The 72,089-nt window shown below is 39.9% G+C and overlaps 1 protein-coding gene and 1 long non-coding RNA gene across 2 annotated transcripts; both read right to left on the bottom strand.

Annotated features, from left to right (window-relative positions):
* Nucleotides 1-20,108: 20,108 nt before the first annotated feature.
* On the bottom strand, nt 20,109-21,158 carry LOC104105663 (uncharacterized). The gene has a single exon (XM_009614025.1). The coding sequence runs from the start codon at nt 21,156-21,158 to the stop codon at nt 20,109-20,111; it is 1,050 nt and encodes a 349-aa protein (XP_009612320.1).
* Nucleotides 21,159-37,300: 16,142 nt separating this feature from the next.
* Nucleotides 37,301-40,699, bottom strand: LOC138904225 (uncharacterized). The gene is made up of 3 exons (XR_011413414.1): nt 40,439-40,699; nt 38,455-38,523; nt 37,301-37,564 (listed from the first exon to the last, which is right to left on the bottom strand). It is a non-coding gene; the product is annotated as an uncharacterized lncRNA (long non-coding RNA).
* Nucleotides 40,700-72,089: the final 31,390 nt, after the last annotated feature.

The raw sequence follows: 72,089 nt of genomic DNA, 5'->3' as shown, positions 1-72,089 counted from the left end.
TGCACCCCAGGGCAAGACACTAGGTCTAATTATGCCTTTATCAAGCAAATCTTGCAACTGCTCCTTTAATTCTTTCAACTCTGGCCGGGCCATGCAATATGGCAGAATGGAAATAGGATGAGTGCCCGGAGCCAAATCAATGCAGAAATCAATATCCCTATCGGGGTGGCATCCCCGACAGGTCTGCAAGAAACACCTCTGGAAACTCACGAATAATCGGCACCGAATCTATGGAAGGAACCTCCGCACTAGAATCGCGGACATAAGCCAAATAAGCTAGGCACCCCTTCTCGATCATATGCCGAGCCTTCACATAAGAGATAACCCTGCTGCCAGAATGGCCAAGATTCCCTCTCCACTCTAATTGAGGCAACCCTCTAAAGGAGCACCACTGAAGTGAACAGGAAAGAGCTTGGTAAACCTGTCTAATCTCCATAAAGCTTCAGAAGACATAGCTGGCCCATCTCCGACCTGTGCCGCAATAATCGGCTAAGCTAATCTGACTGGCTGAACTGCTGGAGCCTGATACTAGGGAGCTATCTGCTCCGGAGTGGGAGTGGTGGGAGTCTGGTCTTCTCCTCCAGCCTGAGAGACTGCTGGTGCCATGGGAAATGAGCCAATCTGAGCCACACTCTCCATAAGGCCCACCAAACGGACCAAAACTTCCCAAAGCACTGGGGTGGCAATGAACCTCTCCGGAACCTGAGTTGGTCCAGTAGGAACAGTCTAGGCTGGAACTTCCTCGTCAAGCTCTATCTGAGGCTCCACTGCTGGGGCTGCTGCTCGGGCACTAGGCTGAGCCCTACCCCTGCCTCGACCTCTGGCACGACCTCGACCTCTGCCCCGCATAGGAGCTACCACTGGAGGCTCTGGCTACTGCTCAGCTGAGGAAGCAGTACGTGTTCTCTCCATCTGCAAGAGAATAAGAGTAGAAGAGTTCAATAAGTATTGTGAAAGCAAAATCGCATGACAGAGAAGAATAGAAGTGAAACTTGTTCATAAACTTCATAGCCTCTGGAAGATAAGCACAGATACTCTACTAAGCTTGCTCGTGAATCGTGAGACCTAGGCAACCTAGTGCTCTGATACCAACTATCACGACCCAAAATTTCCCACCGACGGGACCGTGATGGCACCTAACATTTAACTTGTTGGGCAAGCCAACGTTAGAGATTCATTATACCAATTCCTTATTTCCATTCAGTAATTAACAATCATTAACTAAGATGAAATTTAAAAAGTGCGGAATATCATAAAATTGTATTAATTACTACCACCCGGATCTGGAGTCAAAATTCACGAGCATTCTAGAATTTACTACAAGTAATAGTCTGAAAGAAATACAATTATCTGAATGAAATAAACAGTAGAACAGAAAAGATAGACGGGGACTTCAAGGTATGTGAACGCCGAGAGAACTACCTTGAGTCTCCGGACAGCGGACCAATAGAAAAATTTCGATCAACCCTAGCCGATATCAAAATCTGCACAGAAAGTGTAGAGTGTAGTATCAGTACAACCGACCCCATGTACTGGTAAGTGTCGAGCCTAACCTTGATGAAGTAGTGACGATGCTAAGGCAAGGAACCTATGAATCAACCTGTACAATTTAACAATGTATATACAAATAACAGAAATGAAAATCTAAACAGGAATTGTCAGGAGGGGAACATACTGAAGGGAATACAAGATAAAGAACTACAACAAAATGATCACCGGAGCAGTCAATATGCCATGAATTAACAGGAATGGTGAATACAGTAAGGAAAAATGCACGGCATCACCCTTCGTGCTTTTACTCTCAAACTCACCATAAAATTAATAGAAACGGCACGGAATCACCCTTCATGCATTAACTCTCATATCATGGCACGGCATCACCCTTCGTGCATTAACACTCACAATATGGCACGGCATCACCATTCGTGCATTAACACTCACAATATGGCACGGCATCACTCTTCGTGCATTAACACTCACAATATGGCACGACATCACCTTCGTGCATTAACACTCTCACTTACCATAATGCAATGCATAAATAACAACAGGGAGATAGAATAACAAGTACAAACCTTAGTTCAACATTTGGTTCCATAACATCAATCTTAACTTTGAAATAAAAACTCAATTATCACCAAAAAATCTGTAAGCATGATAAGAACGATAAATTGAACAACACTAGTATAACACATAGCAATTAGGCATAGGAATGAGACAATATAAGAAAAACTGAGAAACATTGAAAACAGGTAAATTGGCGGCGCATAAATACTCGTCACCTCACATATACGCCGCTCACATGAATTTCACTTACCAAGTAATCTAAGATTCCTAATTCCCTCAAGTCAGGGTAAGACACAACACTTACCTTGCTCCGAAGGCCACTTAATTCTCAATCACAGCTTTTCCTTTGGAATTCACCTCCAAACCACTCGTATCTATTCAAAAATGACTCAATAACATCAAATATTGCTAAAGGAATCAATTATATTTCATAAATTAAATTTCCTAAATTTTCCTCCAAAAGGTTGAAAAATTGACCCCGGGCCCGCTTGGTCAAAACCCGAGGTTCGGACCAAAATCCTTTTACCCATTCACCCCCCGAGTCCGGATATACAATTAGTTTTGGAATCCGACCTCAATTCGAGGTCTAAATCACAAAATTTCAAAATTCCTAAGTTCTACCCAAAAATCCTAATTTCACCATAAATATTCTAGATTCTAGGTTGAAATCTTGTTATAAGATGCAAAATATTGAAAGAAAAGAGTTAGAAATCACTTATCTCTGATTTGGGGAAGATTTGGTCTTTGGAAAATCGCCTCTTGATGTTTAGGGTTCGAAAAATTGAAGAATGAAATGAAAAATCCCGTCTAAGTCTAAAGTTATCAGCTGCGGATGTCGCATTTGCGACCTAAGCTTCACAATTGCGAAGCTCGCATATAAGAAGGAGTCATCGTAATTGCGAGTACCTTCACATTTCCGCTGCCTTCGCAAATGCGAAGATTATGTCGCATTTGCGACAATTGGCCCATCGCAATTGCGGGTAGAAGTTCACATTTGCGAACATGCCCTTCCCCAGACCACCTTCGCAATTGCGAGAACTGCTGGCCTAGGCTTTCTTCGCAATTGCGATAAAAAAACTCACAATTGCCATGCCTGCTTGGTTTGCATTTGCGAAGCCTGATCTCACAATTGCGAGATCAGAAGCCTGCTACAGACACCAGTTACACCTGCAAATTTCTAAGTTCTAAAATCACTCTGTAGCCTACCCGAAACTCACCCGAGCCCTCGGGGTTCCAAACCAAACATGCACGCAAGTCTTAAAATATCATACGAACTTACTCGCACGATCAAATCGCCATAATAACACCTAGAACTACGAATTTAGCACCAAATCAAATAAAATTCTCAAGAACACTTTAAAATTTCTATCTTCTCAACTGGACGTCTGAATCACATCAAATCAACTCTGTTTCTCACCAAATTCAACAGACAAGTCTTAAATATCATAATGAACCCGGGCTCCGAAACCAAAATACAGACCTGATAGTAACAATGCTAAATATAAATCACTTCTTAAAAATAAATAATTTTCAGACTTTTAATTTTCATCAAAAATTTATAACTGAAGCTAGGGACCTCCGAATTCAATTTCGAGCATACGCCCAAGTCACATAATTTGATACGGACCTACCAGGACCGTCAAAGCACGGATCCAACCCCGTTTACTAAAAATGTTGACCGAAGTCAACTAAAATCAACTTTTAAGGTAAAAATTCTTACTTTCATTAGTTTTCAACATAAAAGCTTTCCGGAAACTTGCACAGACTGCGCATGCAAATCGAGGAGGGTAAAATGAGATTTTTAACGCTTAAGAGCTCAGATTTGAGGTCTAAAATATAAGATGACCTTTTGGGTCATCACACCAGAATTTCCTATGAATTAGGGAAAATGGCATCTTTCTTAACAGAAATGGACAGTTGTCCAATTTCTAGTACCTTCCTTATCTTAGAAAAGGGACAAGTTTCTAATTTTCTGGATATTTTTGGATCTTATCCCTATTTTTCTACTCAGCATTGGGGCAGTTGTCCCTATTCTAGAAGTTTCTACTATTTTTTGAATAATTTTCAGAATTAGGATTCCAAAACTGACCCTTAAGGGTCTTGGAATTACCTCAGAACTAGATTAGTTCTGGGCCTGAGTCAAGTGACTCTCGGCCTAAGGATTTTGGGCTCTTTAAACTTTTACAAAGCTATGGGCTTGTCTATTCATTCAGGCAGGCCCAATTTATGAGCCAAGTAGAACGGGCTACTTCAGCGAGGCCCAGTTCTTAACCAAACAAACAATACTAAAATAAATAAATAAATAAAAGAACGGAAATTATTTAACAAAATGAATAACAAAGCAGTAATACTAAAAATAAACTCAAAACTAACAAAGATAAAAAATAAATAATATAACAAAAATAGAAAGTAAAAAGGATAAAAATAACAACACGGAATAAAACACAGAATATATCTAAACACTGATTTTATATATATATATATATATATATATATATATATATATATATATATATATATATATATATATATTTAAGTTTGTTTAAATGACTTAAACATAATATCAGGCAGTAATAAATAAATAAAATAAAGAAAAAAGAATAGTAATCGACATAAAATATAAAGACGAAAAATAGGAATTTGATCATAAAAATATACCGAAAACTAGATCTAGCCGCTAAAAACCCTTATGCCAAGACTCCCGTCTGGGATCTGAGATCCTTGATGGGAGATCTTGGCAGGAGGATTATTAAATGGACTAGGTAAAAAAGAAAAAAAATGGAAAATAGATCTAGGGTTTCAGAGACCCTAGATCTAAAATCTAGGGTTTTGGTGGGGTTTTGGGGAATTTGGTTGGTAGGGTGAGGTTCAGGGGGGTGAAGAGAGTGCATGGTATGAGTTTGAGGGGTTTTAGAGGTCCTCCGCCGCCATAGGCAATTTCCAGCAGCGGGGCTAGGGTGGCGTTAGGGTTTCTGTTATTTTTAGGGGTTAGATTTGTTGATTTCTTATGGGTTTTTCGGGTGAGGTGATGTTTAGGAAGTGTAAAGGGGTAGAATAAGGTGGATCTTAGGTGATTTGGGGTGGTTTTAGGTTGGAGGAAGATGGGGCGGCTAGGGTTTGGAGTGGAGGGTGGATAGACGGCGGGTCATCTCTAGGGTTAGAGAAAGAGAGATGTGAGAGTGGGAGGGGGGGACGAAATGAGGGGGTGAAGGGGCATTTGGACACTTATATATTAAGTGTCAGGCCAGTTCCGGACCGTTAGATCTAGTGAAGATTAACGGCCAGGATCGCCTGGCACTTAAACGACGTCGTTTGGTTTAGTGATGGGGCGGACCGGTTTGGGGGTATTGGTCTTGGGCGTTTATGGGTCAATTTTGGGGATTGGGCTGGTTTTTTACACTGGCCCAGTCCGATTAAATTACTTAAACCCCCTAATTAATTTAACTAATTCCAAAAATCTAATTAACTTAAAAATCCTAATTAAGTACTAGGCTATATTAATTTATAAAATTAAACCAACTATCTATTTGTATTATTTACATAATTAGTTAATCTTCAATTATTAAAAGGAAAAGTTACTAATTTTGACACTAAAACTAAAAAATGTCAAAAATAAACCATTTTGTGATTTTCTTCTAATAATATGATCAAATCATGTAATTAAGTGCTAAATTCAATTAAAACCCTAATAATGTTATATGATGAGGATTTAAATATTTTTGTTGTTTTCTATGATTTCAAAAATGCGTGAGAAATGCAACTAAATGCAAATAATTGCGAATAATTAACAAAAATCTAATAAATATGAATAATTTATTTATTAATTTTGTAGGAATATTTTGGTAGGGTAAAAATTACATGCTCACAGCTGCCCCTCTTTGCTCGGAAACACAAAGAGTTTTCGAACAAAGACAAAGTGAGCAGTCATGGACCAATTTTACCCGTTTTGATACTCCATGGGAAGCGTTTTAAAAATGTTTGACCGAACGTTGCTTCAAAGGTTGCCTACATATCCCTGGCTACAAAAGAATCAGGTCAGTGTAGTTCTGGAGGTTTTGGTAGCTCGGACTACCGGAAAACTATGATTTCACTACTATTGATGTTGTTACTGCTGTTGAACTCCTTATTACAACAAAGTAAAAAATGAAGAAAACTAACTAAGCCTATCAGCTACGAGTTACAAGATTCCTATCTGTAAATTTCCAAAACTTGGTCTTGAGTCTTGGCTGGCTCTTTATGTAGACTCTGATCTGAATCTTGGTGCTTGCTAGCTGCAGGTGCTGGTTCAATCTTCTTCATCTTTTCGGATCAAGATGGGACATGTAAAACTTGGGACTTCAATCTCGTCTTGAGCAGCTCATATCTTCTTCGCTTCTGTATTTTGTGTTTTTCTTCTTCTTTTTTTCTTTATTCTGGATTGAGACGTCTTCTTTCGGTTGTCTCGAACCCAGTACTTTAAAGTATAACCTGCACAGGAATTGAAACAAACGAACGAAATTTTCTGCCTCAGTTTTCACTAGAAAAATTTCGTGAGTTATTGTAACAAAATTTTATACTATTTCATTATTGAAAGCGATAAAAAGACGGGAATGGTGTACCCGGGGTAAATGTAGACTAGGGAGTAGAGACCCTATGTCTAAAAGTAAAATTAACTAGGGATTGGAGATCCTATGTTGGGGAATATCACCAGGTTATGCTGGCATCAACTAGGGAGTGGAGATCCTATGTTGGAAAGTCACCAGGTTATGCTGGCATCAACTAGGGAGTGGGGTCCTACATTGGAAAGTCATCAGGTTATGCTAGCATCAACTAGGGAGTGAGACTCTATGTTGGAAATTTATCAGGTTATGCTGGCATCAACTAGGGAGTGGGACCCTATATTGGAAAGTCATCAGGTTATGCTAGCATCAACTAGGGAGTGGGACCCTACGTTGAAAAGTCATCAGGTTATGCTGGCATTAACTAGGGAGTGGGACCCTATGTTGGAAAGTCATCAGGTTATGCTGGCATCAACTAGAGAGTGAGACCCTAAGTTGAAAAGTCATCAGGTTATGCTGGCATCAACTAGGGAGTAGGACCCTATGTTGGAAAGTCATCAGGTTATGGTGGCATCAACTAGGGAGTGGGACCCTAAGTTGGAAAGTCATCAGGTTATGCTGGCATCAACTAGGGAGTGGGACCCTATGTTGGAAACTCATCAGGTTATGCTGGCATCAACTAGGGAGTGGGACCCTATGTTGGAAAAGACGCGGCTGGGGATCAGAGACCGTAGTTTTGAATTATTTTCAACATTATTTCTTTTTTTCTTCCTTTATCTTTTAGAGGATGAGTGAATGCGGGAAAACATTTTGGAAGAGACTTCCCTTTTGAAGCTGTTGTTGCAAGGTTGTTTCTAGCCTTTGCGCGGTTTTCCTTTTGGTTGCCCCTGCTTTTGCGAGATTGCTTTCGGGTTGCACCTGTTTCCTGTTTTCTTCAATAAAGAACAATTTGTCAGTTTGAAACAGTGGTTGGTTTTTGTGTCTTTGATTATTTGGTCATCCGATCTTGGCCCGTCTTTTGGACAAAGATTTTGATTGCTTGCTAGCTCGCTGGGGATTGGTTTAATTTCTCACCCTGGAGATATTGACTTTTCCAAAATCTTACCAGGACGGTTAATCACGTGGGACTTAACCTTCTTTAACTTTATTTTGCCTTTGTGGCACTTTGATTTTAATCCCTTTCCTTTTGGGAATTCTTGATTTCGAAGCATCAGCTATCACGGCCGGTCGAGGTCGACTCGATTCACCTGCCGAGGCTGGGCGCTTTTTGCATGCTAACTTGTATCAAATGAGAACCTTATAGGTCGGTCTTTCCATCCTTTCTTTGTCTTAATTTAGAAAAGAATTAGACCAAAAGGGATTGAAAGAAAAACACACAACGGAATGGACAAATTAATTTAGATAAGAGGTATCCCTTTCGGGGAAAGGAAAGAAGGAATTATCCGGAGGGTACGCGGACTTCAATGAACATGACATGCCTCTTGGACTGGATGCCCGATCTGTGCGGACCATCTGACTCTCAGAAATCCATCATAGCATATACCTCAAGATTCGAGAAACCTTACCCAGGACTGTGTCCATGTCAGTGACCAATTATCCTCTTTTTCTATCAGTGGTGCCCTTTGCGGGTTTTCATCACCTAACCTCTCTCATTTCTCTTCTCACCATCGCCTTGTAGTGCTCTTTGCGAGTTTTCACTAATGAGACTCTCGCATTTTCAATTTCTCTGCTTACCATCGCCTCACGATACTCTTTGCGAGTTTTCACTAAGGAGACTCTCTCATTTTCAATTTCTCTGCTTACCATCTCCTCACGGTGCCCATGTGGGTTTTCACCGATAGTCTCTCACATTATATTTCTCTCATTTGGTCGCATCAAATCCAACTCGCTGTATTCTCCCATTTTGGACATTTTTACCGATTGGTACGGAAGGACTTGAATAGGATTTGGGTAGAAAGCATTTGAATTGAATTACAACCTTGGAACCTTTCAGGCGAAAGCGCCGCCAAACCACTATAAATTCTGCCCCAGTTTCATCTTCGGGGGAATTTGGATTTTTATTTTAGTGTGACTGAACCCCAGAGTGAGGCTGCATATGTATCCTTTCAGAATCAAGTCGAATGTAGTTCAAGGAAACATTTTGTTTTTGTTTCATTTTTGTTTTGATTGATCGATTTGATTTTTTTTAATTTTTTTTTTGATAATTGAACTTTCAGGTTCCAAGGAATGTGATCAAAGAAGAGTATCCAGATCAAAGGGTTTACAAAAAGTTGATAGTGTTTGGGTAGCGAGAATGAAAGCCTTTGTCATCCTAATCGGAGAGTATTAAGACCGCGAAAGGGGTTAAACATAATACCTTTTGACTGCATCTGCATTCACAGCCGTTTCGAGGTCATTTCCTTCAATATCTCCTAAGTACAATGCCCTTTTTGGCAGCAGTTTTCTTATAATATACGGACCTTTCCAATTTGGAGAAAACTTTCCTTTTGCTTCTTCATGATGTGAGAGAATACGTCTTAGAACTAGTTGCCCCACTTCGAAGTTTCTAGGCCGCACTTTATTATTGTAAGCGCGAGCCATTCTTTGTTGGTACAATTGCCCGTGACAAACTGCAGCCATCTGTTTTTCATCAATCATAGTTAACTGTTCCAGCCGAGTTTTGACCCATTCATCATCCTCGATCTCTGCTTCAACAATGATTCGAAGAGAGGGAATTTCGACTTCCGCAGGTATTACGGCTTTAGTGCCATAAACCAATAAGTAAGGCGTAGCCCCGACTGATATGCGCACGGTTGTGCGATATCCCAATAATGCGAAAGGCAGCTTCTCATGCCATTTCCTAGAATTTTAGATCATTTTCCTGAGGATCTTCTTGATGTTTTTGTTTGCCTCTTCAACTGTAACGACCAGGTCGGTTGTTTTGAGAATTAGAGCCCCGATCACCTAATATCTGCTTTCCCCATATTTGTTTCTGCTTTTGGGACTTGCCAGAGTGATTGGTTATGGAATTCAGAGAGTTTTGGGACACTTAGTCCCTAGTTGTGAGTTTAAGCCTTAGAGTTTGGACCTTAGTCGGAACTTTGTGAAGACGGATCCGGAATGGAATTCCGCCAACTCCGTTAGCTCCGTTGAGTGATTTTGGGGTTAGGAGTCTGTAATGTGTTTTGGAGGTATGTAGTAGATTTAGGCTTGAATTGGCAAAAGTTAGTTTTTCAGCGATTTCGGCCGATAGTGGAAATTTTGATATCAAGCTCAAAATGGAATTCCGAAAGTAACTGTAGGTCCGTAGTGTCATTTGTGACCTGTGTGTAAAATTTGAGGTCATTCGGACTAGATTTGATGTGTTTCGGTGTCATTTGTAGAATTTGGAAAATTTTAAATTCTTAGGCTTGAATATGTGCTTAATTCATGATTTTGGTGTTGTTCGATGTGGTTTGAAGGCTCGACTAAGTACGTATGGTGTTTCAGGATTGGGTGGTATGTTTGGTTGAGGTCCCGGGGGCCTCAGGTGTGTTTCGGATGCTTAACGGAATGAATTTGGACTTAAGAAAAATCCAGTGCCTTTGCTGGTTCTGGTGTTTCGCACCTGCAGAAGGGAGGCCGTAGGTGCGGAGGGAGTGCGCAGATGCGGAACAGGTGGGGCTAGTGATAGAGCGCAGGTGCGCAAGTTTGACCGCACTTGAGAGCCCGCAAGTGCGAAGCGTGGGCGCAGGTGTGGAGCCTGGATGCCTTAGTGAAATGCGCAGATGCGCCGATGTGGATCGCAAGTTCAAGGAATTGCCCGCAGATGCGGCCCCAGCCAGAATAAGTGACCTTCGCACCTGCGATGATTTTTCCGCAGGTGCGTGACCGCAGATGCGACCCAATGAGCGCAGGTGCGAAAATCGCTGGGTTGAAGAGGCAGCTTCGAGGATTCATCCCTCATTTTTCACCAATTCGATTTAGAGCTCGGTGGGAGACGATTTCTCGAGGGATTTTGAAGGAGAACTATTGGGTAACTAATTCTAACTCTATTTGTGATCATAATACATTAATCTATTGTTGTTTTCCTCATCTAATTAAGGAAATTAAGGGTAGAAGTTTGGAAATGGGGGAAAAGGTTCCCCAATTGAAAATTTATGATTTGAATGGGAATTTGATGTCGGATTTATATGATATTTGTTCGAGTGAACTTGTGAGTGAATGAGTGTTCATAATTTGTAATTTTTACCCGATTCCGAGACGTGGACCCGGGGAGACTTTTTGGGCATTTTTCCTAATTTCACTCTTTAGCTTCGAATTAATTAGCTAAATTAGTTACTTGTAGTTATATTTACATTATGAAATTAATTTGAATAGATTCGGGCCATTTGGAGTCGGATACTCGTGGAAAGAACGTGATATCGAGTTGATTTGAGCGGTTCGAGGTAAGTGGCTTGCCTAACCTTGTGTTGGGGACTTTTTCCCTTAAGATGTTTGATATTAATTGATATCTTGGCGCCGTGTACGTGAGGTGACGAGTACGTACATGGGCTATTATAGCAAAAATCCCGTTTGTTTTTGCCTTTCTAATTCATAAATTGTTTTCCCTTATTAAATTGCACTAATCTGTGTACAGTATAAACCATATAACTCGATGACATACCTGCCATTTCATCTTGCGTTGCATATTTAAATTGGGACTACGGACGTATTTCGGGAGATCCCCCAGCACTGCACATTTACTTTGGCACTACAGACGTATTCCGGGAGATCCCCCTGTACTGCATATTCATTTGGAACTACGGGACGGTATCCCGGGAGATTTCCCACTGTGTTTACCTTGTTCTGAGCTGAGGGCTCCCTTAACTGTTAAATTTTCAAGGATTTCTTTAACTGTGTTATCGTAACTTTTACTTATATCTATTACTGTTTATTTTATTTTATTTACTCCGGTAGGGCCTTGACCTGATCTCGTCACTACTCGACCAAGGTTAGGCTTGGCACTTACTGGGTACCATTGTGGTGTACTCATGCCCTTCCCTGCACATGTTTTCATGTGCAGATCCAGGTGCGAGCTATCATCCTCGGGGTTAGTACGAGCTGCTAATTTTAGGAGACTTCAAGGTACCACTGCTTGCGTCCGCAGATCTTTAGAGTCCCCTTCTACTCCCTCACCTAGAGACTTTCTTTATTGTCTTCACACTTTTGTATAGAGCTACATAGATTATAGTAGCTTGTGACTTAGTGATATTCCGGGTCTTCGAAAATATTTTTCTATATGTCGTTGATCTTTAAAAATGTTGTGTTTTCTTTATATTTTTCGTAATACTAGGCTTACCTAGTCGTAAAGACTAGGTACCATCACGACACCTTACGGAGGGTTAGTTTGGGTCGTGACAAGTTGGTATCAGAGCACTAGGTTCATAGGAGTCGCGAGTCACAAGCCGGTTTATTAGAGTCTCGCGGATCGGTGCAGAGACGTCTGTACATATCTTCGGGAGGCTATGTAACTGTTAAGAACAATCATATTTCTTTGATTTCCTTGTCGTGTGAGTTATTGACACCAAAAATTCTAAGATTCTATTCTATTCTTTCTCACATATGGTGAGGACCCGTACAGGGAGGTCCAACGATCAGGCACTCGAGCCCCCTGCCAGAGCCGCCAGAGGCCGGGGTCGGGGTAGAGGACGACCACACGGTGCAGCCCAAGCACCTGTGAGAGCTGCGTCGGAGGAGTCCCCAGCAGCTCCAGCTGGAGGGCCAGCACCGGAGATCCCTATTGCTACTCCAGCCCGCCAGGAGACTTTAGCTCAGTTCATGAGCATGTTCAACACTTTGGCTCAGGCTGGACTATTTCCGATAGCTCCCGCTACATCTCAGGCGGGGGAGGGGCACACAGTCCCACAGCCCGCACTCTTGAGTAGAGGGTCCAGGTTGATCAGGACCCAGAGTATATTCCTATGCCCCCAGTGGCTTCAGTTCAGCATGAGATCAGGGTAGCTGCTTCTGAGGCAGAGCAACTCAGACTTGAGAGGTACAAGAAGTACCACCCACCTACTTTCAGCGGACTAGCTTCAGATGATGCTCTGGGATTTCTTGAGGAGTGTCATCGTATTCTCCGCACTATGGGCATTGTGGAGACGAGTGGGGTTTCATTCACCGCTTTCCAACTGAGGGGAGTAACATATCGGTGGTGGTGTGCCTATGAGCTGAGTAGTCTAGACGAGGCAACCTCACTCACTTGGATTCGGTTTTAAGAGATGTTCTTGCGTGAGTATGTTCCTTAGAGCCTCAGGTATGCTTGGCGCGCAGAGTTTGAGCAGTTGCGTCAGGGTGCTATGACTGTGTCGGAGTATATAGTCCGTTTCAGTTAGTTAGCTCGCTATGCACCGGCTCTGGTTGCTACAGTCAGAGAGAGGGTTCGTCGCTTCATTGAGGGACTCCACCCCAATTTTCGGACCAGTATGGCCAGGGAGTTGGAGATGAACATAACTTATCAACAGGCAGTGAGCATTGCCAGGAGAGTTGAGGGCATGTTTGCCTGGGACAGAGAGGAGAGAGATGCCAAGAGGTCTCGAGAGACTGGTCATTATTAAGGATCTCGTGCACCAGCAGCATGCTATGGTAGGGGTTTTGTGAGTCGCCATGTTCATTCAGCTCTTCCAGTAGCCAGCGGTGTTCCAGCTCCTCCTAGACCTCAGGAGCCCTATTATGCACTGCCAATATCCAGTATGCCTCCTACTCAAGGTGCTATTACCGGCCAGTCCAGCAGACTAGGTCCGAGTCAGTCTCAGCTTCCGCATTCTCCAAGAGGTTGTTTTGAGTCTGGTGACACTCGTCACATGGTTAGAAATTGCCCCAGAACCAGGAGGGGTACACCTTCACAGACTTATCAGCCTCCACGTGCTATTCTGGGTCATCCGGCCATTCTTCCAGCACCAGCTACCACCACACCTCCTCATCTAGCTCAAGGTGTAGGTCGGGGAGGTCTAGGTCGCCCTAGAGGGGGAGGCTAGGCCAGGTACTATGCCCTTCCAGCACGTTCATAGGCCGTTGCTTCAGATTCAGTCATCACAGGTATCGTCCCTGTCTTTCATAGGGATGCATCAGTATTATTTGACCCAGGCTCTATATATTCATATGTGTCTTCTTATTTTGCTCCACATTTGGGGATATCTATGAATTCTTTGAGTTCCCCTGTCTATGTATCTACTCCCGTGGGAGATTCTCTCATTGTGGACCGCGTATATCGGTCGTGTTTGATTGCTCTTAGTGGTTTTGAGACCAGAGTCGATTCGTTATTACTCAGTATGGTAGATTTTGATATTATCTTGGGCATGGACTGATTATTGCCCCATTATGGTATCCTTGATTGTCACGCTAAGACCGTGACGCTGGCTATGCCAAGCTTGTCGAGATTAGAGTGGAGAGGTACCTTAGAGTATAATCCATGCAGGGTCGTTTCATTTCTTAAGGCTTAGCGAATGGTTGAGAAGGGGTGTGATGCGTATCTATCCTATGTGAGAGATGTCAGTATTGATACCCCTACAGTTGAGTCAGTTCCAGTAGTGAGGGACTTTCCAAATGTGTTTCCAGCTGATCTTTCGGGCATGCCGCCCCACATAGATATTGATTTTGGCATTGATTTGTTGCCGGGCACTCAGCCCATTTCTATTCCTCCCTACCGTATGGCTCCTCCTAAGTTGAAGGAGTTGAAGGAGCAGTTGCAGGAGTTTCTTAATAAGGGTTTCATCAGGCCCAGTGTATCACCTTGGGGTGCTCCGGTCTTATTTGTAAAGAAGAAGGATGGTTCTATGCGTATGTGTATTGATTATCGGCACATGAACAAGGTTACAGTGAAGAACAGGTATCCTTTGCCTCGCATCGATGATTTATTTGATCAGTTACAGGGTGCCAGGGTGTTTTCCAAGATTGACTTGCATTCTGGATATCATCAGTTGAAGATTTGAGAGTCGGACATCCCGAAGACTACTTTCAGGACCAGATATGGTCACTATGAGTTTCTTGTCATGTCATTTAGGCTGACCAATGCCCCAGCAGTCTTTATGCATTTGATGCACAGTATGATCCGGCCTTATCTTGATTCTTTCATCATTGTGTTTATTGACGACATCCTGGTATATTCCCGATCTCGGGAAGATCATGAGCAGCACTTGAGGACCGTGATTTAGACTTTGAGGGAGAAGAAATTGTATGCATAATTTTCTAAGTGTGAATTCTGGCTTGATTCAGTGGCATTCTTAGGCCACATAGTGTCTTGTGATGGGATCAAGGTAGATCCTAAGAAGGTGGAGGCAGTGTAGAGTTGGCCCAGACCGTCATCAGCTACGGAGATCCGTAGTTTCCTTGGTTTGGCAAGGTATTACCGTCTCTTTGTGGGGGGATTTTCATCCATTGCAGCACCTATGACCAGGCTGACCCAGAAGGGTGCTCCATTCAAGTGGATCAAGGAGTGTGAGGAGAGATTTCAAAAGCTAAAGACAGCTTTGACTACAGCCCCAGTATTAGTATTGCCTACAGGTTCGGGGTCCTACACTGTCTATTATGATGCCTCGAGGATTGGCCTTGGAGTGGTATTGATGCAGGACGGTAGGGTGATTTCCTACGCGTCTAGACATTTGAAGGTGCATGAGAAGAATTATCTGGTTCATGATCTCGAGTTAGCAGCTATTGTTCACGCCCTAAAGATCTGTCATCATTATTTGTACGATGTTCCCAGTGAGATTTACACTGATCACCGGAGTTTGCAGCACTTGTTCAGGCAGAAGGACCTTAATTTGCGTCAGCGGAGGTGGTTGGAAATACTTAAAGACTATGATGTCACTATATTATACCACACGGGGAAGGCCAATGTAGTGGACGACGCCTTGAGTCGCCGGGCAGAGAGTTTGGGGAGTTTCGCATATCTTCCGACAGCTGAGAGGCCCTTAGCCTTGGATGTTCAGGCCTTAACCAGTCAGTTCGTGAGGTTGGATATTTTAGAGCCTAGTCGGATATTAGCTTGTGTGGTTTCTTGGCCTTCTCTTTATGACCATATCAGGGAGTGCCAGTATGATGATCCTCATCTTCTAGTTCTTCAGGATAGGGTTCGGCGAGGTGATGCCAGAGATGTGACTATTGGTGATGATGGTGTGATGAGGATGAAGGTACGGATCTATGTGCCTAATGTAGATGGGCTTCGGGAGTTGATTCTCGAGGAGGCCCACAGCTCGCGGTACTCCATTCATCTCGGTGCCGCGAAGATGTACCAGGATTTGAGACAGCACAACTAGTGGAGGAGGATGAAGAAGGATATAGTTGGGTTAGTGGACAAGTGTCTCAACTGTCAGCAAGTCAAATATGAGCACCAAAGGCTGGGTGGATTACTTCAGGGGTTAGAGATCCCAGAGTGGAAGTGGGAGCGGATTACCATAGACTTTGTAGTTGGACTTCCATGGACTTTGACAAGGTTCGATGTTATTTGGGTGATCGTGCATCGGCTGACCAAGTCAGCTCATTTTATTCCAGTGTTGACCACTTATTCTTCTGAGAGGTTGGCTGAGATTTATATCAGAGAGATTGTCCGCCTTCATGGTATTCCAGTATCCATCATTTCAGACAGAGGTACACAGTTCACATCACGGTTTTGGAGAGTCGTACAGCAGGAGTTGGGTACTAGGGTGGAGTTGAGCACAGCCTTTCACCCTCAGACGGGCGGGCAGTCCGAGTGCACGATTCAGATTCTTGAGGATATGCTCCATGCCTATGTGATGGAGTTCGAAGGGTTATGGGACCAATACTTTCCACTTGTAGAGTTCGCTTACAACAACAGTAACCAGTCCAGCATTCAGATGGCACCGTGGCTTTGTATGGTAGGCGATGTCGGTCCCTAGTGGGATGGTTTGAGCCGAGCGAGGCCTGATTGTTAGGTACAGATTTGGTCCAGGATGCCCTGGATAAGGTGAAGGTGATTTAGGAGAGACTTCGCACAGCCCAGTCCAGGCAGAAGAGTTATGCGGACCGGAAGGTTCGTGACTTGGCATTTATGGTTAGTGAGCGGGTCTTGCTTCGGGTATCGCCTATGAAGGGTGTCATGAGGTTCGGGAAGAAGGGCAAGCTGAGCCCGAGGTTCATTGGTCCTTTTGAGATATTGCGGCGAGTTGGGGAGGTTGCTTATGAGCTTGCCTTTCCTCCTAGCCTAGCAGGAGTTCACCCGTTATTCCATGTGTCTATGCTCTGGAAGTATCACGATGATCCGACTCATGTATTGGATTTCAGCTCAGTCCAGTTAGACAAAGATCTATCTTATGTTGAGGAGCCAGTAGCCATTTTGGACAGGCAGTTCAGAAAGCTCAGGTCAAAGAATATTGCTTCAGTAAAAGTCTAGTGGAGGGGTCAGCCGGTCGAGGAGGCGACTTGGGAGACCGAGCAGGATATGCGCAGCTAATACCCTCATCTTTTCACAGTTTTAGGTATGTCTTTATACTCGTTCGAGGATGAATGATTGTTTTAAGAGGGGGAGGATGTAACGACCCGGCCGGTCATTTTGAGAATTAGGGCCCCGATCCCCTAATATTTTATTTCCCCATATTTGTTTCTACTTTTGGGACTTGCCGGAGTGATTGGTTATGGAATTCAGAGAGTTTTGGGACACTTAGTCCCTAGTTGTGAGTTTAAGCCTTAGAGTTTGGACCGTAGTCAGAACTATGTGAAGACGGATGCGGAATGGAATTTCGTTAACTCTGTTAGCTCCATTGAGTGATTTTGGGGTTAGGAACGCGTCCGGAATGTGTTTTGGAGGTCTGTAGTAGATTTAGGCTTGAATTGGCAAAAGTTAGTTTTTCGGCGATTTTGGTCGATAGTGAAAATTTTGATATCGAGCTCGGAATGGAATTACAAAAGTGGTTGTAGGTTCGTAGTGTCATTTGTGACCTGTGTGTAAATTTTGAGGTCATTCGGAGTAGATTTGACGTGTTTCGGCGTCATTTGTAAAATTTAGAAAATTTTAAATTCTTAGGCTTGAATCCGTGCTTAATTCGTGATTTTTGATGTTGTTCGATGTGGTTTGAAGGATCTACTAAGTTCGTATGGTGTTTTAGGATTGGTTGGTATGTTTGGTTGAGGTCCCGGGGGACTTGAGTGTGTGTCGGATGCTTAACGGAATAAATTTGGACTTAAGAAAAATCTGGTGCCTTTGCTGGTTCTGGTGTTTCGCACCTGCGGAAGGGAGGCCGCAGGTGCGATAGCCGCATATGCAGAGGGAGTGCGCAGATGCGGAACTAGTAGGGCTGGTGATGGAGCGTAGGTGTGCATGTTTGACCGCACCTACGAGCCCGTAGGTGCGAAACGTGGGCGCAGGTGCGGAGCCTGGCTGCCTTAGTGAAATGCGCAGATGCGCCGATGTGGACCGCAGGTGCGAGGAATTGCTCGCAGATGAGGCCCCAGCCCGGATAAGTGACCTTCGCACATTCGCACCTACGGGCTCGTAGGTGCGGTCAAACATGCACACCTACACCTCATCACCAGCCCTACTAGTTCCGCATCTGCGCACTCCCTCCGCATATGCGGCTATCGCACCTGCGACCTCCCTTCCGCAGGTGCGAAACACCAGAACCAGCAAAGGCACCAGATTTTTCTTAAGTCCAAATTTATTCCGTTAAGCATCCGACACACACTCGAGTCCCCCGGGACCTCAACCAAACATACCAACCAATCCTAAAACACCATACGAACTTAGTAGATCCTTCAAACCACATCGAACAACATCAAAAATCACGAATTCATCCCTCATTTTCACCAATTCGATTTAGAGCTCGGTGGGAGACGATTTCTCGAGGGATTTTGAAGGAAAACTATTGGGTAACTAATTCTAACTCTATTATTGATCATAATACATTAATCTATTGTTGTTTTCCTCGACTAATTAAGAAAATTGAGGGTATTAGTTTGAAAATGGGGGAAAGCCCAATTGAAAATCTGAGATTTGAATGGGAATTTGACGTCGGATTTAGATGATTTTTGTTCGAGTGAACTCATGAGTGAATGGGTGTTCATAATTTGTAATGTTTACCCGATTCCGAGGCATGGGCCCGGGGAGACGTTTTGGGCATTTTTCCTAATTTCACGCTTTAGCTTCGAATTAATTAGCTAAATTAGTTACGTGTAGTTATATTTACATTATGCAATTAATTTGAATAGATTCAGGCCATTTAGAGTCGGAAACTCGTGACAAAAACGTGATATCGAGTTGATTTGAGCGGTTCAAGGTAAGTGGCTTGCCTAACCTTGTGTTGGGGACTTTTTACCTTAAGATGTTTGATATTAATTGATGTGTGGGCGCCGTGTACGTGAGGTGACGAGTACATACATGGGCTATTATTGCAAAAATCCCATTTTTTTTCTTTCTAATTCATAAACTTTTTTCCCTTATTAAATTGCACTAATACGTTTAATTGTTTTGCTTAGATTAGAGGAGCATGCTTACGTGTTTTAACTGCCTATTTGACATTTTGTGCGTCATGCTTAGTTAAGTCCCTACTTTCCTTATCTGTGTTCAGTATAAACTGTATAACTCGATAATATACCTGTCATTTCATCTTGCGTTGCATATTTAAATTGGGACTACGGACGTATTCCGGGAGATCCCCATGTCTTGAATATTTATTTTGGGACTACGGACGTATTCCGGAAGATCCCCCAGCACTGCATATTTACTTTGGGACTACAGACGTATTCCGGGAGATCCCCCAGCACTACATATTTACTTTAAGACTACGAACGTATTCCGGGAGATCCCCCATTTACTGCATATTCATTTGGAACTACGGCACGGTATCCCGGGAGATTTCCCACTTTGTTTACCATGTTCTGAGCCGAGGGCTCCCTTAACTATTAAATTTTCTAGGATTTCTTTAATTGTGTTACCGTAAATTTTACTTATATCTTTTACTGTTTAATTTATTATATTTACTCCGATAGGGCCTTGACCTGACCTCGTCACTACTCGACCGAGGTTAGGCTTGGTACTTACTGGGTACCATTGTGGTGTACTCATGCCCTTCCCTACACATGTTTTCGTGTGCAGATCCAGGTGCGAGCTATCAGCCTCCGGGTTAGTGTGTGCTGCTGATTTTAGGAGACTTCAAGGTACTACTGCTTGAGTTCGTAGAACTTCAGAGTCCCCTTCTACTCCCATGCCTAGAGACTTCTTTATTATCTTTAGACATTTGTATAGAGCTATATAGATTATAGCAGCTTGTGACTTAGTGATATTCCCGGTCTTGAGAAATTATTTTGTATATGCTGTTGATCTTTAAAAATGTTCTGTTTTCTTTATATTTTTCGTAATATTAGGCTTACCTACTCGTAAAGACTAGGTGCCATCACGACACCTTACGGAGGGTTAATTTGGGTCGTGACATCAACGGCGCCATTGGCTTTTGCTCGATAAGGGGTAGAATTGCAATGCATAATTTTAAACTGTTCGCATACCTCCCTCATCGAGTGACTGTTCAGATTTGCAGCATTGTCGGTAATGATAGTTTATGGAATACCAAAATGACAGATAATGTTGGAATGTACGAAGTCCACCACTGCTTTCTTGGTGATGGCTTTAAAAGTGACCGTTTCGACCCATTTTGTGAAGTAATCGATGGCAAGCAAGATAAATCTGTGCTCATTTGAGGCTTTCGGCTCGATCGACCCAATGACATCCATACCCCAAGCAACAAACGGCCAAGGTACTGACACAGGATGCAACTCTGAAGGCAGTGCATGAATCAGGTCACTATGTATCTGACACTGATGGCACTTCCGGACAAAATTGAAGCAATCCTTTTCCATGTTCATCCTATAATAACCTGCCAACAGGATTTTCTTTGCCAGGACATATCCGTTCATGTGGGTCCTGCATACTCCTGAATGAACTTCGTTCATGATCTTTTCGGCTTCTTTGGCATCTACACAACTTAAAAGATTCAGATCTGGAGTTCTCTTATACAGCACTTCTCTGCTTAAGAAGAAACTGTCGTCAAGCCTTCTAATGGTTCTCTTTTGGTCTCCATTGGCCTGCTGAGGGTATTCCTTATTTTTCAAGAACCTTTTAATATCATGATACCATGGTTGGTCATTTGGTTCTACTTCAATCTTGTTGCAATAACCATGTCTTTCTCGTATTTGAATCTCCAAAGGGTCAATATGGACGTTGCCCGGATACGGCAGCATTGCAGCTAAGGTAGCTAGCGCATCAGCTAACTCATTGTGGAATCGAGGAATATACCTTAATTCAACGGATTTGAACTGTTTGCTAAGATCTTCCACATATTGTCTATATGGGATAATCTTGATATCTCGAGTTTTCCATTCGCTTTGTGCTTGCCGAATGATCAAATCAGAATCTCCCATGATTAATAATTCTTCTACAACCATATCAATTGTCATGTTCATGCCCATGATGCAAGCTTCATATTCAGCGTTGTTATTCGTACAGAAGAACCAAAGCCAGGCTATAGCCGGATAGTGCTGACCCGTGGGTGAAATCAAAATTGCCCCAATCCCAACACCATTTGCATTTACAGCTCCATCAAAGAACATTTTCCAAGTCTTAGTGTCTTCTGGGATTACTTCAACTGAATTCACTTCCTCGTCTTGGAAATAAGTGCTTAGGAGTTGTATTTATCATCAACTGGGTTCTCAGCTAAATGATCGGCCAAGGCTTGGGCTTTCATGGTCGTGCGGGTGACATAGACAATGTCAAACTCAGTGAGCAGGATTTGCCATTTGGCTAGCCTTCCCGTAGGCATTGGTTTCTGGAATATGTACTTCACGGGATCCATTCTGGTTATGAGATATGTGGTATAAGCCAACAAATAATGTCTAAGCTTTTGAGCGACCCAAGTTAAAGCACAACAAGTTCTTTCTAGCAAAGTGTACTTGGCTTCATAACTAGTAAATTTCTTGCTCAAATAGTATATGGCTTGCTCTTTCTTCCCGGTGGTATCATGTTGTCCGAGGACACAGCAAAAAGAATTCTCCAGAACCGTTAAATACAAGAACAAAGGTCTTCCAGGCTCAGGAAGAACCAACACCGGCAGATTTGACAAATATTCTTTGATTTTTTCAAAAGCTTCTTGACACTCATCCGTCCATTTAATCGTCGTGTCTTTCTTTGGCAGCTTAAATATTGGCTCACACGTGGTAGTAAGCTGAGCGATGAACCTACTGATGTAATTCAACCTTCCCAGCAAACTCATGACCTCTTTCTTGGTTTTTGGAGGTGGCAGATCTCGGATAGATTTTATCTTTGTTGGATCCAACCCAATACCCATTCGACTAACTATAAACCCCAAAAGCTTCCCAGATGGAACTCCAAATGCACATTTAGCTGGATTCAATTTCAAATCATACCTGCGCAGGCGCTCAAAGAACTTTCTCAAATCCTTCACATGGTCTTCCTGCGTTCTGGACTTAATGATCACATCATCCACATACACCTCAATTTCCTGGTGCATCATGTCATGGAAAATAGCAGTCATAGCCCTCATGTAAGTTGCCCCAGCGTTCTTCAGACCAAATGGCATGACCCTGTAACAGTAAGTCCCTCATGGTGTGGTGAAATCTATCTTTTTTGCATCTTTTTCATCCATCAGGACTTGGTGATACCCAGCATAACAATCCACAAAAGATTGTATCTCATGTTTGGCACAATTGTCGACAAAGATGTGGATGTTTGGAAACGGGAAGTTGTCCTTGGGGCTTTCTTTGTTCAAATCCCTGTAATCAACACATACTCGGATCTTCCCGTCCTTCTTTGGTACTAGGACTACATTGGCCAACCATGTGTTGTATCGGACTACTCGGATCACACCAGCTTTTAATTGTTTGGCAACCTCTTCTTTAATCTTATCATTGATGTCTGTTTTGCATTTTCTTTGCTTTTGTTGGATAGGTGGACAATCGGGATAAGTTGGCAACTTGTGTACCACTAGATCGACACTTAGTCCTGGCATATCATCGTAAGACCAGGCAAACATGTCTTTAAATTCAAACAAGAGTTGGATCAATGCATCTCTAGTTTTTTCCTCAGCGTGAATGCTTATCATGGTCTCTCTGATCTCTTCTAAACTGCCCAAATTAACTGGCTTGGTTTCATTTAGGTTTGGCTTAGGCTTATTCTCAAATTGTTCCAATTCTCGATTTATTTCCCTAAAAGCCTCATCTTCATCATATTCTGGTTCTTGATTCATTATTTCGGGGTTAGACAGCGTTTTAGGATCTGGGCATGAAGTCCGCAAGTATGTCATGTTATTTAAGTCCGCATTATTAGAACTGAAAAGAGAAAGATAAGAAAAATAGCAAAATCAGAAAGAATAACAGGAAAAGATTCATAGACGATGAAATATTAATTTCATTTCATTGAATTTTGAAGATATGAGGGTTTACATCGGAATTTAAAAAGACAATAAAACTAAAGACATTCGAGTTACACCCTGAAATAACTCGGAATGTAGAAAAGATGGCAAGACTGAACTACCGGAATTCCCGCCTGATTGGGAATGGAGTAGCCTGTCAGTTTTGCAATTTAGCATTAGGCCTCATGTATTTCACCTCAGCAGTGCTCGAGCCTTCGCCCGGTTGGACCATGTCGACTTCATAGAGCATTTGCCTAATTGCTTCACAAATATCCTCAATTACATCAGTCGTGAAGGCCTCTTCTTCTTTTTCTATATATCTTGTCTTAACAAACGATTTGGCGAGGTGCGGGATTGGCTGAGGCAAAACCCACCCATCTTTCTTATGTTTATCGGCCCATTTTTCGTCGGTATTGGTGGCTTGGAAACCTATGCCAAAGAATTTCTTGTTGGCAGCCAAGGTGACGGGTTTTGTGATGCCCTGTAAGGATACCCCGAGCCCTTTTCTAGGTTTGTACCCATGCTTGATCATTTTGCTGGCGACCATGATTGATGCACTTGATAAACAAGGTTAAGGGCATGGGGTTCCTTCCTTGCACTGGTCGGCGAGCACAATTTCAAAGGCTTGGTAGATGATGTGCTCGCTTCCGTCTCTTACCTCGAGGTATGGGACTGACGGGTCCCTGTAGATTGACTGTTCATCTTCTCCATGGACCACTATTTCTTGGTTCTCATGTTCGAACTTGACCATTTGATAGAGAGTAGAGGGCACGGCTCCTGCTGCATGGATCCATGGTCTTCCTAATAGAAAGTTATAGGAAGTTTCCATGTCCAGAACTTGGAATGTTACTTCAAAATCTATAGGGCCAATGGTTAGGATTAAGTCAATCTCCCCTATCGTGTCCCTCTTGACACCATTGAAAGCACACACACAAACATTGTTTGCTTTGATCTGTTCAGTCCCAATTTCCATCCTCTGCAATGTTGATAGAGGGCAAATATCGACTCCGGACCCGCCGTCCAACATGATTCTTTTCACATAATATCCATCACACTTGACAGTCAAGAGAAGGTCCTTGTTGTGGGCAGCTCCTTCGGGAGGCAAGTCGTTTCGGCTAAAGGAGCTTTGGTTGACCTCAAAATATCGCTCTACCATTCTTTCTAATTGTTCAACTGTGGTCTCAATTGGAACATACGCCTCATTTAGTGTCTTTAGAAGCACTTTTTGGTGTTCATTTGGGCTCATCAGTAAAGACAAGAGTGAAACCTTGGGAAGGGGCTTTTCTCAGTTCATCAATTACAGCATACTCCGAGGTTTTCATCTTTCGAAAGAATTCCTCCGCTTCTTCAGCAGTTACAGGCTTTTTGAGGGGGAAATGCTTCTGCTTGGTTTTGTTCAATTCTTCTGGGTTATGATACTTCCCAGATTGGTTTGTTTCATTCACTTCCCCCTTAACTTCCTTCCCTTTGTATGTGACAATTGTCTGATTGTAGTTCCAAGGGAGGCAGTAGTGTCTTTTATGGGATTTTGTGGCATACAACTGATGATCAAAGGCTCATCTAGCCTAGGTGGAATGACTGGCCTCCGTGCCCCGTAAGTCCCTTTTGATACATACATTTTTGGCAGATTTGGTGTGGTTTTCCTTTGCTCTAATATCTTGGGAGGGCTTAACATGAGCTGTCCCTTTCTGGGGGCTCTTGGGACGTAGAGAATGGCCTCTTTGGCAGGTGGTGCCCCTGTCTTTGCTTCCCGGTCCTTTTCTTCATTTTGGGGAGTAGAATTCATCTTTTTCTCATTCCTAACCTATTTTGCCACTGCTTTAGGTTTCTTCTCTGAATCAGCAATGGCAATAATCACTTTTAATGTGGGGTCAAATTCTTTGTCTTCACAGATCATCCCGATTACCGGCCCGTTGTTGTGGGCTGGTAACGGGTTGTTGGTTATATTGGGGACTTCCTCATCCCTTAGCACTACCCTTTTCTGTTCGATCAGGTTCTTGACTGCTCTCTTAAGGGTCCAGTAATCTTCAGTGTCATGCCCTTCTGCCCCGGAGTGATAAGCGCACCTGGTACATGGCCTGTAGGATGAAGATTCTAGGTTTTGTCTATTCAGCGGTACAGGCTGCAACAAGCCTGTTTGGACTAATTTCGGGAAGAGGCTGGAGTACGACTCACCAATAGGTGTGAAGTCGGCTTTTCTGGGTGGTTCACGGGGATGGGTGTTATATTGGTAATTATTCTGTGGTAGACGGGGATTATACTGATCTTGGTAAGGAGGGTTGTTTCTTGGAGGTAGAGCTCTATTCTGATTGTAATGTTGTTGTGGCCGGGTGTACAGTTGAGCAATCATTACTGCATAAGGATGAGGGGTCATAGCATAGGCTGCATCCTGGTAGGGGTAATAATGTTATGGGGCCTTGGAAGGTGGACTAGAATAATCCCGGGGTCGCCGAGAGTTTCTTAAGCTCGAAGGCATCATGGCTCCCTCTTCGTTTTTCTTCCAGCTTGCTAAACTTCTCGAGCTGCTCTGAATGGCTTGGGAAGTGGCTCTTAGAGCTTATTGACTTAAGATACGGTCTGTTTTTAGGCCGTTTTCTACCATTTCTCCAATTTTAATGGCAGATATCATGTTTTGGAAATAATCGGCCTCTTGGGCCTGTAAGAAGACACTGACCATCTCGGTCTCATCCATTGGGGGTTTTACTCTGGCCACTTTTTTACCCCATTTGATAGCATATTCTCGCAAGCTTTCTGAGGCTTTCTTTTTTAGGTTGGATAAAGAATTTCTGTCCGGAGCTATGTCCACGTTGTATTGGAATTGCCTCACAAAATCCCGGGCCAGGTCATCCCATATGTTCCAATGGGAGATATCGTGGACTATATACCATTCAGAAGCGATTCTGGTGAGGCTCACTCCGAAGTAGGCCATTAACAGCTCATCTTTTCCACCAGCACCCCTCAGCTGGTTACAGTATTACATTAAGTGAGCAATAGGGTCTCCATGCCCATCATATCTTTCAAACTTTGGCGTCTTAAAGCCCACAGGTAAATGCATGTGAGGGAACATGCACAAATCAACATATGACATGCTCTTTTGACCACTTAGGCCTTGTATATTCTTGAGGCTTTGCTCAATGCTTTTCTTTTTTTGTACTATCTCCTCTTGTTCAGGATTCCTCAAGACTCTCTCTGTTCTACAGAAGATTCAAATTGTGGGTGTTGAGGATAGGAATTTGGGGTAACCCCAGTGGTGTCCAATTGGAGGGGAAGCTTGGAAAGTAAAAGTTGATAGTTCGAAGGTTTGTCGAGGCAGCGTTGGTTGTTCCATACTAGAAGTTGGTAGTGTTGTGAACACGGTAGATGGTATTCCTGAAGATGGTGCCTAGGGGCGAACCTCAGAAGGCAGTCCAGTGAAGTTTGTTGACATGGTGGGGAACCCAAATGGCATGAATAGGTTGGCTACTGAGATAGCGACATTGGTAGTTCCTCCCGTCCTTGGGATTAACTCGAGGAAACCAGGGATGGTACTGGGTGGCTCCCTGCCATTGGATCATGCATCCCACATTTCTAACATGCGGCTTCTTAACCGCCTATTCTCCTCAGCAGTTGCTGACTCAAGCTATGGGATAACTGATGCAGGGCTCTCTTCGGGCTCAACGATAGGTAGGTGACTCTCAGAGTCCATGGCGATACTTCCTTTAGATCTAGTGAAATAAGGGTGTGAAGCCAGATTACCACCACAAAACCAACCACCTAAAAATAGAACATGTTCTTTTAAAGCACACACAACAAACCGGTTAGTTTGAGACATTTAACACATAGGGAATCACATATTGGGGATGCAATGCACCTAAACAGTTAAACATTTTGCTAAGATGTTTTGCAACAGCTGCGTGTTTCATCCCGGCTTTATTGTCTCTCTCTCTTTTGCTTTCTCAATTATTTTATTTTAGGGTTATGGTCGAATACTATGTGGATTGCCTATGTATCATGGCACCGCATGAATCAGATCATTACGTAGTTCAGGGGATAGATACAAAGTAGCCAAGTGCAATTTTTCATTTCATTAATAAATGATATCTCTTTCTTTTGGGTTTTTCATTACAGGGAATTAAAGTACTGACAACAATACATACTCAAAACAAGCGACAAAACAATTTAAAACTCTAGAAAGCAGTAAATACAGACTCGAAAACTGGTTAATCAAAAGTACATAAGAGCTTCTACTGGTCTTCTTGGAGCTTGTGGGGCATTAGCAGGTCTTTGCACGGGCCTTCGCGCAATGTTTTCTTGAAGACGGTCCAAGTCATCCATTATTTGGTAGACGAAGGTCATCATAGAAGCGAAAAACATGGACCTAGTCATGTCTTCACACTCATGACATTTCATCACGACATAGTCATCTATTTCCTTGATCCTAGTTCTGATGACTCCTTTCTCTTGAAGCAGACGCCCAATCTGTTGTGCCCGGGCTTCCAACACTTGTGCACTTGTGTTGTTTTGGTCCTATAACTATTGCACGCTTTCTTCTAGTTGGCAGATTAGTGCGTAACAATGCTCTTTTCTACTTTGAAATCTTTGGTTTGCTGGACCATCTCATTCCCAAGGGCAAACAACTTTTCCTTTAGAATTGTTATTTCTTTGCCATATTTCTATCTCAAATGGTGGGCTTATTCTTTTGCTCCCTTAGCTAGTTTTTGTCACGACCCAAAATCCAAAAAGGCCGTGATGGCGCCGGACACCACTGTCAGGCAAGCCAACCATAATTAATTAACCTAATTACCCATTTTAGTATTTTTGAAATAAAAATTTCTTTAATGAAATTGTAAAGATAAAACTCATAGAGTAAATGATAAATATTTTTAGCAACTAAATTTCTAAATAATTCACAACCATTCCCAAAATCCGGTATCACAAGTGCATGAGCATTTACTAGGAAATTAAAAACAAAATACAGCATCTGTCTAGAATAAAAATTAGACAGGAAAAATATAATAACCCTTAAGGAGACTCTATTGGTTGCGGATCGTAATACAGAATGCAGCCCACATACGTCCCCACAATTATTAACCACACCTCTGCGCCCACAAGGCCACTAGACATATATGTACCTGCACAATAAAATGTGCAGCAAGTGCAGTATGAGTACGAAAATAACGTGTACCCAGTAAGTATCAAGCCTAATCTCGAAGAGATAGAGACGAGATGGCCGACTTTGACACTCACTATGGGTCAATAATATTAAATAATCATGAAATAGAAATATTTATATCAACGTGATTCACAGAGTTAATAGTAATTTTATTGACCAGTAGAAATAATTAAATTCCTTCAAATGCAGTAATTCTCAATATATTAATTAAATTTCTTCAATTCCAATAAATTTCCAAATTTATCAATTAGTCTCATTTACAGGAATAACAATAATTCCTTAACAAGCAGGAATAATAATTCAATAAATTCCAAAGATTTCCAATTTATCAATTAGCTTCACAAGCTGCAATAAAGTATTAAGGTATCATGTGATTATTATTATTAAGTACGATTTCTACCAAGGACGTACGGCCTAATCCAGAGTATCGTGTATACTGCCGGGGGACGTGCAGCACGATCCAAAGATGCATCTATCCTGCCGAGCCTTTCGGCCCGCTCCAAAAGAAAGAAGGACATTTTCTTATGTACCTCCGGAAGGAGAGTATATTTAATATAAGATAAATTCGGGAGGAAGAACAATTTCTTTTAACAATTAATTAATTTAAACAGAAAATCAAACATATGAGATTTTCATCCTTTAATATCTTTATCTAACAATTCACAATATATTCATATATATCAATTAATATTAATTAAACAAAGAATACAAGTAAACAAAGAATACATTTTTATTCAAGTAATTCATGCTTTGAGTCCTAAACTACCCGGACTTTAGCATTAATAGTAGATACGCACGGACTCTCGTCACCTCATGCATGCGTAGCCCCCGCAATTAGCAACAATTATTCAATTTAATCCCTATGGGGTAATTTCCCCCTCACAAGATTAGACAAGAGACTTACCTCGTCTCAAAGTTCACTTTTCGATTACCACGTCATGTTGAATTCTCGATTCGACGCCGAAAATCCAAAACTATCCAAATATTATACAAAATAATTAATATATGCTAAATGATTCAAAATTTATCTATTAAATAAATTACCTTATCTAAAATGGTAAAATTCCCAAAATTCACCCCGGACCCACGTGCTCGGATTCTTGAAATTTTCGGATGAAAACTTTACCCATAATCTCAAGAACTTAAATATATAATTTCTACCCAATTCCATAACTATTTTCGTGGTTAAAATCTCATTTTTATAAAAATCTAGGTTTTTCATCTAAATCTTTGATTTCTAAGATTTACTAGTTCTAATCTACCTATAATCTATGTATTTAACTCAAGGGGTGTGGAATTAACTTACGTTTCAATTGCTAGTTGAAACCCCCTTCTCAAAAGCTCTGAAATCGCCCAACAATGGATGAAAAATAGAAAGAAATGGACTGAGTTTTCGTCTGTTTTAAGGTTCTGCCCAGACAGATTTTTCGCACCTGCGGAAGGAGTATCGCACATGCGGCTTTCGCACCTACGAAAATTCCTCACAGTTGCGCATTTTCCCTCTTTTCCTAGTTCCGCACCTGCAGAAGAAGAGCTCGCTTCTGCGCAAGCGCAAGTGCGCCCATTCCTTCGCACCTGCACATCCCTCCGCTTCTGCGCACAAGACCTTCGCACCTACGCGTTCGCAGGAGCGCCAAATTACTCAGCATCTGCAATGGCTAGGCAGGCTCCTCTCTTTCGCACCTGCGATTGATGGCTCGCACCTGCGAGCTCTCACCTGCGGCTATCCAAACGCATGTGCGATTATGACAGTAGCTGGGAGCTTCAGTCCTTGCTCAATTTCCCAAAATTGGTCTGAGCCTCGTCCGGTTAACACTCGGGACCCCCGGGGCCCCGCCCAAACATACCAATAGGTTTTGAAATCATAAAATGGACTCGCTCGAACTCTCGGAACGTGTAAAACAACATCAAATCTAAGAATCATACCCTAAACCAAATTGATTCAAACTTAAGAATTTCAAGTTCTTAAATTTACTTCCAATGCGCCGAAATATACTTAAACTACTCGGAATGACACAAAAATTTGCGTGCAAGTCTTAAATCACTATACGGAACTATTCCCAAACTCGAAATTCTAAACGGACTTCAATTACTCAAAATCCTACTCCAAACCAAATTTAAAGAATTTTAAACCTTCAAATACTTGATGTTTTTACTATTAAGCGTCAAAACACTCCCGGTTTATCCAAAACCTGATTCGGACATATGCCCAAGTCCAAAATCATCATACAAACCTATTGGAACCATCAAATCCCAATTCCGGGGTCATTTTCTCAAAATGTTGACTAAAGTCAAACTTGTCCATTTAAAGCTAACTTAAGGAACCAAGTGTTCCGATTTCAACTCACACACTTACAAATCCCGAACCAACCATCCCCGCGAGTCATAAATCATTAAAACACATACGGGAAGTTTTATTTAGGGGAACGGGGTTCTAACAGTCAAAATGACTGGTTGGGTCGTTACAGTTTTGTTTAAGCATCTAGCAAATCCTTTTCGATTTTTATCAAGTCAGCTGCATAGTTATGGACCTTCATTCTCAAGTTGTTGATTATTTTTTCATATCTCTCACTTCTTACAAGCGTTTCGGCGGCTATCCTCATATCCCAGAGTTGGGCTCGGAGCGCCTCATTCTCTCGGGTTAACTTTCTCTTTTTATCTTCAGCTACCTGTGCCTGCAAATCATTGTCAAATGCGAGGTTTCTCAATTTTTCCTCCAAGGCATGGATAGTGGCTTGATAGTTCTTTTCATTTTCTCCCCAGGCCAACCGTTCTTGGATCTTGTCATCAAAAGCTTGAACATGAGGCCTTTTGGCGGGCCTTTCTGGATCGGGCTCTGGTTCCTCATCAATGTAATTCCTTTTCTCAAACCATGCGGCATAGCCTGGATCTACTTCGCCTCTGGCAAGATCGGGTACTTGAGTATCCTCTTTCAAGTATCGGCACCCATTCCAGATTTGTTGAATTAAAGCTTCGGGAAGTGGAGCTTCGGGGTGTAGCTCAATAACTTGGACACTCAAATTTTCATCCTCAGGTACTACTTGATATCTTCTCAATTGCCTCAGAACCCTTTGGGGTGCATATGGTTGGACACTTCTCAAGCCCATAAATAGTAAATAATTCCTTGTGGCTGACATATATATAACTTCCCTCATCGGGAGCCATCCTAAAGTCCACTCAATCTGATTTGCCTTTAAAACTCTCAAGTGAGCGATCCAAGCTTCAACCCCTTCCGGGGAGTTGTAGTCTTTCACTCTTTATTCATAGCTTTCAATGATGGCGAAAATGTTCAATTAACCACATTTGTAAAAGAATGTTGCAACCTTCGAAGAATGTCGCCCCCGCCTTACATTGCGTCAGTGCTCGATAGATATCTGCCAATATTAGTGGAGCAAGCGTGTGATCTTCCTTGTCAGTTAAGACTTGTGCAATTCTAGCCATACGAATATCAATTGTCCCCTTTTCATTTGGGAAGACCATGACACCCAGAAATGCCACTATGAAGGCAAAACGACGGTGAACTTTCCAAGTATCTTTGCTTTGTTTGTTGTTCAAACATTTTTCATGTGTTTCAAATCCCTCTGGATGCCCATATAGGGAGTATAGGAAGTAGAATTTCTTATTTGCTTACTGATGTTCATGATATCAAAGAAACAGCACACTGACATGGGCCTCGGGAATATGAGCTGTTGATTTCTCAAACCCCGACCAAAACCTATATAACCCGTTATTTCCTCCAAGGTGGGAGTGAATTCGAAGTCTGAGAAGCGGAAGACATTACGGACAGGATCGCAAAAGGTCACTAAAGCCTTGATTAGATCATTTTGTGTCTTAACTTTCATGATATCGGTGAGAGCACCCAGATGTTCGACTACCCAGTCTCGACCCTCTTTGTCTAAATCATACTACCACATTTGGAGCTATAGCGGAGCTTGCTCTACGGCATTCAATGGTGGATTCTGGACAGTGTTCATTTTGTACCTGTGAATGATTAGGGTTAGGGTTGACTCTAGTTCGAACGACAGACCAGCGGACTCTTTTGCAAAAACCAATTTTAGATTTTTCAAAAGTAAATCGCTTGAAAGTGGCTATTTGTGCAGCGATGATCAAAATGGTTATCTTTGCAATAATGACCCCTTCCTACTTTCAAATGAAATTTTGAAGACAAAGTAAGGCATTTTATGGGAAAAGTGATGCCTTATTGACAGACATGTCCTTTCTTGGCGAGAATAGCTCTTCGACAATTTAAAGGTATTATAAGGCTATTCCGGCAAAACGGCGCAGGACTGGGTCGATTTTATTTTTTGACCAATGGACATACTTTATTTGGTAGGAAAAAAAATTGGGGTCGGCACCGATGAGGTTTGCCTACATATCTCACATCCGGTGAGAATCAGACCCGCGTAGTTCAGTCAGTTTTGACATAACAGGAAAAATATGATATTGACTCATTTTTGGAATACAATTTCTTTTTCTCATTCATTTTTTTTTCAAATATTTTGGCAGAGTTTTGAGGCATTTTCAAATACCAGGCTTTCCAGAACCGGGTGAATTTTATATCCTACCTCACTCTTAGTTTTTCTGTTGATTTTCTTTCCTTAGCCGGTCAGCAAACAAACCGAAACAAATAAATGCACACATAGCAGGTAAGATGCATTAGGATGGTCTTTTATTTTGGGTACACCTGTCCTAGATGGACCCAACCCCTGTTTTGAGTCCCCTAAGTCAAATGCACGTGATGCAAGAAAACGTACCTACTAGGGATCCAGCGTGAGGCTATGTTATTCTAGGTTTAAACCTGGGCGTGTGTTCTAAACATGGCTTACCCAAACGGACAGCTTGAGCCGAGGTGGGAGCGACGTACCGGGAGCACGAAAGTCTACATATCCTAGTGGTTGATCTATCCTCATTCTATTTGGTATGACCTCTAACATAAAAGTGGGCCATGCGTATATGTGCACCATATTTTTAGAAGACTCAGAAGGGAGGCGTAAGAAGACAATTTAATACAGTTCAAATAACATTAAAGCGGTAAATGAGCGGTAATTAGCACATTAGGCCCACAAAATACAGTAATATCAACAATCAATAAAGCCAAGTAAAAATCATATTAACAAGCTCGAATTCTTGAACCCTGAACCAGAGATTTTGGGTTCGATCCCTAGCAGAGTCGCCAGAGCTGTCACACCTCTTTTTTCCCGAATGAGGGATAGGGATAATGGAGTTTTTTTTGCTTAAAGTGACATTAATCGAAATAGTATTATTTATTTAATTTAGAGTTGCCACTTGGGATAATTTATGGTGTCCCAAGTCACCAGTTTATTTTTAAATCCCAAATAGAGAAAATTTGACTTTGTTCTAAAGTATGCAAAACCAGAAGATCGGGTAAGGAATTCTGTTAACCCGGGAGAATGTGTTAGTCATTCCCAGATTTTGTGGTTTTAGCACGGTCGCTTTTAATCATACTTGGCTTAATTAATTTGTTTAACTACTCATTTTAAAACCTATGTACTTTTACCTTTTACCGCTTTTAATTATGGCATTTTATGGATTTAATCTTTTAAATGGATTACATGTGTGTAAATCCGCCTTATTTGGGGTGCTAAAAATAATGTCACGCGTACGTGTACACAATTAATAACACTTTATTAATTCAAGATTGTTTGGCCGAAATTGCGCGAACGCATACCTCGATTTAATTTTGTATATCGGGATCACGTCACGTGGACATGTACGCAATCACGATAGTAGTTTAAAAGTCCGCGCCTAAAGCATTTCTACGAGTGTTTAATTAAGGCATTTATTTACTAAGATTGTTTGACCATGGTCACACGAACATGTACCTTGGTTTATTTTTTGGCATCACAACTATGTCACGCGTGCGTGTACATCATTGTAACAATTAAGTTGATTACAAATATCTTAAGTTATGCTTATGTCTCTAAACTAAATACTCTATGTCATATGGCTAAGTATAAAGGTTCAATACTAGGTGATATTTTTGTTTGTTTTAGATAGGGGCAGCCTATATATTATCTGTCAAGCAGACCCAGATTTAAAGTTTGAGGCCTGATAAGGACTGAGTTGTCACGACCCAAACTAACCCTCCATAAGGTGTCCTGATGGCACCTAGTTTTTACGACTAGGTAAGCCTAAGATTACGAAAAATATAAAAGAAAACACAATATTTTTAAAGATCAACAGCATATTGTGAATAGCCAAGAGTAGTACCACTCGGCATATACAAAATAATTTCCCAAGACCAGGAATATCACTAAGTTACAAGTTGCTATAATCTATGTAGCTTTATGCAAAAGTTTGAAGATAATTAAGAAAGTCTCTAGGCGAGGGAGTAGAAGGGGACTCCGAAGATCTGCGGACGCAAACAGTAGTACCTTGAAGTCTCCTAAAATCAGCAGTACGCACTAACCCCGAGACTAATAGCTCGCACCTGGATCTGCATACGAAAACATGTGCAGGGAAGGGCATGAGTACACCACAATGGTACCCAGTAAGTACCAAGCCTAACCTCGGTCGAGTAGTGACAAGGTTAGGTCAAGGCCGTAGCGAAATAAATATAATAAATTAAACAGTAAAAGATATAAGTAAAATTTACGGTAACACAGTTAAAGAAATCCTTGAAAATTTAACATTTAAGGGAGCCTTCGGCTCAAAACAAGGTAAACACAGCGGGAAATCTCCCGAGATACCGTCCCGTAGTTCCAAATGAATATACAGTACAGGGGGATCTCCCGGAATACGTTCGTAGTCCCAAAGTAAATATGCAGTGCTGGGGGATCTCCCGGAATACGTCCGTAGTCCCAAAGTAAATATGCAGTGCTGGGGGATCTCCCGGAAAACGTCTGTAGTCCCAAAATAATTATGCAAGACAGGGGAATCTCCCGGAATACGTCTGTAGTCCCAATTTAAATATGCAACGCAAGATGAAATGGCAGGTATGGCATCGAGTTATACGGTTTATACTGAACACAAATAAGGAAAGTAGGGACTTAACTAAGCATGGCGCAAAGAATGACAAATAGGCAGTTAAAACACGTAAGCATGCTCCTCTAATCTAAGCTAAACAATTAAATGTATTAGTGCAATTTAATAAGGGAAAACAGTTTATGAATTAGAAAGGAAAAACGGGATTTTTGCAATAATAGCCCATGTACGTACTCGTCACCTCACGTACACGGCGCCCACACATCAATTAATATCAAACATCTTAAGGGAAAAGTCTCCAACACAAGGTTAGGCAAGCCACTTACCTCGAACCGCTCAAATCAACTCTTAATCACATTCTTGCCACGAGTATCCGACTCCAAATGGCCCAAATCTATTCAAATTAATTGCATAATGTAAATATAACTGCAAGTAACTAATTTAGCTAATTAATTCGAAGCTAAAGCGTGAAATTAGAAAAAATGCCCAAAAAGTCTCCCCGGACCCATGTCTCGTAATCGGTTAAAAATTACAAATTATGAAAACTCATTCACTCACAAGTTCAATCGAACAAAAATCATCTAAATCCGACGTCAAATTCCCATTCAAATCTCAGATTTTTAATTGGGGAACCCTTTTCCCCCATTTCCAAACCTCTACCCACAATTTCCTTAATTAGACGAGGAAAACAATAATAGATTAATGTATTATGATCAAAATAGAGTTAGAATTAGTTACCCAATAGTTCTCCTTCAAAATCCCTCGAGCAATCGTCTCCCACCGAGCTCTAAATCGAATTGGTGAAAAATGAGGGATGAACCCTCGAAACTGCCTCTTCGACCCAGCGATTTCCGCACATGCGCTCATGGGGCCGCATCTGCGGTCACGCACCTACGGAAAAATCATCGCAGGTACGAAGGTCACTTATCCGGGCTGGGGCAGCATCTGCGGGCAATTCCTCGCACTTGCGGTCCAAATCGGCGCATCTGCGCATTTCACTAAGGCAGCCAGGCTCCCCACCTACGCCCACGCTTTGCATCTGCGGGCTCGTAGGTGCGGTCAAACTTGCTCACCTGCTCTCCATCACCAACCCCACTAGTTCCGCAGGTGCGAAACACCAGAACCAGCAAAGGCACCAGATTTTTTAAGTCCAAATTCATTCCGTTAAGCATCCGACACACACCCGAGGCTCCCGGGACCTCAACCAAACATACCAACCAATCCAAAAACACCATACGAACTTAGTAGAGCCTTCAAACCACATCGAACAACACCAAAAATCATGAATTAAGCACGGATTCAAACCTAAGAATTTAAAATTTTCCAAATTCTACAAACGACGCCGAAACACGTCAAATCTAGTCCGAATGACCTCAAATTTTACACATAGATCACAAATGATACTACGAACCTACAGCCACTTTCGGAATTCCATTCCAAGCTCGATATCCAAATTTCACTATCGGCTGAAATCGTCAAAAAACTAACTTTCGCCAATTCAAGCCTAAATCTACTACAGACCTCCAAAACATATTCCGGACGCGCTCCTAACCACAAAATCACTCAACGGAGCTAACGAAATTTTATTCTGGATCCGTCTTCACACAGTTCCGATTACGGTCCAAACTCTAAGGCTTAAACTTACAACTAGGGACTAAGTGTCCCAAAACTCTCTGAATTCCATAACCAATCACTCCGGCAAGTCCCAAAAGCAGAAACAAATATGGGGAAAGTAGATATTAGGGGATCGGGGCTCTAATTCTCAAAACGACCGGCCGGGTCATTACATGAGTCCAAATGAACTCTAGCCCAAGACATATATTTGGGCCTAGCTAATAAATTCAGTTCAAAAGAATTTGGGCTTGCTTAAGTCTAATTGACTCTGGCCCAATGCATATTTTAAGGTAGCTAAATGGATTCAGTCCAAACGATTTGGGCCAAGTGATTATAGAGTATGAATTACTCTAGCCCAATACCATGTTATTAAGCAATCAATCAATTAAACACATTTAATTCAAGAAGGTTTGGGCCTAATAATGAGTCCTGATGACTCTGGCCCAATATCCATTTTGTGGACAAATTACTCAAAAATGATTTAGGCCTGATGATAATGAGTCCAAGCGACTCTAGCCCAGTGCATATTTGTCATGACCCAAATTTCCCCTCCGTATAACGCCATGATGGCACCTAGTCTCTACGACTAGGTAAGCCTAACATTCGCGGAATAATAAAAAGAAAACAAAATTTTAGCACCTAACTGTTCAAAAATACACAGCAAATCCCAAAACCCGGAACATCGTGAATCATAACCTACAAAAGGAAAAATCTAGTGTCTCTATACATCATAATTCTAAGAAGGAATATACATAAGATAATGGACATGAGAAAGAGTAGAAGGGGACTCCGAGGTCTGCGGACGCGGCAGATATACCTTGAAGTCTCTAAAGTTGTCTCGGCTCACTGATAGTACGGCTGATAAGGTGCACCTGGATCTGCACACGAAAAATATGTGCAGAGAGTAGCATGAGTACACTATAATCGGTACCCAGTAAGTGCCAAGCCTAACCTCGGTCGAGTAGTGACGAGGTCAGGTCAGGGCCCTACTGGTAATTATATAATAAAATAATATAGAGTGTAATACCGCAATAAAATAAAGGCTGAAATTTAACAACAATGGAATCATAGAAGGTAACAGCTCAGTACACAGAAACACAACAGGGGATCTCCCGAGATATCGTCACTAGTCCCAAACATAAATGTGCAGGGAAATCTCCCGGAATACCATTCTGTAGTCCCAAAGTAAATGTGCAGGGGAATCTCCCGGAATACCGTTCCGTAATCCCAAAGTAAATGTGCAGGGGAATCTCCCGGAATACCGTTCTGTAGTCCCAAAGTAAATGAGCCGGGGAATCTCCCGGAATACCGTTCCGTAGTCCCAAAGTAAATATGCAGGGGAATCTCCCGGAATACCATTCTGTAGTTCCAAAGTAAATATGCAGCGCGAGTGATAGAAAGACAACTACATCATGAAATTCTTACAATTTAGACTAAGTACCAGTCAGGGAAGAAGCAGAAAATTCACTAAGCATGCTGCACATAATTCACACAAACAATTAAGACACGTAGACATGTTGTATTAGACTAAACATGATAGCTACATATATTGGAATAACCCAATTAAGAATGAAAATAGATTAGTATTCATTAAAATGGTATAACTCAAAATAACAGGAAAACATATTTCTGCTCGGCAAGAAAATTGGGTTTTTACACAACTAGCCCGTGTACGTACTCGTCACCTCACGTACACGGCGCTCACATAGCATAATAGTTCCAAATCTTAAGGGTACTTCCCCCACGCAAAGTTAGGCAAGCCACTTACCTCGAACCAAACTCAATCAATCGGTCACAATGCCTTTCCCACGAATATCCGGCTCCGAATGGCTCAAATCTAGCCAAAAGCAATTACATAATATAAATGCGACAATAATAGACTCATCTAATTAACGAAATTAACATTTTAACGAAAATTCCGAAATTAACTCAAAATCGCCCGTGGGGCCCATATCTCGGAATCCGACAAAAGTTACAAAATATGAATGATCATCCAACCACGAGTCCAACCATACAAATTTCACCAAAATCCGACATCAACTCGAACCTCAAATCTTCAATTAAAGTCTATGAAGATTTCTACCATTTTCAACCCAATCTTTAATCATTTGAACTTAAAAATCTTTCCACAACCTTATTGGTATGTATACAAAATACTCTTACACCCAAGAATCATACTATTAATCACCCATCTTTACTCCAAACCCGAAATTAAAGAATTGAGGAAAGAAATTCTTTCCTCTATGAAGCCCTAGCAAGATCCTTGTGAAATCTTCAAACCATGAACAAGAAATTGATGGATAAATGATTAAGTCTTCACTTTCTATCTCTAAAATGCTCTCACCTCTTTCAAAAATATTAGATGAAACCCTTCAAAATGACCCCCAATAGTGTTTTATAAGAATGGGGTCGGGTTTATAAAATCAGAAAAATGAAGCTCCGGAATAGGTTATACGGTCGCATATGCAACCGCACAACGGTTATGCGGACCGCATATCGGTCGCATAATCAGTGTCCAAAATTGACAAACATCTACCTGTGTATGCGGTCACTATGCGGCCCGCATACCTGTTCTGCGGTCGCATAGTCGACCGCAAATTTCATCCAAACTGGCCCTCTTCTGCCTCACTTCTGCGGCTATTATGCGGCCCGCAGAGTGATTATGTGGTCGCATAATGGACCGCAAAAATACGTTTTTCTGACAAAAAAATTTTTTTACTTCCCGGTGCATTGTTCAACCCAAAAAGTTTGGGGTCGTTACACATAAGTCAACATTCGGTCAACCTTTTCAACTTAAATTCTAAACCTTGGAACTAAGTGCTCCAAATCATTTCAAAACCTCACCGGACCCAAACCAATTACCCCGGCAAGCCAAATAACAACTGTAATTCATAATTTGAGCAATAAATGGGAAAACAGGATTATAATACTCAAAATGACCGGCCGGGTCGTTACAATAGTTGTATGAATAAGTTTGAAATTTATAACAATAATTATCAAATTTTGCCTATATTTGGTTTATCTTTTAAAACTAAAAAAAGGGTCTGAGGACACGAACCAAAAAAATTAAATTAAGATAATTTCCTATTGATTGCCTAAGTCTCCTATTTCTTATATTAACCTATGTTAAAGTGATAAGTTTTTTTAAAAAAAATCATTTGCATTTGAAAATCTTAAAGTGTAAAGGCCCTTAATCAACTCATTCTATTAGCCAAAGACCTAGAGTACAATCTCATGGACCCAATTGATTTGGGCCTGAATTCGTACCCTGATCACTGTTAGGTTGCTTGTAAAATCCAGCTTTTATGAGTTTAAACTAATAGCATTGGAATTACTATATTTTTTAATTGTTTAATGACATAGTAAAGCTACTAACTAACACGTTGCATGAGAGGATATAATATAAAATAGAACTAAATTATTACATCTCACTAAACATGAATAGTGATAACAAATAAGCCTACTATTAATTTATAATTAAAAAAATCTCGAAAGAAAAAGAATGCTTTTCTTATTTTTATTACTCGAACGTACCGATTTTATGACTACATGGAGCTTTAAACAGATTTGATAATTTTTCAGAACCCTTTAACATAAAGCTACCATAACTCAAATTGCCTAAAACAATGTAAATCAACTCTCAACCAAACAACTATATGCAATATTCAAACAGAACACAGAATTTTGATAACCAGTAGAATCCTAGTCATGATACAACGAAATTTAAACATTTATATTCTTTAAGAAAGTACCTTGATAGCAGCAGAAACTAATAAGTAAGAAAATAAGTCTCTGAAAGCTTGAAGTAAAGCAGCAGCAACGAATGAAACCCAGTAGAATAAGAAAACCACCAGATTTTAAAAATAGGAAAGGAATGTATACATTTTTTTTATTCTGAAAGATCAAGGTTGATTTTCAGAAGTTTTTCTTTTTTTTTTTGAAAGAGAAGAGAAAATCTTAAGGCAGTTTATAATGTATCTATAATGTGTCTATAATCTGTATTCAGATCTAGAATCGCCCCCCTCCCCCTCTCTTCCTTAATGAAAAAGAAGGAGTGTATTTATAGAGTGAGGGAGTGAAAAGGGATGAGAATTCGGGTACCAAAGAATCTTCCAGAATTCCCTATAAATTAGGGAAAATGACATCTTTCTTAACAGAAATGGACAACTGTCCAATTTCTAGTACCTTCCTTATCTCAGAAAAGGGATAAGTGTCCAATTTTCTGAATATTTTTGGATCTTATCCCTATTTTTCTACTCAGCATTGGGACATTTGTCCCTATTCTAGAAGTTTCTAGTATTTTCTGAATAATTTTCAGAATTAGGATTCTAAAACTGACCCTTAAGGGTCTTGCATTACCTCAGAACTAGATTGGTTCTAGGCCTGAGTCAAGTGACTCTCGGCCTAAGGACTTTGGGCTCTTTAAGCTTTTATAAAGTTATGGGCCTGTTTATTCATTGAAACAGGCCCAATTTATGAGCCAAGTAGAACGAGCTACTTCAGCGAGGCCCAGTTCTTAACCAAACAAACAATAGTAAAAAAAGAAAAGAAAGAAAGAATGGCAATTAATTTAACAAAATGAATAACAAAGCAGTAATACTAAAAATAAACTCAGAACTAACAAAGATAAAAAATAAATAATAAAACAAAAATAGAAAGTAAAAAGGATAAAAATAACAACACGGAATAAAACACAGAATATATCTAAACACTGATTTTATATATTATTTTTTTTAAGTTTGTTTAAATGACTTAAACAGAATATCAGGCGGTAATAAATAAATAAAATAAATAAAAAAGAACAGTAATCGACATAAAATATAAATACGAAAAATAGGAATTTAATCATAAAAATATACCGAAAAATAGATCTAGCCGCTAAAAACCCTCATGCCAAAACTCCAATCTGGGATCTGAGATCCTTGATGGGAGATCTTGGCAGGAGGATTATTAAATGGACTAGGTAAAAAATAAAAAAAATAGAAAATAGATCTAGGGTTTCAGAGACCCTAGATCTAAAATCTAGGGTTTTTGGTGGGGGTTTTGGGAATTTGGTTGGTAGGGTGAGGTTCAGGGGGGTGAAGAGAGTGCATGGTATGAGTTTGAGGGGTTTTGGAGGTCCTCCGCCGCCGTAGGCAATTTCCAGCGGCAGGGCTAGGGTGGCGTTAGGGTTTCAGTTGTTTTTAGGGGTTAGATTTGTTGATATTTTATGGGGTTTTGGGGTGAGGTGATGTTTAGGAAGTGTAAAGGGGTAGAATAAGGTGGGTCTTAGGTGATTTGGGGTGGTTTTAGGTTGGAGGAAGATGGGGGCGGCTAGGGTTTGGAGTGGAGGGTGGAGAGACGGTGGGTCATCTCTAGGGTTAGAGAAAGAGAGATGTGAGAGCGGGGGGGGACGAAATGAGGGGGTGAAGGGGACACTTATATATTAAGTGCCAGGCCAGTTCCAGACCGTTAGATCTAGTGAAGATTAACGGCATGGATCAATTGGCACTTAAACAGCGCCGTTTGGTTTAGTGATGGGGCAGACCGGTTTGGGGGTATTGGGCTTAGGCGTTTTTGGGTCAATTTTGGGGATTGGGCTGGTTTTTACACTGGCCCAGTCCGATTAAATTACTTAAACCCCCTAATTAATTTAATTAATTCCAAAATCTAATTAACTTAAAAAATTCTAATTAAGTACTAAGCTATCTTAATTTGTAAAATTAAACCAACTATTTATTTGTATTATTTACATAATTAGTTAATCTTCAATTATTAAAAGGAAAAGTTACTAATTTTGACACTAAAACTAAAAAATGTCAAAAATAAACCATTTTTATGATTTTCTTCTAATAATATGATCAAATCATGTAATTAAGAGCTAAATTCAATTATAAATCTAATAATGCTATTTGATGAGGATTTAAATATTTTGTTGTTTCTATTATTTCAAAAATGCTAAAAATGCGTGAGAAATGCAACTAAATGCAAATAATTGCGAATAATTAACAAAAATCAAATAAATATGAATAATTTATTTATTAATTTTGTAGGAATATTTTGGTAGGGTAAAAATTACATGCTCATACCGAGGGCCTTAGGTGGATTTCGGATGATTAATAGATCGATTTTTGGACATTTGGAGATGCTGGAAATTCTGGATAGCTGATGCAATCGCTTCTACGATGTCTTGGTCGCAGAAGCGACCTCGCATAAGCGATTGAAGGGGAGATGGGCAAAGGCAGCCGGAGAAGGCCGCAGAAACGGCAAATTGTGCGCAAAAGCGCAACCGCAAAAATGAGAGGTGAACCGCAAAAGTGACTCTTTGCGCAGAAGCGGACACTGCCTCGCACCTGCGATTGCGCAGAAGCGGGAATGAGTCTGCATGTGCGAGGGGGGCTGCTGGCCAGTGCATTCGCAAAAGCGTGATTTTTCTCGCAAAAGCGAGTATGCAGAAGCGTGAAAGTACTCCGCATGTGCGAAACTGGGCAGAAACATAAGGATTGAACTTGGTCATTTGTCCATTTTCATTTTGGATTTTTGGAGCTAGGATTTAAGCGATTCTGGAAGGAGTTTTCACAAGCTTGGTTGGGGTAAGTGTTCTATATCCTAAATTGAATATATTTCATGAATCTATGGTTATATTCATCGTTTAATTCAGATTTTAATGGAAGAAATTAAGATTTTTGCAAAATCTTCCAAAAACAAAAATTTTAGATTTGGAGGTCGAGTTATTATCGTAATTTGATAAAATTGATATGGCTGAACTCGTATCGGAATGGGTGTTCGGATTTCATAAAAATTATATCAGGTTCCGAGAGGGGGACATATATGTATCTTGTAACGACCCAACCGGTCGTTTTGACTTTTAGATACTCGTTCCCTAAAATAAAACTCCCCGAACATGCTTTTATTAATTTATGACTCGCGGGGATGGTTGGTTCAGGATTTGGAAGTGTTTGGGTTGAAATCGGAACACTTGGTTCCTTAAGTTAACTTTAAATGGACAAGTTTGACTTCGGTCAACATTTTGAGAAAACGACCTCGGAATCGGGATTTGACGGTTCCAATAAGTTCATACGATGATTTCGGACTTGGGTGTATGTTCGAATCGGGTTTTGGATAACCCGGGACCGTTTTGGCGCTCAATAGTGAATATTAACTATTTGAAGGTTTAAAATTCTTTAAATTTGGTTTGGAGTAGGATTTTGAGTAATTGAAGTCCGTTTGGAATTTCGAGTTGGAAATAGTTCCGTATATTGATTTAAGACTTGCACACAAATTCTCGTGTCATTCCGAGTAGTTTAAGTATATTTCGGCGCATTGGAAGTAAATTGAAGAACTTGAAATTCTTATGTTTGAATCAATTTGGTTTAGGGTATGATTCTTAGATTTGATGTTGTTTTACGTATTCCGAGAGTTCGAGCGAGTCCATTTTATGATTTCAAACCTGTTGGTATGTTCGGGCGGGGCCCCGGGGGTCCCGAGTGTTAACCGGACGAGGCTCGGACCAATTTTGGGAAATTGAGCAAGGACTGAAGCTCCCAGCTACTGTCATAATCGCACATGCGCTTAGACATCCGCAGGTGCAAGCCACCAATCGCAGGTGCGAACGAGAGAAACCTGCCCAGCCATCGCAGATGCGAAGCATTTGGCGCACCTGCGAATGCGCAGGTGCGATGGCCTTGTGCGCAGAAGAAGAAAAATGCGCAGGTTCGAAGGGATGGGCGCACCTGCGCTTGCGCAGAAGCGAGCATTTCTTCCGCAGGTGCGGAACCAGGAAAAGAAGGAAAATGCGCACCTGCGAGGAATTTCCGTAGGTGCGAAAGCCGCATGTTCGGTACTTCTTCCGCAGGTGTGAAAAACCTGTCTGGGCAGAACCTTAAAACGGACGAAAACTCAGTCCATTTCTTTCTATTTTTCATCCATTGTTGGGAGATTTCAGAGCTCTTTGTGAGGAGTTTCAACTATCAACTTGGAGGTAAGTTAATTCTACACCCTTTGAGTTAAATACATAGATTATAAGTAGATTATAACTAGTAAATCTTAGAAATCAGAGAGTTAAGATGAAAAACCTAGATTTTTACAAAAATGATATTTTGACCACGAAAATAGTTATGGAATTGGGTAGAATTATATATTCAAGTTCATGAGATTATGGGTAACGTTTTCATCCAAAAATTTTAAGAATCCGAGCATGTGGGCCCGGGGTGAATTTTAGGAATTTTACCATTTTGGATAGGGTAATTTATTTAATAGATGAATTTCGAATTTATTGAATGTATATTAGTTATTTTGTATAATATTTGGATAGTTTCGGATTTTCGGCGTCGAATCGAGAATTCAACGCGACGTGGTAATTGAAAAGTTGACTTTGAGACGAGGTAAGTCTCTTGTCTACTCTTGTGAGGGAGAAATTACCCCATAGGGATTAAATTGAATAATTGTTGCTAATTGCGGGGGCTACGTACGCACGAGGTGACGAGAGTCCGTGCGTAGCTACTATAAATGCTAAAGTTCGGGTAGTTTAGGACTCAAAGCATGAATTACTTGTGTAAATTGTATTCCTTGATTAATTAATATTAATTGATATATATGAATATTTTGTGAATTGTTAGATAAAGATATTAAATGATGGAAATCTCATATGCTTGATTTTCTGTTTAAATTAATTAATTGTTAAAAGAAATTGTTCTTCCTCCCGAATTTATCCTATAATAAATATACTCTCTTTCCGGAGGTACATAAGAAAATGTCCTCCTTTCTTGTGGAGCGAGCCGAACGCCTCGGCGGGATAGATGCATCTATGGATCATGTCGTATGTCCCTCGGCAGTGTACACGACACTCTGGATCGGGTAGTACGTCCTCGGCATAAATCGTGCTTAATAATAATAATTACATGATACTTTACTAATTTATTTCAGCTTGCGAAGCTAACTGATAAATTGAAAAATCCTTGGAATTTAATAAATTATTATTCTTGCTTGTTAAGGAATTAATTGTTATTCCTGTAAATGAGATTTAATTGATAAATTAAAAATTTATTGAAATTGAATTGCAGCTTGTAAAGCTATTTGATAAATTGGAAGTTTTATTGAAATTGCATGATTTAAATAAATAAATTGGAAAATTGTTGCATTTGAAGGATTTTTATTATTTCTGGTAATTGTATAAAATTATTGTTAACTCTGTGAACCATACTGATTTGAAAAATTACAATTTATTTCAATTATTATTATTGGCCCATAGTGAGTGTCAAAGTCGGCTATCTCGTCTCTACCACTTCAAGATTAGGCTTGATACTTATTGGGTACACGTTGTTTTCGTACTCATACTGTACTTGCTGCACATTTTATTGTACAGGTACATATATGTATAGCGGCCTTGTGGGCGCAGAGGTGTGGTTAATAATTGTGGGGACATAGGTGAGCTGTATTCTATATTACAATCCGCAGCTAACAGTGTCTCCTTTAGAGTTATTATATTTTTTTGTCTAATTTGTATTCTGGACAGATACTGTATTTTATTTTTAATTTCCTAGTAAATACTCATGCACTTGTGACACCGGGTTTTGGGAATGGTTGTGAATTGTTTAAAAATTTAGTTGCTAAAAATATTTATCATTTACTCTATGAGTTTTATCCTGACAATTTCATTGAAGAAACTTTTATTTCAAAAATACTAAAATGGATAATTAAGTTAATTGATTATGGTTGGCTTGCCTGACAGTGGTGCCCGGCGCCATCATGGCCTTTAGTTGGATTTTGGGTCTTAACATATCTTCGCTAACCTCAGTGGGGGAATTACCCCTTAGGCATCGAGTCTTATGTGCCATTTGTGAAATGTAAAAAAGCCGTGTACGCGAGGTGACGAGTACGTACTCGGGCTTATATGTGCAAAATGTATTGGGTTAAAGTCTTAGGCATATTGTGTATTAAAATAGATAATTGTTGGTATTTATTTAATTATCTATTTGCCATGCCTCAATTCGCGTTTGCTTAATTTATTTTTATATGATAATTTGATGTGATTATTAATTGTATATTTATGTGAATTCCATGCGTTTGGTGATTTGATATTTCCTGGAAATAATTATATTATGGATTTTTCATCTGTAAATAATTAATGAAATAAGTTTAAACTGAGGCGTTAATATAATTATCAAGAATTTGGATTAATGAAGGCATTACCCTATACTGAGTATTTTCCCTCTCTATTGTTGTTTTGAGGTTTTATACATATTGTGTGGAGCCTTGGGCTATTTATTGTAAAATTAATTAATTTTGTTATATCTTTGGAATTGGTTGTGGCCATTGGACAAATTGTGATATGAATTGATTTTGTTATATTGTCGTGATAATATTCCGTGTAAATTATTTTGTTATTTGAGTTATTATTTTGAGGATATAAGGGTGGCATTCTACTGTTGATATTATGTGGGTATAAGGGTGGCATTTCACCATTGTTATGTGTGTTGGGATATTGTCTGGGCGGAGTGATAAGGGTGGATATAGGAGCGATAAGGGTACCTATTGATATTGTCAGGGCGGAGGGATAATGAAGGCTATTATAGGAGTGATAAGGGTGGCTATAGGAGAGATAAATGTGGTTATTCTCAGGGATGATATGTGATGATGTGGAGTTATTGCGTTGGTAATTTTTATGTGATGTTGTGATTTTTCTTATGTTTATTTTTATATCTTGTGCAATTTGTCTTGTTATTTCGGTAAACTTGATAATAGTCTGATCTATGTTGAAATTGGGAGCATGTGGCTATTGCCAGGCGGATTATGAAATGAAATGTGGGCACGAGATGCCGTGAGTAAATAATGATGATATCGGCACGTGAATTGTCCATGCAACTGTGATATGAAATGTGGGCACGAGTGTCACGACCCAAAATCCCGCCACAGGCGTCGTGATGGCACCTAGTCTCTAATACTAGGTAAGCTGATTTCAATTACATTTTTGAAGCCATTTTTTTAAATTAAATAAGTAATCAAAACTAACAACGGGACAAATAAGAATATACAACCTCCCAAGACTGGTAGTATTGAGTCACGAACTCTAGCTGAATACATGATATGATCACGAGGACCAAATATACAATACTGTTTGATTAAAAATTAATAGTACAATGAAATGAACAGACTCCAAGGGACTGCGATGACCAAGCAGCTCTACCTTGAATCCTTGCGATCACACTCTAACTATTTTCGGGTCCGATACCTCGAATACCTGGCTCTGTACAAAAATATGCAGAAGTGTAGTATGAGTACACCACGGTCGATACCCAGTAAGTATCAAGACTAACCTCAGTGGAGTAGAAACGAGATACAGTCAAGACACTCACTAGTCTAATAACCTGTGCAATATAGTATACAAAATAATACTGAAAAATAACTAGCAATGATAACAACAAAATCAACCAGTGATATAACAACAATGCAACAAGAACATCATAATTATTGCTCAGACGAATAAGGAACACAGGTACAACCAATTAATCAAGTCCTTCAAATATAAATTCTTTCGTCTATATGTTTTTCAAATAATAATTTTCAGGATATAATACTTTCCAATAAATATATTTTCAAGTAAAAGTCACCATGTGACACCTCATTTCACAGTCATAAACATTACGGGTCTCAGCCCACTTTCATTTTTTTTCACGGCACCTCGTGCCTATATTTTTATCACCATCACACGGACCACTCACGTGTCAAAATATCAATGTATATAAGATCCGCAGGATCAATTTATTTTCACTAAAGTAAGGTTAAAATCTTTAAATCAAGTAAGAAATCAACAAAGGAATGAATTTATTTTAGAAACCATTTGGGTGAAGAAAATGACATTCCAATTAAAATGAAGCATCCGATAACTACTAATTTCGATGTAAAATTTATTAAATTAAAACATAATAGTAATTTCTTTTATTCAAAACAACTCAATTCTCGAAAATCAGTAAAAACCATAAACACAAATCTGTAGAGTCTTGTAAAAGGAGCCAAAGCCAATACAATACAACAAGGAATGCAAAACACATAATAAAATCAAATAATACATCACAGAAGAACATAAGAATTTACATATCACGGAAAAAAACAAAATAACCAAAGGCAAGTGCATCCATAGAAAAATATCAACAAAGGGCACTCCCGAGGTACCGCCTCGTAGTCCCAAAAGTAAATATGCAAGACAGGGGGATCTCCCGAGGTACCGCCTCATAGTCCCAATGTAAATATGCAGGGCAGGGGGATCTCCCGGAATACCGTTACGTAGTCCCAAAGTAAATATGCAGGGCAGGGGATCTCCCGAAATACCGTTCCGTAGTCCCAAAGTAATTATGCAAGGCAGGGGGATCTCCCGGAATACCGTTGCGTAGTCCCAAAGTAAATATGCATAGCAAGGATATCTCCCGGAATACCGTTCCGGAGTCCCAAACTAAATATGAATTCAACAACTGCACATCAAGTGCTCACATATCATAAATGGCTCATCAAGTGCTCAAATATTTCAACTTGCTACAGAAACCAACAATACATCATTTTTCACAATAAGGAGCCCATGGCTCGACCATAATATGCACAAAAATCGTAACAAAAATATTTGGGAGTGAACAACTCAACAAAATAATATTTCATATAAATTCAAGGTGGCAATCATACCAAATCATAATATAAAAACAATTTTAACAAATAGGGATCTAGGCATGACAAATAGAGTATTTAATAAGTTCCAATAATTTCCAACTTAATACATAAGGGCGTCTAAGGATTTTAATCAATGAAATTTGCAGATATAAACCAAGTACGTACTCGTCACCTCGCGTACATGGTTTTCAATTACACAATTTGCACATAATACTCAATGCCTAAGGGGTATTTCCCCGACTCGAGGTTAAGCAAGACACTTATCTTATTAAAATTGTGCCGATATTCCAAAACCGCCTTCTTGCTTGAATCAAACTCCGAACAGCTCAAATCTATCCAAATTAATTGTATCACTTCATTAAATTTTATCGAAAACAATTTCGGATAATAAAATACCAACTTAAAATTTTATTCTAAAAAATTAGTGCGGGGTCCGTCCCTCGAAACCCGACAAAAGTTTTACGAAAAACGAACACCCATTCCGATACGAGTTCAACCATACCAAAATTATCAAATTCCGATATGTATACTCATCACCACATCTCAGGTATTAAAAGTTGTTCATAATTAATTTCAGCATCATCAATTAATCTCATATTAACCAGTACCTCATTTCAAATTTTTCACAACAGTAACAACATAATGTCAGGCATGAAGACCTCATAACTATTTTTCCGATTTAGCGAGTCACATTTAACGCCACCCGGGCAATCATCTTATAGGTTAAAACTCAATGTTTACAGCACGAAAATGGCTGAATATGCACAGAAAATATACAAGAATTATCAGTTAAGCTTAATAGGCATGACTCCCTATTAATATTATTGTACAAATTACATTTCACAAAGGGAGAATTGTAAACTCATATATATTTCACCACAAGGACCTCGTCCTTATATAACTTCCACCGCGGCTTGTAGCCCGGTTTAAATATTTCACATCATGTAAAAATATGAGGATCTCGTCCTCAACTCCGAATCACAAGTATTTTGTACATTGTGCCAACTGTATTTCAATTTCCTTTCTTTCTTCTTTTCAATAAATTTCATAAATATTTTTCATAACACATAACGAACCCTCATACCGGTAGGGCATATAATTTATAAGAATTGAAATCAATTATTCCGAAATCACATCAAAACCCACTGAAATGAATAATATAAAAAAAATTGGACTTATAGCCCTAAATGGTGCACAAAAATAAAATGACAGACACGGACTCACATCTTTAAATCTCCCAACAGGGATAAACATATAAGTGAGTCACAAATTTATGAAACTCACCCATAAGTGGAGCATAATAGGGGTCTCACCCATGGTGTATCGGCCTCAGCCAAAATTATATCAACGGGCCGGGCCTCCACCTCTTAGGCGCCCTCTACCCGCATGTTCTCCACCTCTAACTGACCATGCACGTGGAGTATTAACTGGAATAACCACTGTAAGAACCTCGTGCCGATGGTGCATTAAAAGAACTTACTATAGCACCCCAAATATTTTGAAATTGTTGATGTGACCCCGCTGGTACTGAAATGTAGAATTATTAAGGACGCAGGAATACCGCAAGCCCCAGCATCATCCCATACAAATCTCACCCCTTACTCATATACAAGTTTTGGAGAACCTTTCATTACAACGTAAATACATCTCAGGCCAAAACTGATATAACACATGACCCCGCAATCTGATCATTGATAGTGGACTCCCCTAACTTGGCGCAAAGCCATAGGAAACATGCCGATGATCCACAATACTAACCTTCACCTTAACATTTCCCTTGAAAAACTCTCAAAAGATCGCCTCACCCGAACTTCTTTGGTCCAAAAATGGAAGAATGTGACGAATTTGGATTTTATTCTACTGCCCAAGGATTTGTTCTTCGCATTCACAACCCTTCCCTCGCGTTCGCGATGAACAAATTCTCCAACAATCATTTTCAAACTCTTCTCAGACAGCCTCTAGTATAATAGTCATAACGTTTTGTACAAATCTCCAAATGACAAATGGTTTAGCTTTCTGGAAACTAGACTCAAAGATCTATAGCATTAATTTGTTTCTTATCTCCCCATTCCTTATAAATTGCGAAATATAAGCTTCCAAAGTCAACCCTATGCAACAGAGATTTCCAAACTCTTCCCAAATAGCTTGTAGTATATCCACCATAACTTTTGGTACACAACTCCAAATTCCAAATGGTTTACCTTTCTGAAAACTAGACACAATGGACTACAATTTTTAGTTTTGGATCATCTCCAAATTCCTTATAGATTGCGAGATATGAGCCTCTAAAGTCAAACAACGAACATCACAATTTCCTTCTTCGCGAACGCGAAGAACAAAATCCCAACAGCAAAATCTTTCTTCGCGAACGCGAGAGGCTCCTCGCGAACGCAAAGAAAAACACCAGAACTAGCAACCAGCAGCATCAAAACACCTAAACTTGGTCTAGAACCACCCCGAATCAAACCCGAGGCCCTCGGGACCCCGTCCAATCGTACCAACCAGTTCCAATACATAACACGAACCTGCTCGAGGCCTCAAATCACATCAAACAACATCAAAGCCACGAATCATACCCCAATTCAAGTCTAATGAACTTTGAAATTTCAAATTCTATATATTGTGCCGAAACACATCAAATCAATCTGGAATGATTTCAAATTTTGCACACAAGTCATAATTGACATAACGAAGCTATTCCAATTTCCAGAATAAGATTCTGGCCCCGATATCAAAAAGTCAACCCCCCGGTCAAACTTCCTAAAAATTCATCTTTCGTCATTTCAAGCCAAATACCTCTACAGACCTCCAAATAATTTTTCGGACACGCTCGTAAGTCCATAATCACCATACAGAGCTATTGACATCATAAAAATTTCATTACGGAGTCGTCTTCACACAGTTCTGACTACGGTACAAATTCTAAGACTTAAGCTTTCGTTTTGGGGACCAAGTGTCCCAAATCACTCTGAATCATCCGGTAACTCAATTCAACCACGCACGCAAGTCAATACACATAATAAGAAGCTGCTCAAGGCCTTATGCCGCCAGACGGGGCTTAAATTCTTAAAACGGCAAGTCGGGTCGTTACATTCTCCACCTCTTAAACAAACGATCGTCCTCGAACATGCCAAGAATTATTCTGAGGTTACCAAATCGATGATTTTACTTTTACACATATACTCACGATTGATCCCACATTACCGCATTTGAGATAAGCCCGACAACACCATCTCAATTGAGATTATTCCTTTTATCCATATTTGTAAACTTTAAGACCAATTTCTTACACTCCAAACATTTTCAAAAGGCCTGATTTTTTTTTTTCACAACAAAGCACGGTATTATTCTCAACTTGCTATAGCAACTTGTGCATACGCACACATCAACTTTCTTGATAGTGTTGAAGTACTTCAAAAATTTTCTGGGGTGTTACATTTTTCCCCGCTTAGGATCATTCGTCCTCAAACACATAACATAATTTATCTCTTCTTTCACACATATCAATCTCCCAAATTTTTCTAACTCTCAAATTTTTCACAAAATTTCGGTAGAGTCTCCCCAGTAAATGGGCTTATCCACCTACTAGAGTTACACCAAAACGACTCCTAACAACACATCCACAAGGTATATATCAATAACACTGATCACGGCATTACATGCATTGCATTATCATTATGATATTAGGACATGAATTACATCATATGTATGCTCATCGCCACATCTCAGGTCTTAAAAGTTGTTCATAATTAATTTCAGCATCATCAATTAATCTCATATTAACCAGTACCTCGTTTCAAATGTTTCACAACACTGACAACATAATGTGAGGCATGAAGACCTCATAACTATTTTTCCGATTTAGCGAGTCACATTTAACGCCACCTGGGAACTCATCTTATAAGTTAAAACTCAATGTTTACGGCACGAAAATGGCTGAATATGCACAGAAAATATACAAGAATTATCAGATAAGCCTAACAGGCATGACTCCCTATTAATATTATTGTACAAATTACATTTCACAAAGGGAGAATTGTAAACTCATATATATTTCACCACAAGGACCTAATCCTTATATAACTTCCACCGCGGCTTATATCCCGGTTTAAATATTTTACATCATGTAAAAATACGAGGATCTCGCCCTCAACTCCAAATCACAACTATTTTGCACATTGTGCCAACTGAATTTCAATTTCCTTTCTTTTTTCTTTTGAATAAATTTCGTAAACATTTTTCATAACACATAACAAACCCTCATACCGGTAGGGCATATAATTTATAACAATTGAAATCAATTATTCCGAAATCACATCAATACCCACTGTAATGAAGAATAAAAAAATTCTTTTGGACTTATAGCCCTAAATGGTGCACAAAAATAAAATGACAGACACGGGCTCACATCTTTAAATCTCCCAACAGGGATAAACATATAAGTGAGTCACAAATTTATGAAACTTACCCATAAGTGGAGCATAATAGGGGGACTCACCTCAATATTCAGAACCGAATCAAATTAAGGTAAAATATCCTCTTATAACAGAATCAGGATCGTACCTGTAACGACACCATCTAGTGTATCGGCCTCAGCCAAAATCATAGCTATTATATCAACGAGCCAGGCCTCCACCTCTTAGGCGCCCTCTACCCGCCTATCCTCCACCTCTAACTGACCATGCATGTGAAGTATTAACTGGAATAACCACTGTAAGAACCCTGTGTCGATGGTGCATTAAAAGAACTTACTATAGCACCCCAAATATTTTGAAATTGTTGATGTGACCCCGCTAGTACTAAAATGTAGAATTATTAAGGACGCAGGAATACCGCAAGCCCCAGCATCATCCCATACAAATCTCACCCCTTACTCATATACAAGTTTCAGAGAACTTTTCATTACCACGTAAATACATCTCAGGCCAAAACTAATATAACATATGACCCCGCAATCTGATCGTTGGTAGTGGACTCTCCTCGCTTGGCGCGAAGCCATAGGACACATGTCGATGATTCATAATACTAAACTTCACCATAATGTTTCCCTTGAAAAACTCTCGAAAGATCTTCTCACCCGAGCTTCCTTGGTCCAAAAATGGAAGAATGTGATGAATTTGGATTTTATTCTACTGCTTAGGGATTTGTTCTTCGCGTTCGCGACCCTACCCTCGCGTTCGCGATGAACAAATTCTCCAACAATCATTTTCAAACTCCACTCAGACAGCCTCTAGTATAATGGTCATAACGTTTTGTACAAATCTCCAAATGACAAATGGTTTAACTTTCTGGAAACTAGACTCAAAGAGCTATAACTTTAATTTATTGCTCATCTCCCCATTCCTTATAGCTTGCGAAATATAAGCTTCCAAAATTAGCCCTATGCAACAGAGATTTCCAAACTCTTCCCAGACAGCTTGTAGTATATCTACCATACCTTTTGGTACACAAATCCAAATTCCAAGTGGTTTACCTATCTGAAAACTAGACACAAAGAACTACAACTTTTTGTTTTCGATTATCTCCAAATTCCCTATAGATTATGAGATATGAGCCTCTAAAGTCAGACGACGAACAACACAATTTCCTTCTTCGCGAACGCGAAGAACAAAATCCCAACAGCAAAATCTTTCTTCGCGAACGCGAGAGGCTCCTCGCGAATGCAAAGAACAACACCAGAACCAGCAACCAGCAGCATCAAACCACCCAAACTTGGTCCGGAACCACCCCGAATCAAACCTGAGGCCCTCAGGACCCCGTCCAATCGTACCAACCAGTCCCAATACATAACACCAACCTGCTCGATGCCTCAAATCACATCAAACAACATCAAAGCCACGAATCATACCCCAATTCAAGCCTAATGAACTTTGAAATTTTAAATTCTATATCTTGTGCCGAAACACATCAAATCAATCTGGAATGACTTCAAATTTGGCACACAAGTCATAATTGACATAACGAAGCTTTTCCAATTTCCAGAATCGGATTCTGGCCCCGATATCAAAAAGTCAACCCCCGTCAAACTTCCCAAAAATTCATCTTTTGCCATTTCAAGCCAAATACCTCTACAGACCTCCAAATAATTTTTCAGATACGCTCCTAAGTCCATAATCACCATACGGAGCTATTGACATCATAAAAATTCATTCTGGAGTCGTCTTCACATAGTTCCGACTACAGTAAAAATCCTAAGACTTAAGCTTCCGTTTTGGGGACCAAGTATCCCAAATCACTCTGAATCATCCGATAACTGAATTCAACCACGCACGCTAGTCAATACACATAATAAGAAGCTTCTCAGGGCCTTATGCCGCAAGACGGGGCTTAAATTCTTAAAACGACAAGTCAGGTCGTTTCATTCTCCACCTCTTAAACAAACGTTCATCCTCGAATGTGCTAAGAATTATTCTGAGATTACCAAATTGATGATTTTACTTTTACACATATACTCACGGTTGATCCCACATTACCGCATTTGAGATAAGCCCGACAACACCATCTCAATTGAGATTATTCCTTTTATCCATATTTGTAAACTTTAAGACCAATTTCTTAAACTCCAAACATTTTCAAAAGGCCTGATTTTTTTTTCACAACAACGCACGGTATTTTTCTCAACTTGCTATAGCAACTTGTGCCTACGCACACATCAACTTTCTTGATAGCGTTGAAGTACTTCAAAAAACTTCTGGGGTGTTACATTTTTCCCCGCTTAGGATCATTCGTCCTCAAGCACATAACATAATTTATCTCTTCTTTCACACATATCAATCTCCCAATTTTTCTAACTCTCAAATTTTTCACAAAATTTCGGCAGAGTCTCCCTTGTAAATGGGCCTATTCACCTGCCAGAGTAACACCAAAACGACTCCTAACAACACATCCACAAGGTATATATCAATAACACCGATCACGGCATTACAAGCATTGCATAATCATTATGATATCAGGATATGAAGTACATCATATGTATGCTCATCACCACATCTCAGGTCTTAAAAGCTGTTCATAATTAATTTCAACATCATCAATTAATCTCATATTAACCAATACCTGGTTTCAAATTTTTCACAACACTGACAACATTATGTGAGGCTTGAAGACCTCATAAATATTTTTCCGATTTAGCGAGTCACATTTAACGCCACCTGGGAACTCATCTTATAGGTTAAAGCTCAATGTTTAAAGCATAAAAATGGCTGAATATGCACAGAAAATATACTAGAATTATCAGATAAGCCTAACAGGCATGACTCCCTATTAATATTATTGTACAAATTACATTTCACAAAGGTAGAATTGTAAACTCATATATATTTCACCACAAGGACCTCGTCCTTATATAATTTTCACCGTGGCTTGTAGCCCGGTTTAAATATTTCACATCATGTAAAAATACGAGGATCTCGTCCTCAACTCCGAATCACAAGTATTTTGCAGATTGTGTCAATTATATTTCAATTTCCTTTCTTTCTTCTTTTCAATAAATTTCATAAACATTTTTCATAACACATAACGAACCCTCATACCGGTAGGGCATACAATTTATAAAAATTGAAATCAATTATTCCCAAATCATATCAAAACCCACTGAAATGAATAATTAAAAAAATTAGACTTATAGCCCTAAATGGTGCACAAAAATAAAATGACAGACACGGGCTCACATCTTTAAATCTCCCAACAGGGATAAACATATAAGTGAGTCACAAATTTATGAAACTCACCCATAAGTGGAGCATAATAGGGGGACTCACCTCAATATCCAGAACCGAATCAAATTAAGGAAAAATATCCTCTTTTAACAGAATCAGGATCGTACTTATAACGACACCATCTGGTGTATCGGCGTCAGCCAAAATTATAGCGATTATATCAACGGGCCGGGCCTCCACCTCTTAGGCGCCCTCTACCCGCCTGTCCTCCACCTCTAACTGACCATGCACTTGGAGTATTAACTGGAATAACCACTGTAAGGACCCCGTGCCGATGGTGCATTAAAAGAACTTACTATAGCACCCCAAACATTTTGAAATTGTTGATGTGACCCCGCTGGTACTAAAATGTAGAATTATTAAGGACGCGGGAATACCGCAATCCCCAGCATCATCCCATACAAATCTCACCCCTTACTCATATAAAAGTTTCGGAGAACCTTTCATTACCACGTAAATACATCTCAGGCCAAAACTGATATAACACATGACCTCGCAATCTGATCATTGATAGTGGACTCCCCTCACTTGGCGCGAATCCATAGGATACTTGTCGATGATCTACAATACTAACCTTCACCATAACGTTTCCCTTAAAAAAACTCTCGAAAGATCGCCTCACCCGAGTTTTCTTGGTCCAAAAATGGAAGAATGTGACGAATTTGGATTTTATTCTACTGCCCCGGGATTTTTTCTTCGCGTTCGCGGCCCTTCCCTCACGTTCGGGATGAACAAATTCTCCAACAATCATTTTCAAACTCTTCTCATACAGCCTCTAGTATAATGGTCATAACACTTTGTACAAATCTCCAAATGACAAATGGTTTAACTTTCTGGAAACTAGACTCCAAGAGCTATAACTTTAATGTGTTGCTAATCTCCCCATTCTTTATAGATTGCAAAATATAATTTTCCAAAGTCAGCCCTATGCAACAGAGATTTCCAATCTCTTCCCAGACAGCTTGTAGTATATCCACCATAACTCTTGGTACACAACTCCAAATTCTAAATGGTTTACCTTTCTGAAATCTAGACACAAAGAACTACAACTTTCAATTTTGGATTATCTCCAAATTCCTTATAGATTGCGAGATAAGAGCCTCTAAAATCAGACGACGAACAGCATAATTTCCCTCTTCGCGAACGCGAGAACCTCTTAGCGAACGTGAAGAACAAAATCCCAACAGCAAAATCTTTCTTCGCGAACGCGAGAGGCTCCTCGTGAATGCGAAGAACAACACCAGAACCAGCAACCAGCAGCATCAAAACACCCAAACTTGGTCCGGAACCACCCCAAATCAAACCCAAGGCTCTCGGGACCCCGTCCAATCGTACCAACCAGCCCCAATACATAACACGAACCTGCTTGAGGCCTCAAATCACATTAAACAACATCAAAGCCACGAATCATACCCCAATTCAAGCCTATTGAACTTTGAAATTTTAAATTCTATATCTTGTGCCGAAACACATCAAATCAATCTGGAATGACTTCAAATTTTGCGCACAAGTCATAATTGACATAACGAAGCTATTCCAGTTTCCAGAATCGGATTCTGGCCCCGATATCAAAAAGTCAACCCCCCGGTCAAACTTCTCAAAAATTCATCTTTCGCCATTTCAAGCCAAATACCTCTACAGACCTCCAAATAACTTTCCGGACACGCTCCTCCTATGTCCATAATCACCATACAGAGCTATTGACATCATAAAAATTTCATTCCGGAGTCGTCTTCACACAGTTCCGACTACGGTAAAAATCCTAAGACTTAAGCTTCCGTTTTGGGGACCAAGTGTCCCAAATCACTCTGAATCATCCGGTAACTCAATTCAACCGCGCACGCACGTCAATACACATAATAAGAAGCTGCTCAGAGCCTTATGCCTCCAGACGGGGCTTAAATTCTTAAAACGACAAGTCGGGTCATTACAATGAGGTGTCGTGGTTAAATGATGGTGATAATATTGGCACGTGAGTTGTCCGTGCGGTTGTTATGGATAAATTGGCACGAGGTACCGTGAAAATATGAAAGTGGGCTGAGACCCGTATTTTATGGTTTTAAAATGAGGAGTCACAGGGTGACTTTTATTCGAAATATATTTATTTGAAGAATTATATTTGAAAGAGATTTATTTGAAAGAACTATATTCGAAAGATATTTATTTGAAAGAATTATATTTGAAAGATAATTATTTGAGGGAATTATATTTGAAAGAGATTTATTTGAAAGAATTATACTTGAAAGATATTTATTTGAGGGAATTATATTGAAAGAATTATATTTGAAAGATATTTATTTGAAGAGAGTATATGCGAAATATGCTTATTGGAAAGTATTATATCCTGAAGATTATTATTTGAGAAGCATATAGGCGAAAGATTTATATTTGAAGGACTAGATTAATTGGTTGTACTTGTATTTATTAATTATTGAGCAATATTAACGGTGTTCTTATTGCCCTGCTGTGTATATCACTTATTGATTAGTGTTGCTATTATTGTTATTTGTTTTAATTATTTTTGTATACTATATTGCACAAGTTATTAGACTAGTGAGTGTCTTGATTGTACCTCGTCACTACTCCACTGAGGTTAGTCTTGATACTTACCACCGACTGTGGTGTACTCATACTATACTTCTGTACATTTTTGTGCAGAGTCAGGTATTGGAGATATCGGACTCGGATAGAGTTAAAGCGTGATCGCAAGGATTCAAGATAGAGCTGCTTGGTCGCCGCATTCCCTTGGAGTCTTTTCATTTTTTTTGTTCTGTTAATTATTAATCAAACAGTATTGAGTATTTGATACTTGAGATCATTCCATGTATTCAGTTAGAGTTCGTGACTCAGTATTACCAGTCTTGGGAGGTTTTTATATTTGTTTCCGCTTTTGGTTTCGACACTTGTATTAAATTATATGTTAAAAAAATGGCTTGAATTGTAATTATAATCGGCTTACTTAATCTTAGATACTAAGTGTCGTCACAACATCTGTGCTGGAATTTTGGGTGGTGACAATAATAGAATTTTTAGCTCTACTGTCTACGAACTCGACGTTAGCCTCAAGTCCATTAGACCCGCATGGGAAAACCTTTATGTCGAGGTTAACCAACTTAAAAAAGAAATCAAGGGTCGAGCGACTTCCCTCATTTTTTGAGAAAACTGGCGTTATGTACAACATAAGGAGAAAAACCTTGAAAGAGGCTAAAGCATGTATCATTGACATTGATGCCAAAATTGCTAAAGCCCGTGAGCTAGACTCAGCTACTAAAAGGGGTCTCCCGGTAGGGCCTGATGCTTTTGGTTCTTCTTGTTCTGGTTCCGAAACTTCGTGAAATGAAGAGGAACCGGAAGGCGAAGATGTTGAAGGCCAAACTGATGAGGGACAATATGTTGAGCCATCGGCGGATCTACCCACTTCCCCTGGGGGCGCGAACACTTCTCTTCCTTTAGGTTCCCGAGATGCAGTAGTTTAGATTTTTCTTTATTTTCCCAACTTTTGTATGTAATGACCCAACCGGTCATTTTAACTTTTAGAACCCCGTTCCCTAAATTAAAATTTTTTGTATGTGATTTTAATGATTGTCGACTTGCGGGGATGATTGGTTTGGGATTTGGAAGTGTTTGGGTTGAAATCGGAACACTTGGTTCCTTAAGTTAGCCTTAAAAGCCAAGTTTGACTTCGGTCAACATTTTGAGAAAATGACCCCCGGAATCGGGATTTAACAGTTCTAATAGGTTCGTATGATGATTTTAGACTTGGGCGTATGTCTCGATCGGGTTTTGGATAACCCGGGAGCGTTTTGAAGCTTAATAGTAAAAATCAACTATTTGAAGGTTTAAACTTCTTTAAATTTGGTTTGGAGTAGGATTTTGAGTAATTGAAGTCCGTTTGGAATTTTAAGTTTGGGAATAGTTCTGTATAGTGATTTAAGACTTGCACGCAAAATTTCGTGTTATTCCGAGTAGTTTAAGTATATTTCGGCGCATTAGAAGTAAATTGAAGAACTTGAAATTCTTAAGTTTGAATCAATTTGGTTTAGGGTATGATTCTTAGATTCAATATTGTTTTACGCATTCCGAGTGTTTGAGCGAGTCCGTTTTATGATTACAAACCTGTTGGTATGTTCGGGCGGGGCCCTGGGCGTCCCGAGTGTTAATCGGACGAGGCTCAGACCAAGTTGAAAGTTGGGAGCCAAAACTGAAGCTCCCAGCTACTATTAGAATCGCATCTTCGCTTGGCCAGCCGTAGGTGCGCCACTCGCAGGTGTGGCAGTAGCTCACAGGAGCAAACCTCGCAGATGCGAGTCCTTGTGCGCAGAAGCGGAAAAGGGGAGGGGGCAATGGACCGCAGATGCGGAGAATTTGCGCACCTGCGAAGAAGGGTGCGCAGAAGCGACCTTGGCCCAGGCGAGTGAAACTCGCACCTGCGAGGATTTTTCCGCAAGTGCGAAAGCCACAAATGCGTTCCAACATCCGCAGGTGCGAAAGGCCTGTTTGGCAGAAAGCTTAAAAGAACGGAAATTCACCATTTTTGCCCATTTTCTCTCCACATCTGGGCGATTTCAGAGCTTTGAGAAGGGGGTTTCAACTAGCAATTGAAAGGTAAGTTAATTCCACACTCCTTGAGTTAAATATATAGATTATAGGTAGATTATAACTAGTAAATCTTATAAATCAAGGGTTTAGGTGAAAAACCTAGATTTTTATAAAAATGAGATTTTAACCACGAAAATAGTTATGGAATTGGGTAAAAATTATATATTTGAGTTCTTGAGATTATGGGTAACGTTTCCATCTGAATATTTTCAGAATCCGGGCACGTGGGCCTGGGGTGAATTTTAGGAATTTTACCATTTTGGATAGGGTAATTTTTTTAATAGATGAATTTCGAATTATTGAACATATATTAATTATTTTATATAAATTTTGGATAGTTTCAGATTTTTTGACATTGAATCGAAAATTTTACACGACGCGATAATCGAAAAGTGGACTTTGAGACGAGGTAAATCTCTTGTCTAATCTTGTGAGGGGAAAATTACCTCATAGGGATTAAATTGAATAATTATTGCTAATTGCGGTGGCTACGTACGCACGAGGTGACGAGAGTCCGTGCATAGCTACTATTAATGCTAAAGTCCGGGTAGTTTAGGACTCAAAGCATGAATTACTTGTGTACATTGTATTCTTTGTTTAATTAATATTAATGGATATATATATATATATATGAATATATTGTGAATTGTTAGATAAAGATATTAAAGGATGGAAATCTTATATATGCTTGATTTATTGTTTAAATTAATTAATTGTTAAAATAAATTATTCTTCCTCCCGAATTTAACTTATAATAAATATACTCTCCTTCCGGAGGCACATAAGAAAATGTTCTCCTTTCTTGTGGAGCGGGCCGATCGCCTTGGCAGAATAGATGCATCTATGGATCGTGCCGCACGTCCCTCGGCAGTGTACACGACACTCTGGATCGGGCCGTACATCCTCGGAAGAAATCATGCATAATAATAATAATTACACGATACTTTAATAGTTGTTTCAGCTTGTGAAGCTAATTGATAAATTTTAGAATTCTTGAAATTTAATGAATTATTATGCATGCTTGTTAAGGGATTAGTGGTTATTCCTGTAAATGAGACTTAATTGATAAATTGGAAATTATTTGAATTGAAGGAATTGAATTAATATATTGAGAATTGTTGCATTTGAAGGAATTTGATTATTTTCGTTGGTTAAATAAATTATTGTAAATTCTGTAAATTATGTTGATTTAAATATTCTAGTTATATTTCAATTATTATTATTGACCCATAGTGAGTGTCAAAGTCGGTCATCTCGTCTCTACCACTTCGAGATTAGGCTTGATACTTACTGGGTACACGTTGTTTACGTACTCATACTACACTTGCTGCACTTTTTGTGCAGGACCTAAGGCAAGTACTAGTGGGGGACCTATCGTCTTACACACACGCTATTCGAGGGCATAGTGGTGAGCTGCCTTTCTGAGCTGTTCTACAGCTACTAGTGTCTCTCCTTGTATTTTTCATTTTGTCTATTTTATTTCAGACAGTGTTTGAGGTTTTGTATAATCTACTAGATGCTCATACACTTGTGACACCAGGTCTTGGCACACACATTGGTAGAATTTGGGTTTTATTATTTTTCTTGGTTTTAAATTTTGTCAATATATGCTTAATTTATTAACTTGGCTTACCTAGCTGTAGTGTTGGGCGCCATCACGACCTATAGGTGAAATTGGGTCGTGACATTGTATCTATGCCATTTCGGCACGTTTATTGTGAATAAAAAAATCTTTTGCTCAAGTATTGCACGAGTCTTTTTTCGTTTGAACATTTATGCAAGTTTTAATCTTTCATTCTTCTTTGCTTAAGTGTTTTGCGCAAGTTTTACTTTTGTTGTATAATTAAGTAAGGCCTTGGGTGTATTTTTTCCCCAAAAGCATTTGGATTTAGGGCACAAGTACTTCCGAAATCAACCCTTTATCATGAGGGTTTTTATAAGAGAAAGCCCTCTTATGTTTACGGTGCTCTTGAAGAGGACGTCTCATGTTCATTACGACACTAGCATTTGAAGTACTTGTTTAACTTTCAAATGATAAAATTAATTCATCGTTCAGACAAGAAACAAGATAGAAATAAAAGGACTTTACTTTATTCCTTCCATTTTCAAAAAGTACATAAGCATTCGTTATGCTAAAAAGAAATTGCCATTTCTTGTGGCTAGCTTATACAACTTGTTTCTATGGGGCTGGCTGCGCAGTCCCCGGTCCCGATAACATAACTATGTTTCCGATTTTCGTATTCCGATCGACGTAGCAGTCTTTGTTTCCGTATCCTCATATCATTCCCCCAGTATTCGAATACGAAGAATGTGAATTGAAACACTGGAAGTTTTGTACCTTCAAGGTTTCCACCAATGAATTGCTAGATAATTTTTAGTTCGGTAACAAATATCGCTCCCCCTTAGGAATTTATGCTATAGAGCCAAAGACTATCTAACAATCCTCTAGTGGTTTGCACTTGTGAACGGTCGGGTAACCTTTGCTTGATAGAAAACTCAATTTCTTAATGAGAATTTTGCTATCGAGCCAAATATTATCTAACCGCTACGGAGTGGTTCTTCTCTTATGTCCTTGCTATTAAAGGTCTTATTGCTATTGTTGAAACCTTCTTTGTAGTATGCTTTTCGTTGCTGTCTCATTAAAAACCTTGCCAGAAAAACCCAATTGACACAAAAATTGGACGAAGGGAAAAATATTGCAGTATATACTTTCAGTACAGGTGATGTTTGTGAGCAATAATATCTCTTGAGGTGTGTCACATTCCAGTTGCTAGGCAACTTTTCTCCATCCTGATTCTCCAACTCATATGAACCTTTCCCGGTGATAACCGACACCCGATAGGGGCCTTCCTAGGTTGGACCTAGCTTCCCTGAATTAAGTTCCTGGTTGTTTTGAGTTACTTTACTTAGAACAAAGTCTCCCACTTTGAAATAACGGAGGTTGACTCTTCGATTATAATATCCTTCCATTCTCTGCTTTTGGGCTGCCGTCCTTATATTTTCCAAGTCCCTGGGATCATCGAGGAGCTCCAAGTTGACTAACATCGCTTCGTTGTTTGTCTCTTCACTTGCCTGGAAATATCTCAAGGTAGGCTCTCCTACTTCCACTGGGATTAAGGCTTCTACTCCGTACACAAGGGAGAAAGTAGTTTCTCATGTTATTGATTTGGCCATTGTTCGGTAAGCCCATAACACTCCATGCAGTTCCTCAGGCCATTTACCTTTACCCGCTTCCAACATCTTCTTGAGATTTTGTATAATCACTTTGTTTGTTGATTTCGCTTGATCATTTACGCTCGGATGATAGGGCGAAGATGTGATTCTTTTGATTTTCAAGTCTTTAAGGAACTTTGTGATCTTTGGGCCTATAAACCGTGGCCCGTTATCGCAGGCTATATCTTTTGGTATTCCAAAGCTGCAAATTATGTTCTCCGATAAGAAATCCACCACTTCACATTCTCCGATCTTCTGATAAGGACCTGCTTCAACCTATTTAGAAAATTAGTCAGTTAAAATTAAAAGAAATATTACCTTACCAGGGGCCGACAACAGTGGTCCGACGATATTCATTCCCCACTTCATGAACAACCATGGAGATAAAACTGAATAATGTAACGGTTCTGCTGGTTGATGTACCAGTGGGGCTTACCGTTGGCACTTCTCATATTTTTGCATGAAAGCTTTGGCGTCTTATTCCATTAGGGGCCAATAATATCCTGCCCTTACCAGCTTTAGTACTAAGGAATCTACGCCCGAATGATTTTCACATATCCCTTCGTGGACTTCTCGCATAACATAATTAGCTTCGGACGCTCCCAAGCATCGGTCCAGCGGGCCTTGGAAAGATTTCCTGTATAGTTGGCCTCCTTTGAAGCTATATCGTTCTACTTTGGCGTACAGCGCCCGGGGTGCCTTGGAGTCTTCGGGAAACTTCACGTGCTCGAGATAATCGATGATCTCATTCCTTCAATTCTAGACCAAATTAGTCATATTTACCTCATAGTAGCTATCTATGTCCAGAAATGAGTGCATGAGCTATACCACCGTCCCAGAATCTGATCCTTTTATTTCCGTTGATGAACCGAGGTTAGCTAATGCATCTGATTCTACATTTTCTTCCCTCGGGATATGAGTAATCGACCACTCCCAGAATCGAGCTATCAAAGCCTAGACCTTCATTATGTATTATTGCATGCGCTCCTCTTTGGTTTCGAAGATCCCGTAGACCTGATTTACCATCAGCTGGGAGTCGCATTTTATTTTTATGACCTCAGAATCTAGTCCCTGGGCTAGTTCGAGTCCTGCAATCAAAGCTTCATACTCTACTTCGTTGTTAGTTTAAGGGACTGTTTTTATGGCCTTCTTGAAGGGTTTCTCCCAAAGGCGTGGTTAATACTATGCCAAGCCCGGACCCCTTTACGTTGGAAGCTTCATCCGTAAATAAGGTCAAAACCTCAAATGTCGATTCTGACACCATCACTGCTTCTTTGATTACTAGAGGCAGTAATCTCGAACTGAAACCGACCACAAAGTTGGTCAAAACTTGTGACTTAATCCCAGTCCTAGGTTTATACTTTATGTCGAATTCACTCATTGCGACAACTCATTTGGACAATCTACCCAAGAGTTTGGGTTTGTGAAGGATATTCCGCATGGGAAAGGTGGTCACCACAACTATCGGGTGAAATTGGAAGTAAGGCCTCAACTTCCTCGAGGTGACTACGAGAGCTAAGGCCAGCTTCTCCAAATGCGGGTAGCGAGTTTCTACTCCCATTAAAATTCTACTAACGTAATAAATGGGAGATTGCGTACCTTCGTCCTCATGGACTAAAATGGTGCTTACCGCTACCTCCGAGACTGCTAGGTAGATTAATAGTGTTTTACCTTTCTTCGGGTTTGATAGTAATAAGGGGCTTGACAAATACATTTTCAAATCTCTTAAATACTGCTGGCATTCCGGGGTCCATTCGAAATTGTTTTTCTTTTTGAGCAGCGCAAAGAAGCGATGGCATTTCTCTGATGATCGAGAAATAAACTTGCTCAAAATGGCCAATCTCCATGTGAGCCTTTGAACTTCCTTCACTCTTGATAGCTGGTCTGGGATATCTTCGATGGCTTTGATCTTATCGGGGTTTACCTCAACCTCCTTTTGTGATACCAGAAATCCTAGAAACTTGCCGGAGTTGACCCCGAACGCGTACTTCTCGGGGTTAAGCTTCATGTTATGCTTCCTTAGGATGTCAAAAGTTTCTTGCAAATGCTTAAGATGATCACCTGCGTTGAAAGTAGGGGTGTGCATTCGGTATTTCGGTTCGGTATTTAAGAGTTTTGGTTCGGTATTCGGTTTATTAATTGTGTATACCAAATACCGTACCAAAATATTTCGAGTTCGGTATTTTTTATTTTGGTTCGGTACGGTTTCGGTACAGTTTCAGTTTAATACATATTCATGTGTCATACTACCAAGTGCTAAGAGCCTAAGCATTAAGCAAAAGGCAACAACACTAAATAATCAAATCCGCCATTCTGCCTAACAAAAGGTGTGTAAGTAAGACAGCACCACACTAAATAATCTGCCAACTGCTATTCTGCTTAATAAAAGGCAGCAAGGCAGCAACACTAAATAATAAAATAAGCAAGCCAGAAACACTAAATAACAAAAGGCATGTAAGAGCACATGATTATCACATTCACAGCAAGTACACACCTGATTATCACATTCCTAACAAGTACTTGAAAGGGAAAAGAAGTAAATAAATATCACAGCAACCTAAGATAGTAACAACTACTAACGAGTAGCAGCAACCAGCAGAATTAAACACAGTGCAACAAAAACATAGAGGGCATCCCTCTATTCAAGTTTACACTAATAGTCTCAAATCAACTTAGTCTTAATTCTTAAATACGGATTTCAGGAAGATGCTCAAGACAACGCCTAATATGCTTCCTTAAACAATATGTGCTATCCCTCTTTGGATGAACATTAGGAGCACGGGTCATCATTGCACTTGAACCTAAAAAAAAGATAAATCATAAGTTAGAATATTATATTTTTGATGATAATAAAATAAAACTATAAAAGTATATCACCAAACAAATAGAGTATTAAACTTACCACTCAAGTTGCAAGTTGCAACTATACATCAAACAATGCTAGTAGTGCTTCCATTATTTTCCATATCTAAAGATAATTCGATCAAATATGTCATATAAATAAACAAGTATGATATATTATTTTGAACTAAAATACACACAAAATATTAAAGCTTACCAAACTCGAGTTCCTCAAGATACTCCCAGTCTTCTTCAACACTAATAGGATTCTTCTCTTCTCTAAGCCAATATTGAACACAAATAAGAGCTTGCACACATTTAGGAGTCAATGAACTCCTAAATGAATCAAGAATACGGCCACCGGTGCTCAACGCACATTCCGATGCCACACTAGAAATTGGAATGGCCAACACATCATGAGCCAACTCTGAAAGAATAGGAAATCTAGGAGCATGTGTTTTCCACCAACTTAAAATATCAAATTCTTCACTAAAAGACTCTTGTTCTTCACTAATGTATTTATCCAACTCCGATTTAGCACCCCCACTTCCATTGTCTTCCTTTTGTTTCTTTAAGTGAAGCTTCGTCCTTATTAATGATGCAGTTAAAATACTCCCACTAGATGTATTAGATGTGTTATTAGATGAAGTAGAACTAGATGAAGATTGAGGACAAGATCCAGCTGAATACTTTTTTAGATACTCTTCAAACAAAGAATTCATATAAGCATACACCTCAGCATTTATTTTCTTCCCTTTTTCTTCACTGTAAATTTCATAACAATCCCTTGTTATTGTTCTACGAGAAGGAAGATGAAATAATGGTTGAGTTATTCTCATAAATTTCATAAAGCCTTCCTTTTCTACAAAGCTAAATGGTAGTTCATCAATAACTATCATCTCAATTAAGGCCCTCCTAACCACTTCTTGATCAAATTTCCAAAGCAATCCTCCATCATTTTGGCAAGATTGAAAATTTATCTTTGTTTGACTATTATCTTTATCAATGTAAGGTGGGTATTCTTTGCATCTAGCCAAATAATTTTTCAATCCTGGTGTTCCATTCCTAGACGTATTAGCAGCATAAGCTTGCTTACAATATCTACACTTTGCTTTACCGACCCCATTTACCTCAAATTTATCAAAACGTTGCCAAACTTCGGATCGAGGTTGCATGGCTTTTCTTTTCTTAGAATATTGAGTATCAATTGTGTTGGTGTTGCTATCTTCAGTAATAGGTAAACTTTCAGTTGAACCGGCATCACTTACTCTACTTTCATCCGCCATCTATACAAAATTAAAACAAATATAAACACAAATTGAGACTAGAGTTGAGTTTAGATAATCAAAGTCTAAAATGGAGGTTGACAAGTATTTGACAAGGATTTCTACGAGTTTCTGGGCTACTGTTTCCCTAACATAATTTTGTAATCTCATTAGAGATATATTTATGTGATTATCTTTAACTAGAAATACTAGTAATTGAGAGCAAGAAAAAATAATATTATGCAAAGAGTGGAATCTAGAAGTAAGTCTTCATGTCAAAGTTAGTAACCTTCTATAAGACAATTAATGTAGACGTTCAGTTTTCTTTTTTCTTTTACAAATATAGAATTTGTTAGCTGATTTCATTATTATATCAAATGAAGATAATCAAAATAAAGTAGGCCACCTAACAAGAAAATGCCTCTTTGCACACCACCTAGTGAAAGATAATCACATAAATTCTTTTTGCTTGCCCACCCCTAGTTTCCACTCATTCAAATCTTGTAGTTTAATAACTCTACTAAAAAACTAATCCCACTCTTTACATGTCACTGGAATCTTTAGGACATTAGGTTCAAAGTGAAATTTTTCAGAACTTGTTTATGAAGAGATTAGCCATTAAAAATAAATAAGTGGCAAAATAAAGAGTTTTCCTTATTCCAAGAACTACCAATTAATCTACCATAAATTATTATAAAAAAACTGAAGATTGAAGAATGAAAAGTTATGAACCTTTTGAAGAGTTGAAGATTGAAGAATGAAGGTAAAAAATAAGGAAACCAGCAGTCACACTTGAGAGTCATCGGTGTCGAGGTCGTGAAGTCATTGTGACGTCGTCTGACTCATCTCTATCGCGCCGAGGTTCTCACTTTTTTGAGTTCTCTCTCACAGTCACAGCTCTTTGCCTCTTTGGCTAGGTTTATGTTTCTCCCTTTCTAATTTCCTGTAGTGAAGTGAAACTAGGGAAAGACTAAAGAGTAAAGAGGGTAAGAGTTGGGCCTTATTGGGTTGGGCTGGGCACTAGGGCAGTGTAGAGAATTAGAGATACAACATATTGGGTTGGGCTGGGCAGTATAGGTCCAACATAAAATTCTTTAAAATTCGGTATTTCGGTATACCGAAATTTCAAGATCCTAATACTGAGGACCGAACCGTTATACCGAAATACCGAAAATGTAATACCGAATTATACCGAAATACCGAAAAAATCGAAACCAAAATACCGAATTAATTCGGTCCAGTTTGGAATTCAATTTTTTGGATTTTATGCCCACCCCTAGTTGAAAGACATAACAAGCATATCGTCTATATAAACTTCCATGGTTTTCCCTATCTTGTTTACGAGCTATTAATAAGTGGCTCCGGTGTTCTTTATCCCGAATGGCATCACATTATAGCAATATGTGTCGAAATTCGTTATGAACGAAGTCTTTTATTGATCCTCCGGGTTCATCTTAATTTGGTTGTACCCGAAATAAGTATCGAGGAAACTCATTAACTCGTGCCCAACCATTGCATCAATCATTTGATCGATGTTTGGCAGTGGGAACGAGCCTTTTGGGCACGCCTTATTCAAGTCCTTATAATCTATGCACATGCAAAATTTATTGTTTTCTTAGGAACTATTACTACATTAGCTAGCCAGTATGGATACTTTACCTCTCGGATCGAAGCAATATCAAGTAGGCGAGTTACCTCTTCTTTGACGAATTTATTCCTGGCCTCCGCAATAGGGCATTTCTTTTGCCTTACCAGAGGGATGTTGGGATCCAAGCTTAGCTAGTGTATGGCCACTTCCGTTGGGATACCTATCATATCCGCATGCGACCACGCAAAACAATCGACATTATACTTAAGAAATTCAATAAAGCTAGACCCGAGCTTGGGGTGCAGTCCCGTCCCCAAGTGGAATTTACTCCCCAATAACTTGTCAAACAATGCAACTTGCTCGAGCTCTTTCGTTGTGGACTTTGTTGCATCCGTCTCTTCTGGCACCTGGAAGTATCTTGGCACTTGATAAGGTTCTGACACTTCTTCCCCTGGTTAACTTCACCTGATTCAGGAGAAGGCGCCGGTTCTTGTAATTGCTATGCCGCATGCTCCTTCCCTTTGCTACTAGAGATCGAAATCGCATTCATCTCCCTTGCCTCTGGTTGGTCGCCTTTTATCTGTTTAATTCATTCGGGAGTTGGGAATTTCAGTAACTGATGATATCTTGATGGTATAACTCGCATCTCGTGCAACCACGGTCTTCCCAGAATAATGTTATAACCCATATCATCGTCCACAACTTCAAAAAGAGTCATTTTCATCACCCATTCGACATTTGTGGGCAGCAGAATCTCTCCTCGGATTGTCACACTTGCAATGTTGAATCCGGCGAGGAGTTATGATCGGAATGATGCTTCCAGTAAGTTTAGCTTGCTCCAGTACCCTCCATTGTATGATATTGCTCGAACTTCCTGGATGCACCAGAACGCGTTTGATTTTAAAATCTAGTACATTTAAAAAAAATACCAATGCATCATTGTGCGGTAGCAACAGTCCATCTGTGTCCTCCTTCGTGAAAGTGATGTCGTTTTCAGCCACTTCCCGGAGTATCTTGCTATGGGTTATTGACATATTTGTCTTCATTGATTCCAAGAAGGTAACCACGTTGATCTCGTTCCACCCGAAGATCATATTGATCATCTGGCGTGGGGGATCTTCTCCTATTTTTGAGTTCTTCACGTTATCATGGTTGCGACCGTAATTTTTCTTGGCCCGGTCACTTAAGAATTCCCTGAGATGACCATTTTTAGTAGTGTCTCCACCTTTTCACGCAAATATCGGCAGTCCCAAGTCCGGTGGCCATTCATCATGTGGTATTCGCACCACAAATTGGGATCCCTCTAGATGGGATCGGACCTCATCGGCTTCGGGAACCGTGCTTCTTTAATATTTCTCATAGCCGATACCAACTCTACTACACTAACGTTGAAGTTGTATTCTGGTAGCCTGGGTAAGAAGGATCCTGTGTACCTGATATTTTTTTGTCCTGCAATGATTTGTTGTTCTGACCGCGATCATTTCTTCTGTCGGTAATGAACCTGTCTGCCGATCAGAAACCTCTGCCACGTCCTTCGGCCCGT

This window comes from Nicotiana tomentosiformis, chromosome 2 (genome assembly GCF_000390325.3).
Source record: "Nicotiana tomentosiformis chromosome 2, ASM39032v3, whole genome shotgun sequence".
Taxonomy (NCBI): Eukaryota; Viridiplantae; Streptophyta; class Magnoliopsida; order Solanales; family Solanaceae; genus Nicotiana; species Nicotiana tomentosiformis.
This window is presented reverse-complemented; position numbering and strand designations above follow the sequence as displayed.

Bases quoted from the DNA above. Each gene is read 5' to 3' on its own strand.
- LOC104105663 (XM_009614025.1), bottom strand. From the start codon at position 21,158: ATGTTCTTTGATGGAGCTGTAAATGCAAATGGTGTTGGGATTGGGGCA.